General features: G+C 41.3%; 2 protein-coding genes across 4 annotated transcripts; one reads left to right on the forward strand and one right to left on the reverse strand.

The window, feature by feature from the left end:
* Nucleotides 1–12079: 12079 nt before the first annotated feature.
* On the forward strand, nt 12080–40715 carry mxd4 (MAX dimerization protein 4). Of its 3 annotated transcripts, none has more exons than XR_011311668.1 (6): nt 12080–12272; nt 12896–12995; nt 16647–16676; nt 30415–30529; nt 32614–33891; nt 35458–35540. XR_011311668.1 is itself a non-coding variant. In XM_069715412.1 (6 exons), exons 1-6 carry the CDS (start codon nt 12209–12211, stop codon nt 35616–35618), a joined length of 633 nt encoding a protein of 210 aa, XP_069571513.1. In that variant the 5' UTR covers nt 12080–12208; the 3' UTR covers nt 35619–35718. The 3 variants fall into 3 exon arrangements, 2 of the variants coding, with proteins under 2 accessions (XP_069571513.1, XP_069571512.1); XM_069715412.1 differs by having other exon boundaries at nt 32614–32776; nt 35458–35718; XM_069715411.1 differs by lacking the exon at nt 32614–33891 and having other exon boundaries at nt 35458–40715.
* Nucleotides 40716–41026: 311 nt separating this feature from the next.
* On the reverse strand, nt 41027–51701 carry LOC138630835 (PRELI domain-containing protein 1, mitochondrial-like). The gene is made up of 6 exons (XM_069715413.1): nt 51527–51701; nt 50266–50472; nt 49702–49927; nt 47936–48049; nt 47073–47151; nt 41027–42687 (listed from the first exon to the last, which is right to left on the reverse strand). The coding sequence occupies exons 2-6, from the start codon at nt 50355–50357 to the stop codon at nt 42566–42568; spliced, it is 633 nt and encodes a 210-aa protein (XP_069571514.1). The 5' UTR covers nt 50358–50472; nt 51527–51701; the 3' UTR covers nt 41027–42565.
* Between the last annotated feature and the right edge of the window lie 1272 nt (nt 51702–52973).

Raw genomic sequence — 52973 nt, forward strand, 5'->3', positions numbered from 1 at the left:
CTGCTGCTGAAAAACTACAAACCTTCAAAGCTCTCTTAAGCCTACGGGGGGGTGAAAGTCAAAAGACAGATTTTGGGTGGAGTATCACTTCATCTGAATACACAGAAATGCACTCTCAAGTCACAACAAGTCCAAAGGTTAGAAGCGATGGCGCACCAGGGATTTGTAAATCCAGACATCCTCACAGGGATTCTCAGCGGGCTTTCAAACTCACATCAAGCCAACAACATATGGGCAGTTATGTTTCTGAAGAGAATGCTTTCACACTTTCTAATGTGCATCTATTATCAGAATAGAGTTCCATCCATTGGTGGGTGGTCTGTCACTGCCCTTCTCTGCTGCCCGCCCACAAGAAAAGATCGGCCTCGTTTGCATATTTATAGGGAGGATGTTTGTTGTTAGAGACCCGCTGTTTGAGTGTATGAATTAGCTTAAGTTCGCCAGTTACCATGGTCACAGATATGGTTGTTTTAGTTGAGCCCATTTAAAACTCACATGCACACAAATACACATCCCTGCCCCCCTTGGGTTTCCTTGACTTGTTGTGGCTGTATGGCTACTTTACGTGGTGTTGGTGTCCAAGTTTCAGCCTATATGGACTTTTCCTCACAAGTTAACCAGCGTGAACATAAATGTTTTATAAAATTGAGTGAAGCATACATTTTTCTTTGACAAATCTCTTATGACTTACACATCCTACAGAGCAGATGCTTCAACCCTGCACGAGATCCCGGAGGTCCCATGGAGGACATATGCCAAAGCAACATGGTCCTGTCATGTGGCACAGTGCTTAAGAAGGGAAGGAGCATGTGACAGTCGCTTCGCCACAGCACACCATGCAAGGACAACAGAGGAACTGAAGAACACAGGAACCTGGAAAGATTCCAGATGAGCAGGGCCAGACACACAAAATTGTTCAGGTTCTACACTATAGTGCCACAGAGAAGACGTTGGAGCACAGGACTGAAAAGGCAAAAGGATAGCAGAGTAGTTTGTCTCCTTTCAGCCGGTTGTTGTGTGAACAGCTGTAGGCTCTGTGGGCAAAATCACACAGATGGAGAAAGCAAGACATATGAGGGGACACAGATGGGTAAATGCAGGGGTGAAATGGGAGGAAAAAAAATCATTTTGGTGCTCTTCATACAATATATACACACACTGCTGCTACAGTGACAAATAAATGAATAACAGAGATCTCAAAGATTCCAGTTCTGCTAAATATTAGAAGTGAAAAAAAAAGAAGAGAAAGAAAACAGTGGAATTGCCTCCAAAATCATTAAATCAAAAAAGGAAAGAAATTTGGTAATGACAGGGAATGATATCAGCATTTTACATATATAAACATACTTCTAATAGTCATGCAACATAGGATTTCCAATGGTGATCTGTTAAAATGATTTAGTCAAGCCTTGTACACTGTTAAAAACATCAAAGCTGTGAGCATGTGTACATCCTATAATTGTCACTCATACTGAGATATCATTGCAGTAGCCTATAAGATAAAACTTAGAGATGTGACAGCCAGCACACTGAGGCTGTGTAAGCTGACAGAGTGGTGTTGTCTTTAACTCCCCCAACAAAAAAAAAGAAGAGAAAAAAACACTAATTGCTTGAGGTCATCAGACCATATCCTCCCCGAACACTCCTATCAAACATAAATATAAAGATCAGGCAGGATGATAACGGAAGGAAAACATCTACACTAGATGCCCAAGTCCATTCAATTTTATTTATATAGTGAATCACAAATTGTTCCAGGGTGCTTTACAATCTGTACAAAATATAACATCCTCTTTTCTTAGACCGTCAATTCAGACAAAGAAAAATGGCTCTTCAAACATGCAATAAAGCGACATGGCAGATTTACAGTATGGAAACTCAATATGACAAATTAGAGATTGTAAAAATACTAATAATATAGTCCAGAGGGATGTCGACCAACTTCCGGGTGTTGTTAAGCAGATAGGCTCTGAGCCACATGACCACCTCACCTCCATGAAAACTTAGAAAGAGGACAAACTAACCAAAAGACAAAACTCAATACAGCACTATGACAGGGAAATAAACAGGAGTGGCTTGTCAGTGTGTGTGTGCGTGTGTGTTTGAGGTCTGCACAATTCATCTGAGATACTCTGAAAGAAACATAAGTTCCCAACTGATAGTTTGAAGCGTCGTAAATTCAAAGGTTTCAAGTAAGGGTTGAGATGAGTCTCGGGACTACAGAGGTTTTGTTATGCGACAAACTGCTAACTATACCATGACCTGACAGCATGATAATGTGATGCAATAGAGTTTTGCAAATGGACAGCATTTGTCTGCTTGTAGAGGTGCATACCATTTATACATGGTCAGTTAAAAGAAAAAACTACATTTTGACAGTTTTCTTTGTACAAACTGTATTAACTGTATTGAATTCAACTTTGTAAGGCAGATGTGTTACAAATATTGCATCATGAAATCGAATGTTTGGGTTGCACAGGTGCACAGTCTCAGCCCTCGTTGTGGACACACCCTACCTCTCCCTTCGGGAAAATTTCTAGACAGTTAATTCGTTAGTATTTCTCTGCTACGTCAACAATGGTGACACACAGGATGTTCCTGAAAATGCAATACAGGAGGGAAATGTACAATTTCAGTGACTAATGCTCTTTGTGTCAGTAATACTATGCAAACCATGTGATACATGGCAGCAGGGTAATACTGGAATGGAAATTTCAAACTGTGTGAAGTCACAGGAGTCAGGAGTCCCTTTTCATTATCGTCATGGGTGAGTCAGGTGAACATGCGGAGTTGCTCGAGACCAATCCAAACATGCTTTTTCCCCAACAACAAGCCGTGGATCACCAGTGACCTGAAAGTTCTTCTTAACAAGAAGAAAGCAGCCTTCAGGTCTGGGGACAGGGAGGAGCTCAGGTCAGTGCAGCGCGACCTGCTGAGAGAGTTCAAGGACTCCTACAGGAGGAAGCTGGAGGCCAAACTCCAGCAGAACAACGTGAGGGAGGTGTGGACCGGTATGAAGGAGATTACTGGCTTCAAGGGGAGAGAGAGACAACCAGGGGGCTCCCTGGAGAGGGCCAATGAGCTAAATTGTTTCTTCAACAGGTTTAGTTCACTGCCCTCATCTGTCTCCTCCACACACCACACCTCCCAAACACCTCCGCTGCCTTCTCCCCTCCCCCTCTGTCCCCCCTCTGTCCCCCCTGGTGAGCTGCATGGACACAGAGCCCTCAACTTCAAAGGACTCATCCACCGTCGACGCCATGACCCCACATTCCCACCCCCCCGCCCCCTCTTTGTGACAACTGGCCAGGTTAGGAGACAGCTGGAGAGACTCCACCAGCTGACGGCATCAGCCCCGGGGTCCTGAAGACCTGCGCCATCCAGCTAGCTGAGGTCCTGCAACACCTCTTCAACCTGAGCCTGGAGCAGGAGGAGGTCCTGGTGCTGTGGAAGACGTCGTGCCTGGTTCCAGTCCCGAAGAAGACGATTCCATCTGGCCTCAACGACTACCGACCGGTTGCCCTCCCATCTCATGTGATGAAGGTGCTGGAGTGGACGACGCCCTCATCTACCTGCTGCAACGAGCTCAGTCGCACCTGGATGGAACCGGTGACTCTGTGAGAATCACTTTCTTTGATTCCTCCAGTGCATTCAATACCATCCAACCACTGCTACTGAGTGAGAAGCTGCGGGTGGTGGGGGTGGACCCTTCCACCGTCTCCTGGGTCACTGGCTACCTGACAGGCAGGCCACAGTTTGTCCGACTAGGCAGTGTGCTGTGCATTTTTATATTTAATATTTTTACTCTGTTGTTTTATTGCTTTTCTGTACCAATAATGCTGCTGTAGCGAAAAAAATGTCCCCTTGTGGGATTAATAAAGTAACTATCTATCTATATATCTATCTATCTATGCTTATGCCATGCGATCTGCTGTATGGGGATGAACGTTGGATTTCTGATCTTAACCTTGTAATAGGCTTTAACTCAATCAGCTCATGGTTTTAGCATGTGTGTCAATGTTATTGTGGTGATGGCACAGCAGGAGGAAATGGAGGTGACACCGACAATGCCATCTGGTGAATTGCACCCCAGGAAATATTTTACACAGATCTTAAATGGGGACACCTGGTCACCTCCAACATAGCAATCAACAGTGCAACTTACAAACTGTCCCAGGGCTTTTACACACATGCCTAAGTGCAGGGACATTGATAGCCTCCCAACAATTTGGCACATAGTTTCACTAAAAGAAAGGAAATGAATACCAAAATCATTCACAAATGAATATTCAACACCAAAAAAAGGAAGAAAGAACAAAGAGAACTTAAATGGAAAGAAACTATAAGGCCAAACTAAAGTTTTAAAACTGGCAAAACAATAGGGCAAGACAAAACAGTGTGGCACAAAAAGGAAAAGCATAACAGCAAAACAGCAGGGGGTGCACCTAGGAAAAAAAAAAAAGACAAATTAGGGTTAACTAGGCCCACCATGCTACTCCTATTCACCACTTCTGGCATGGGAGTTTAACACTGGAAACCCAAGATGGCCGAACAACCACGGTGTTTCCAACACTAATCTCAGCCACTGTGTTTGATAAAGCCGGCACAACAGATAGACACTAAGGATTCAGTTTAACCTCTTGCATGACAAGTGATCATTGCAACTAACTCCAACACTACCAGGCTCAGCAGGGACAAAGAAGATGACAAGAAGGAAAACAAAGGACAGCGGGTGCCTTGTATCCTGTGGCCCTGATTAGAAAACTGAGACGGAGGGTTCAGGCCTCGAACTGCATTTAACAACACTACACCTGACTGTTCACCTGACCTACGAGAGCATGCCCACCACATAAACATGACCTGTTTGACTTGGATTTAAGAAAAGTTGTAACCGTTTTCAATGATCTGACCGCGGACCTGTTGACAGAAAATGCAAGATGTGTCTGTGGACTTTTGGCCTTTCTGCTGTTACAGTAGAGTCAAGTCTGATTACATGTGGAACAAAAACGGTGGAATGCTGACCACAGTAACGACCTTTGGCCCAAAGGATGTAGGGGACGATGGGAGGTGCAGGGTGCCTGCAGGAAGGTAGTCAGAAAACAATCAGTGTCAACAAGATAAAACAACTCCCCATATCTGCAAGCGCTCTTCCTCGCCTCTCATTAGCTTGCTTTTATGATTAACAACACAGGCTGGAGCCACAAGAGTAGCCTGTAGCAGGGCTGTAATTTTCAACAAGCACTAGCCAAAACTATATCAGGGTTTAATAAGAGGGGGAAACTGCAGGATGGGAGATTTAATACCTACTTTCAGGAAGTTATTTGGCCTAAAATGTTATTAAAATAATTTCACAATATGAACATTTTCTTTAGTGGAAAAAGTGGTGATTTGTTTATAGAGATCATCCAGGTTTATGGTTAAAGAAAGGTAAAATAATGAACAAATACAAGACATGGGCTGACTGTAATTGGCATGTCTGCTGGCTTTGCTGCTTCAGACTGTTGAAAATATTTTTATGACCCACAAGCGTGACTCTAAATGCAGCAAGACTGATAGAGAAGAGTCATGTAAAAAGTAACCACAATTCAGTCACATATTGAAAAGCATTTGGGTAATTTCCTGAGAACATGACTTTGATAGATGGATTATCACTTTGAGTCAGCGGGCTGTGGGAGAGGAAGCAGAAGACATGTGTTGCTGATATTTGGTTTGTCAGTCGTGCCCAAAAATGGAAAATGACTGAAGAAGGAGAATGAAACCATACATTGTTATTTTCCTTCTTTGCCTCTACAGTGAAGAGTGCAAATGTCATTATCTTTCAATCTGGTGAATAAAGATTTTCATTTATTGATTATCAGTTTTCAGTGGTTAAATGTGGAAAGTTTTTACATGTGAGTGGCAGCAAAAGCCTATGTGTGGTATGTGACTTCAAAAAGTCCAATAATATTAAAGTAAACAAGAGAAAAGGGAAATGAGAAGATTTTGAGGAAGACATTGTAGCGTCTTTAAAGATAATGAAGAGGCTTGTAGTTTCATTTTACATTTAAAAATGATTACATTTGAATTTAATTAAGCAACTCTATGCTCATGAGCAAATATTTAAAACAAAATAATGCTGTGACTGGTTATATGTTTACCTTATAGTTGCTTTGAATAAACAAACAATATGCATAGAAATAAAAGACTCATTAAAAATAAAGCCAAAATAAAGCTATTTATTGGTTGATTTTATGACCTAAATTTCTTAAATAGTCCTAATGCTCTTATTGGCAGTACAGACAGAGTGACTGTTGATATGTGGCACAAAGACCACTGTCTGAGTCTGGGACATGGATGTACGAGTAGTGGGTTGAGGTGTTTGACTAAGATGGAACGATAGACAGATGAAGAAAAGGAAAAAGCAGTGAGAGCCGTCATTTGGCTGACAAGCCTGAGGCAATGAGCAATGCAAGGCCTGAGCCACTATGATCAGCGAGCATGCAGATGACAAGTCTATAAATAGAAACTTGCAGCAGGAGGGACAAAGGCTATTTCCTTTCAAATGATGCAAAAGCATGGTTGGACTGTTCTGCAATGAGATATTCAGAGGATGACCAGTTATCACTTTATTATTTTGGTTCAATGACATTAAAGACATGAGCATGGTGACTATTTCGACCAAAATATATTTGAATGAAATATCACAACATTAAACAGCTGAGGACATCACCAACAGGGGTTATACGTTCAAAATATACAGTTTAGTAATATCAGTTGTGGGAACTGTTCCAGTAAAAACAATGCAAGTATGACATACAAAGCACAACCATAAAAAAGGATACCATGCAATGGAGTTTAAGTTGTGCATGTCTGTGAAAATACTCCCACTGATTTGTCACTTTTGTTGTTCAATGTTTGAAGCCAGAAAAAATATAAATTCAGATGTCTACATGACAGTTATTCAATTTCCGGTTTAAAATATAAATTTTAGATGTGTTGAAAGTAAATATGTAAATATCTACATTTTACCTTCTGGATAAACAGAGGGCCTCTCTCATTAACCACCGTTGTGAAAAGGTTCATGACTGAAGTTTCCACTGTAACTGAGATAATTGTCAAACCATGCCAGTTACTGCAAATGTAGCAGCAAAAAGCCACATCTTCCTACTTAAGTCCACTTCAGTTAGAGAGGAAATAGAGCTTCTAAAACAGAAGTGATAAAATGCGCAGGATGATGAATATTTGCTTACATAAAAGATCCTTGCAGGGTCAAGGCCAATTTACTAGCAGGCCTTTGCTCTATTGCATTGACCTACCGTGAGGTTAAACAAATGCTCACACAACAAAACCTGATGAGAGAAGCACCTCATGTGACTGCAAAAACCTGTGGCCTCCTGCAATCAGAAATGAGCCACAGTTGCACAGAGTTCAATGGCACAGTGCATCAGCATCACTACATATGTGGGTCTATGATAAGAAATGCTCAAGTTGCATAACTTCCTTATAATACCCCAGGAATAGTCATGAGGTGTAGTTTGAACACACAAGCAGTCTTGACTGGAGAAAATGCAGCTTAGCTGTTGTGAAACACTTGCATTGTATGTGTGACTAGGTTATATTCTCACTATGACTCCACACAGGCTGCACTATTTACAACAAGGGTGTATTGAGCCTAATTTAGCCGCTTGTTTACTGTGTCTTTATATCACCATATCACCACCACCAATACCTTCTATTTGGCAGGACAACATATTCTCCTATGAAAAGCTGTCAGACCTCCTCATAAACAAATTATTTTAATATATCATAAGCTTTTGGAGAGACAAAAAATAGCAAATATCTCCCCTATTACAATCTGTATAGTGAGTTAAAATTAGATGAAAAAAGAAATTATCTCAATGGCAAGAGGCCTTGTCTTATAAATGGGTATTAAAAGGACAACAAACAAAACAAACAAACAAACAAAAAAAATCGATCTAACCATCTACATTATCCTGGCTTTTAACACTCTCTGCATCATCTAACAATGACTTTGAGAATAACAAAAAAAAGTTACATACATGAAACAACAGTTATTCAGATAACTCTGAAATGAAGTCATGCAAATTGCAGGCTGGCAAAACCCCAGAAATTCAAGCTCTTGATACACATAAATTCATATGCAGCTTGATTTGCACCTGAATGTGGTTTCTGCATGACTTGATCTGGGAGAACCAAATATAAGCATAGTTTTTGTAAGTGTTAAATTATCTACAATCACCTGCATCCTGAACATCTTGTGCAGTTCTGTGTGCATTAAAAATGTTCATGTACAACTAATTTGTACACTCATTATCTTATTAGGCACACTTATCTCAAATGAATGCATTCTAATTCAACAGGATTACAAGATATAGTACATTAATTAACTTCATAATGTTTGTTTATTTAAGTGTGAAAACTTCCAATGTTCACGTATAGGCGACCCCTAGGACTGTTGTGTTTATGACAGGAGAAAAGGAGGAAATCAGGTGGCATAGTATAAAGGCAACAAAGTCATCGTAGGGAAGGAGTTGAGGAGGGTTGGATGAATCACACACAGGAATTTCCCCCAGGAGGCCGCTGTCCGTGTCCCACGTGGAAACAAAAGTCAAACGTTTACTTATTTAATTAACGTACATGAGTTAGCTTACAGAACTTACAGAATTTGACTTGCGTCATGTAACATAACTTGCATCATGTTAACTGACGCAACAAAAATATTTATTTCAACTTTTCCTAAAACCTAACAAAATAGTTGTAGTGCTTAAGGTCTAGAGATTGCGAGCTCAAACAGTCCATCTTGTCTGACTTCAAGTAATGCATTTCTGTCTCCCAAAGCTTTGGTTCAGACCAATCGGCGGTTTATAAGGTCATACTGGAATTTTCTAAGGTGCTACGAAAGCAAAAAGCAACTGTTTGTCTGAAAACAATATTGATCTGATTGGTTGAAGGCCTTTGATAGACAAGAAAGCCAAACGCTTCATTCAATCACCTGCCAAGTATTTTTTTTGCCTGCCTTTTTCAAAACTAAACAGTGTAAGACCCGAAACATACTTGCTTTTTTTGTACTTATTTGCGTACACATGATAACTGCCTTACGTATCTGTTTGGAGCATTGGTTGTGCATGTCCTCAGAAATTGATGTAATGCGTCAACAAGAACAGTTGTTGCAGTGGATGTACAGTACAGTACAGGGATGAGCCAGGCTCCTGAAAGCTACAACAATAATGGCACAAGGTTTTGAAGACATCTTAATCGACCAAGACTGTATGTTGTGTCATTGCTGGTGCATAGCAACAAATAAGCTTGTCAGAATAGCTGGCATGAGATTAGTACCATATTTGAAGGTGCAAAAATAAATGGAATCCGAGACCACTACGTCCGTGCATGGTGGAAAAAGTTGGAAAAACATTGTTGACATGGTGCTGATGACATGTTTTGTGCCCCAGACGTCAGACACCCGAGCTGGTTACGTGATTTAATCAATTGTCAGACCACTGAAACCAATTTCCACTAAATATTACAGTAATGTTACCATGTTTATTGTTTATATCATGCAAAGTTCTATTTAGATACTTATTCTCTGATGTGCCCTCAAGTGGAGACCCGCAGAATCAAGCAAAGTACATAGGCAAGTCTGTACAAAGTGTTGCACGATGCAGACTGTGGCCTGTGAGAACGGTTAAAGAGGAAGTACAGCCTAACAAATCATCTGGAGAGTCAGGTTGTAATCAAATTGCGATTGATTTACAACGTTAGCCACGTTTATTATTGCTACTATGAAGACAAAGGTCTGACATGGCTGGCGCTGGAACTGTCATATGTATAATTTACGCCGTTTTGGCGAATGTGCAAGACCTCCCTTTATATAAGGACATGTTGGTGATATAGCGGGCGCTGAAAATACCCATGTCCTTTTGGGAGCTATTAGAAATCGAACTATTTTGTTGTTTCCATATAAGGAAGTGTTAGAATTAGAAACCCCTCTCGTTGGGCAAAAAAAAAAAAAAGTTTTCTCAGTGTATATATGTACAGCAATTATTCTCTTTGCAATGTTTTATAGAAATGGACATTCATTTTTAACGATAAATTTCACTGTTTTTTTGAGTTTCTGCTTGTTGCAATCGCACATGTCTCATGCAAATGTTCTGACATTTACAAAACTGAGAGCCACAGACTTAACCGACAATGTACTCTGTCTGAAATCTTGCAATCTATGATATATGGTCTACAGAACAGGCCCCATGAGGATCCTGTATGACACATATTACCAAGAAAGTACAACAAAAACAATGTTTGTGGTGCTGTTCCTCAGGGGCCTTTTTCTCATCATTCAAAAATAAAGTCACTTCCCCCATTGTAACACGTTTGGGATTTCTTTAGAATGCACTCCAACAATCTGAGGCAGAAACATCTGGCTGCTAGCGACATAAACTGCATGCCATGCAGAGCAAACCACATTTATACTCAGCGCGCACTCCTGTTGAGATATTCATTACTCTTCCATTGCTCCAGTACCCATGACATCTTACACACTCCCACATCTCAGCTGCATCACACAGCAGAAGGTTTGCACTAAAAATGAACACACAGGTTTGGTTCTGATGTTTTTTTCCCCAATGAAATCCAAGTTTAAGTGCTGAATCTGCAGCTACAAGTTCCACCAGAAGAGACTCGAGTCACGAGTTGAACTTCAGTCATACGTGTGTCATGTATCATGACCTAAGACTTGACTCAACCAAAAAAAAGAAAAAAAAAAGACCTATGACTGTTCAGCGGCTTAAAGGGGACGTCTTTTTGGTCTTGCAAACCAGCACAGAGACAACAAACAAATCCTCAGAGTATAACTTTTGAATGTAAACTCTGCTGTGGTCAACAAAAATGGACAACTATGTGTAAAACTGCGATAAAAATGTTATACGTAGAACTGTTTGTAGCGCAGCAGCAAACTATCTTTTTTTCTCTATCAATTAATATAATTAGTTTCTCAATTTATCATTTGGTCAATTAAACATCGAAAGTTGACCTATTAAAATGACTTTGTCCAAATAACGGTCCAAATGATATTCAATTTCCTATCACACATAATAAGAAAAGAAAATCAAATTGCCTATACACATTTGAGAATCTTTTTACTTTCAAATTGATTTTCAATACACAGATTAATAACTCATTATTTAAGCTCTGATTGTGTCATAGGAATAATATACAAAGGCACAAGTAACATTTTGCTTTTAATGGTTTATGTTGTATGTATCTTTAAGAGTTTAGCTGTTTCTTAGTTTAAAATCCATATGAACGTGGCTTTATGGTCATTAGCTGAGACATGATTTGCAAAATAAGCTTAAGCTCTTAAGAGTTCTTCTCATCATCTATGCCAATACCTTTACTTAAACTTCTTTTCCAAATAATGTGAAAATAAAATGTTATTAAACTTTTCAAAGGGAGCGTCTTTTTGCAACATTTTTACATTTTCATTGTATTTTTCTTTACACCAAGTAAATAACTAGACGTATGCCTATAGGCTAAGATATGAACCAGCATTATCTAGTTTCTACAACTTCCTACAATACTTTCATAATGACTGGGACAGGAAATGAACACAAAACAAAAACTCTGTCAGTACTTCTGCCAGGCCACACACTCATGAGATATAGCTGACTGCATGTAACGGAGCCTTGTTGACTGAACGGCCGATGAATGCAGTTTACTTCACGGTCCAAATCGAAAAGCATACTTTTGAGGAGTTAACAAATTTGGCAACCAAAACAACACCACAAGTTCAACTGTGACACACACCCAGGATTCCTTCCAGCCAATCAGAGGCTTATTGTCTGTGTATCAACCCAATCAACGACGATGTAGGCGGGCCGCTGCGACTGTTGCTAGGGTATGGTCTTGACGACTTTAACGCTGTTCAGCCAATGAAATCGCCCTTCAGACTTTTCCGCTAAATCATTGGTTTAGACTCACATATAAGCCCGCCTACGTGCTGATCTCATTGGACAGTGGTAGCATCAGTCACTTCCCGAGTTTTAGTAAGGTGCTGTTGATACTGTAGTTTGGAGTCACCAAGACTCAGAAGTGAGCAGCGTACATACATCGCTCTGAAACAGTTTTTACATTTTCCATTCCATTATTTTATGACTTGTACATTTGTGTCAACAGACTGTTTATATATTTTTTTTTACAACAAAACAACAACAAGATGGAACTTAATTCTCTTTTAATTCTGCTGGAGGCTGCAGAGTACTTGGAAAGAAGAGACAGAGGTATTTCAAGCTGAACTGACAAGCATTCCTACGATCATAATTATGATTATTTTTGTGAATGGGGAGTTAGGGTGGCAGTTAACTTGATGTTTTATCATAATGTTAACGTGCCCTGCCACAGTGCAGGTATGATGTCACTTTATAGACAATGGGACACAGACCGGGCCATGGGTGCAAACTGGACCTGGTTGCATGCATGCTAGAAAATAACAGCTGTAATTTCTTATTTTAAATATGTCATGTATTGATAAACTGTGGTATTTCTAGCACAGGAAAAGCTGTGACGCCGTATGTTAGAGTGGAGTTTGTTTTTTGATGCAGGGAAATGAAGGGTGGCATTAAAAATATGGACCAGTATCCCAATTCCAGCTTTATGTAGCTGCAATTATGAAAGATACAGACCTTTCTGGGGCTATTCAGTACTACATAGATGTATTGGAGTCGATAACATCAGTGATCGATCACAATTTATTCTTCTTGAATTGACATTTAGCCTCTATAGCTATTTCACCGTTTTCCCACCAAATGATTCATTGTCAGCTTATTTCTTGATTATTCTTGCAGACAAGACAACATATATATATATATATATATAACATGCATGTTGCTCTGTGTGTCAACAGAGGCGGAACACGGTTATGCCTCTGTTTTACCGTACAGCAGCGACTTTTCCCGAAAGAAAACGAAAGCTTCGCCAATTTCCAGAAAAACTCAGAACAATAGGTAAATATACTTTTTTTTTGGTTGTTGTTCTTGTTTTTTTCCATGCCACCTCACGGAAGAAAGCACACACACACACACACACACACACACGCACACGCACACACACGCACAGAGAGAAAGACATGCTTACACACACACACGTACACACAGATAGTGGAGCAGTTTTCGTGCACGCTGCCATCTCTGCTGCTGCTGCTGCTGGGGCTGGGCTCTCTGTTTTGGTCTCTCCAATAAACAGTGCCACGCGTACACTGTCAACTCCGCTGCTTCTACTGTTTCACTCACACCCCTTATCCTCCTCACGCTGGGGGAACACAAAAACAAACAAAAAAACAACAACAACAACAACACACACACTGTGTATATTACCTTTCATTTCTGCGACCGTGTCACGCCGGCTTGTCTTTCACCTGTGCGCGGCTTTGACATGTTTTATTTGAATGTGGTCAGCGTGTTGTCTCGTGCTGTAAGTTACACATGACATAAACGGGAGTTTCAGTTTCGGTTTAGTCTTTGCTTTCTTTTCAGACTCGAAGTTGGACGGCTGGTTAAAGGTCATTTAAACATTTGATACGCATCTCAAGTAAAAAAAAAACAAAAACAAAAACAAAACGCCTGATCAGCAGGAGGGGTGCTCAGACCACAGTAGCAAGGAAAACAGCCGTAGCGACACCTTATAATTATATATTATATAAGTGGTTTGTTTTGTCATCTGGATCCGTCCAAAACAGGTCACCGCGCGCGGTTTGTTTGCTATTTAAAATTGCGGTGGAAAGCAACACCAATATTAGCTAATGTTTTGCAAAAGGTTTCAGCCACCGTCGTGTTTACTGGAGCGGAGTAGTATTGCAAGACGGGGCTGGCTGGTCAGCATGCCAACTTCAGTCAATATCCTTTCAAAACAATACATAGACGTCTTTGACATAACGTCAACACTACTATTTCCTTGCACTCTGTGGATGATGTTGGTTAATGTTGTGAACAACTCGTACAAAAAACAAACAAACAAAAAATCGTACATATTGTACCTTTTAAACTATTCTCAAAATAATTGCTGATTATTTTTCCTTTGATTGACTAATTTGCTAAAACCAAATCCTTTCAGTTCTCCTTGCTGAAAACACACTTGATTGCCCTTCTTTGTGTCGGTCTAAAGGAGGGCTGCCATTTATTGGATCAATGTAGGACACCCTCAGCAGGCATCTAATTTAGAGACATTTACATGGTATCTAGGCTATATGTAAATTTCTGCAGTTATTGTGTCATATTATTTTGCAACAGTGAATTCTTTTGTCTGTTTACAGTAAACAGGTTTTTAGTGAAGCTCTGCAGGAACTTAAACGATTTGTCATGTTTAGTGCAAAGAACATCAACACATCAAGATGTAATAAAAAAAAAAAAAAAGAATAAATACAATTTTATCTCGGCTAATTATAGTTTAGGGAACCACAGTGAAGAAATCACTACTCACTTGTGAATCAGAGAGGTGTGTCACTGCACATACAACATGTTGACAAGTAGTATCTGTTAAACTACACTCCTTTTTAATGTGCGTAGTTTTGTAAATCTGAAGGTGATATTTGTAGACGTTGATCACAAAGAAGAATTCAGCCCTTTCCACATTCCTCTGATCCAGTCAATGACAGCATAATACACAAATTTAGTATGTGTGTGGGTGAGGGGTGTGAGTGTGGATGTGGCAGGTGGGTGTGGTGGCTCAACCAGACACCTACACCCTTTTACAAACACAAGCCCACTGGGCTTCATGCACCAGGCCTGCTTTCCCTCCTTTTTCTTGGGACTGCACTGTAGGCAAATTCCCCAATTCCCTTTATACACTTCGACAGATTTCTTTTTTTTTTTTTAAGCATCAACAGGATGCAGAGTTAGGGAGTGGGGGGTGGTGAAGTAAAAAAATGTTTGAACTGAAACTGAAGCTGGCTGTTTAGTTATGAAGCACAATGCTCTCTTTGTAGGATCAACACATGTGGCTATCGCGTTTGATATCATGATCAAATCTGCAAATTAAAAGAGTTAACATGTTTTGTAATGGAATAATATTCAGGGCGTGTAAAAAAAATAAAAACAGTTGGGAGTCTATTTGTGCACACAGAAAGAAGGAACCCTGGTGGAGTTTCCTTGTTTACTCATAGGCTGTTGTTAAATCAAAATCCCTCGTAAAAAAAAGAAAAGAACGAGACCTGGAATTTTATCGGTGCGAGTTTCCCTGCTTCACTTCTCTGCCTCAACAGATATTAAATTAAAATGTAAACAGAGCAGATGAGAAGAAAAACCCTGCTTAAATTATTTTGCATCTTTAAATATCCTCTTTTGAATTTGGGAAAACACACACAGGGAGCACTGTGGATGATTTTTACATCCCATAGAAATTATGGTATAAAGCTATTTTACAGGCCTTTGAGTTTTTAACACCAGAGTCCTTTGCATGTCACACCATGCTTTCACATAACATATAAAGGTGTGTTTTAATCTATTGTTATTACAGGTCTGTGAGCATTCCTCTTCCTCTGAATGATTTCCTGGTCGTGCCCTGTGCTTTGACCGGGATGTTTCCCCAATTTGCAGATTTGAATAGCACCACTTCCTCCATGATGGAGTGCAGCTCTTTGCCGGGCCGTTTGGATCGGGTTATTAGCGGCAGTGCAACATCCTGTGCTGTTTTGGGGATGATTTTGTGCAGACACCACATTATCCCAGTTGTAACCCTTTCAGTGCAGCGAACACTGTAGATGGGCCGATGCCCTCGGCCTCCTCGGCACAGCTGTGGGAACCACTGCTTCATGAGCACAAGGGCTCTTAAACAGTGGAAAATGTGAAAAGGCTTGTTGTCAGTCTGGCCTCTTTGTTGTTGGTGTTTTTGTTTTTATTGCGGTATCCATGACGGTCTCATGAACAGAGGGCCTGTTTCAGATGGACTGCAGTGCCCTCGCTGCTCCCGGCTGCACGTCATAATAGGGGCTCTCCTCGGAATAGCCCACACGCTGAGGAATTCTACAGCGTCTTGGCCTCCAGACGTCTGAGTGTGTTTTTATCCCATGTCCGTGCTGCTGTGCTGCCAGCATGCAGCAGCAACAACAGCAGTGTGTGCATGCTGTTTGTATATGTGTGGGGCAGGCAGGGAGGGACGGGTGGGGGTGTCACAGATATTGCTCTCTCTCAGGGCCATTTTTGCCCCCCTGTTGCATGCTTTCCAACAGATGTCACATAGAAACAGAAAAAAAAGACTTTAAAAGACAAGCTCCATTTATCACACAAAAGCCATTGTGCATTATGCAACAGATCAGGCCTGTCTCAGAACCTTAAAATACTGCATTTCTTACATGAACTTTTGCATTCAAAAGCCCCGTAGCCACCTGAAGTCAGAAAGGAGAGAAAAGACAGAGAAGAATCAAAGCCTTTCTTTGATCTCTTGACACATTTGTTCTGATTGTTTCTCAGATCTATCACCTCGCATTTTCTTCCAATCTTGCTTTCATCTGTCTTACTTTTAGATCAAAACGTGTACTAACCAAATCTCTCGCCATTACACTGAATCCGAACCCTCATGTCTCAAGTTTTTGCAGTACTTTGATAGCAGTTTGGCGCTTTTTTTCTTCCCTGACACTTGTCTGTGTCTTTTTGTTGTTTCAGATCTTCCCACAACGAGCTGGAGAAACACAGGTAAGGTGACATCTCATCTCCCCCGTCTCTCATGTGTGTGTGTGTGTGTGTGTGTGTGTGTGTGTGTGTGTGTGTGTGTGTGTGTGTGTGTGTGTGTGTGTGTGTGTGTGTGTGTGTGTGTGTGTGTGTGTGTGTGTGTGTGTGTGTGTGTGTGTGTGTGTGTGTGTGTCTTTGAGCTCCTGACATACATGGTTAAGGAATAATGGCTGCAGGTTTCTCTTGGTCAAAAACACCAGCATTGCAGATCGGATCAGAGGCGCTCCTTGAAAAGCCGGAGATGTAATCAATTAATGCCTTGTGTCTGAAAACGGATAATGGGGCATAAGAGCACCTTCATGCCGATTAGATCTGCCTTTGTTTCAACTTATTTCCTTGTTTGAAGGGAGAATTCTGTCAGTAATGTGATAATCCTGCCCTCCACTGACACTGTGAACAGAGCCAGAATGAATGATGACACTGTCTGTCATTTCTTCCAAACTCAGAAGCCCACAGTTGGCACACACACACACACACACACACACACACACACACACACACACACACACACACACACACACACACACACTCGGTGATTCTGCTCTACTACTCCCAGCATGCACCTCACAGATAGTTGTTCTGTTTCTCTCCTTGGGGTGCAGCACTTGCAGCTCTGTTTTTGCTCTCTTTTGACTTCATTAACAGAAGAAGTTGCAGATTTTAAGCGGCTTCTTTTCAAGAAACACACTTCTCTTTGATACAAAAAAGTTTGGTGGATGTTTGTGAATTGTTGTTTTGCGCCAAAGTCACTCTTGATTCTTAAAAAGTGGTGTACAGCGAGGATTTGGAAAACAGCTGATGTGACTGTTAGCATGTGAAATGGGTGGGTCAGGCTGCATGTGCGTGACACACTGTTACCCACATAGAGGGAATTGGGTTTGCCAGTCACATGTCTGCGAGCGAGTAATGTGTGTGTGTGTGTAGCGCCGAGAGAAACAAGTGAGGACATATTCCTCTTTGACCTGAGAGACACAGAGGGCCGTGGCTGATCACACTGCAGGTGTTGAGACACAACAGTTACCTCACGTCCGATGTCGGGTGTGGTTGGTTACATCTGAAGTGACGTCCAGTCAAACTGACAAGTGCAAATGCCAGTAAAGTGTTCCATAATCACTTTACTCACTTCCCTTGTCATCACTATGGCCACGGGTTTCTGAAAAAGAAGGTGCAGTGCAGTGTCATGACTGTAATGGTAAAAGATGTGAGTTATCTTATTAATCACGCATGCCAAGAAGTAAGCCCTTTAACAAATACAGTTATGTTCAAACATGTCATGTTGCCCTGGCCTCTGTGACAAGTGCTGGATTATTCCATGCACTTTTTGTGCCTTGTTTTTTTCCTGCTTATTTCACCCTTGACTTGTTTGTGTGGAACATTTTCAGCCCACTTATTTGTAATGACAGACCGGGCAATGATGAGGTATCATTGTGATTCTGAGTCATTCACTGTCTGAACCTTTGGCCACAAATTACACCATCATTACTTCAACATCCAGGTGTTAAAGGTTGAAACTGTGACTTTGGCACAACCATATACAGTAGATGAGTAGATAGTGTGTTACACCTGCTCTCAGTGCTTGAATTGACGCACTATTCACTGGTACTTGTACATTTTCCTCTTTGGTGTACAGATATTTATTTTATTGCGCACCACCACTTCTCACAAGCTGGTTTATTTAGGGCGATTCACCATGTCCCCAAATAAACTGCATTTCCCAGGGGGCACTGCGTTACGCTCAGCTGTTCCCGATCTCCCTGCTTGCTTTTATCTCTTGGCTGCTTGTCTAAGTAACATTACATTAACCTTAAAATAATGTTGACCTAGAGCCAAAAGGACACAAAGAGAACACAGACAGACAGTGACATAGTAGAACTTTAAAAGTCAAATACACAACCAGTAATAAATGCAGGCCAGGAGCAGAAAGCTAATGTTAGCAGCACTGCTAGCAGGGAAGAGTGTGTTGAGATAAAGTTAGCATTAACAAATACACCTGCAAGCTACAGTTCAGTTTAACCCCAGTTTAACCGCCAGCTATAGTTATGCCAAAACTGTTAAGTGGTTTGATGGCCAACAGAAAATTCAGTTTGACAATCGTCTTTTACAAGTCATTTACAAACAAAAATGCCAAAAAATGTGCATGTTTCAGCCAATATAGAGGATTTGTGCAAATGTTCTCCTGAGTTTTGTAACAGATCGTACATCAAATATCTTTTGGTTTTATCTTTGGGTTATTAGTCAGCCAAAACATGCAATTTGATGTCACTTTGTGTCCTCCAAACTTGCAGTGGGGCTTTTTACTATTTCCCACTACGTTATAGACTAAACAGTAAACTGATAACTGAAAAAAAAAAAAAAAAAAAAAATTCCAGAGAAATTGAAAGGAAAAACAGTGGTATGCCACTCAAAGGACTTTTTCTAAAATCGTCAGTGTCTGCGGTTAAACTCTTGTCTGTTGCTAATTCATAAGCAAAACCAAAAGTCTTCTTGCCTGTTCAACCAGCTTAAAGAATGCGTGACTAGTTTGGACCATCTGTGTAAAGCTTCGGCTCGACTGCAGTCCCAGTATCGCCTTCAAAATGCCTATCTCCCTCACGCTCTCTCAGACACCACTGCAGGGAGGTGCTGCTGTTTGAGCACTGACTCACTGTCTTTGTTTGGTCATGTGTTGTGTTTTCGGTTCACCTTCCTGCAGCACATAGTGATCTTTGTTTTTATGTGTTCACGAGGTAGACAAGGTGACTGATGAATGTCTGGTTGAGATGCTGGAAGGCAGGGCCATTCATTAATAGTACTTAAGTCATGTTGTCTTGCAGGTCAAGCTTGGTAAACATGTAACATGTAGTTTCTGCATATCTGATTTTTTTTTTTTGCACTAATACCAAACTTTTTTTTAATATTAAAATTTGGGAAATATAAAGTTAAAGACAAGCTCCTGAAAAATGTTATACATTCTGCCAATCAGATAATTGATTAATAAACCAAACATTGATTACGTTGAATTATTTTCCTCTTCCATGTGGACATCAGGTTACTGCTCAGTGGCTGCATGCTTGGCGCCTCTCCTGAATCGGCTGCCTTGGCAGTCATTCAGGTGGCAGCCTGCATATATTTGTGCCCTGTTATCAGAGTGAGTTGTCTGGTGGGTGGGTGCGGAGTCCTACAGGGTCGTCTGTCCTGACACCACCTGCTTATCTGCTGCAGCCTGAGTGTAGCTGTAACAGCTCTGTTCAGATCATCTCCAGGATGACTGTGCACCTCTTTCACTCACTCATCATTGCACTGGCAAAACGTCACCTCGATGTTTTTGTGAAACCTAATGATGCTGTGTGGTTGGTCTGCACTGCCATTACTTCCTTCCCTTTTCTGATTTCAACCGCTCTTGATCACACCTATGACAACTCTCTGTGCCACAAGTTTCCTTTCTGAGCAATGACAAGAAATTGTGAAGCTACAGACGTTTTGCTTTCCCACATATGACCTGTTTACAGGAAACCTGAGTCCAGTCATTTGCGTCAGGCTGAGCTTCTGGTATGTTTGTGCTGCTTGAAAGAAGGATTTACAATTCTATTTTTATCTCAACCACCCATGGCTATTAGGTGCTCTCAGTTTCATTTCTGAGATCACTGAGATTAGAGCAACACTCAAAGTTTGCAGATTGATTTCAACAAACAGTATTCTCTTACAGCATACTCTATATTACACAGAGGTAATGTGCAGCAACTGTGTAACACCGACTGAACGAAGTTTTAAATCCACGTGCACTTTATGGACACAGGAGCAAGCACTCTGTTTGTCAAGGTCTCATCTTCTCTCTAATTAAATTTACTGTCCCCATGCCTTCTACTCCCAGCTGTGATGAATGACCTGTTTGGCTTTGAGGAGCTCTTTTCCCTTAAGTGAAGCTCGCCTGTGTGTGTGTGTGTGTGTGTGTGTGTGTGTGTGTGTGTGTGTGTGTGTGTGTGTGTGTGTGTGTGTGTGTGTGTGTGTGTGTGTGTGTGTGTGTGTGTGTGTGTGTGTGTGTGTGTTCGTCTTTAGGCTGGGCAGTACCATGCCCAACTGTATGAGTTATGGCGGTGTTTCAGTGGGAGGGAGACCCATCCACAGCCCTGTTCCTTCACCTCGCTGCCCTCTACTCTTTGTCTCCCTTTCTCTCCTGAGACCACATCTGTTTTTTCTGTTATCTGTTTTTTTTCCCCTTCTCCTCGATCTGGCTCTCTGTTTGGCCCACTAAAAGTGCCTGAGTCAGCAGAAACCTGAGGCACGAAGGAGGAGGAGGAGGAGGAAGAGGAGGGCTCCCTTCTTGCAGAAGGCCTTTATCACTCTTCACTGAGTGATAAAACTGGACCCGTTCCTCCTCTTTTTGAGGTATAAATCCTTTTTTTTCTGACAGTAAATTTACATTGAAGTTAGTCGTTCATTTTATATTGGATTATAAACTGCACAGCTGTTGTGAACATCACTAAATTCGGCCATATCCTGGTCAATAATATATGCAGCTTTTTAAATTCACTGTTCTTCTTAAGAACTTAAATGTAATGATTGCCTCTCATTGGCATATAAACAAAGTTTGGAAAGTTTCCGTCCAGCTTTGGTTGTAGTGTGACATTCACATGCTCACTTATTGCACGTGTGCTTAACTTCCTCAACTGTCACAATGTCAGTTACATTCCCCCTTTGTTTGGTGACCTGCTGCAGCCATTAAAGCTTGCATCTACCAACTCAGATCAGTAATGACTGATGTCCCTTACTTAGTAATCATTAAAGCACATGTAGGCCGTGTTGTAATTTGTAGCAAATGGATTAAGTGAATGTTGACCTACTAATAGAGTGGACTAAAGGGTGTGCTCTATGGATACAATTTAAGTTATACTTTAGATATTGTTTTCATTATTGATTAGTTTACAGACACGTGTTTGTTCACATTTTTTTCAGTTGATGGTTTGGTTTTAAAATTTCAGAAAAAGTTCAAGGTTAAATTTTCAAAATTACATGAGACAGAAATACAATGATGAACAATTAAGGTGGAACGTGAAGAATTTGGCATTTTTGCTTAAAATAGTATTTGCTGACCAACTTTATGTCCCAGAACTACTACAACTGAGGTTGATTAATTACCGTAGCTTTAAATGAATGCATTTTGAAGACGTTCCTTTTTCTAAGAAACTGCTGCTGTAAATTAACTAGAAGATAATTTTGTTTTGACTGTTCCAGTGAATTAAATGCCTAAATAAAATCAAGTTTCTTCTCATTTTGATGCAAAAATCCTATAGCTATATATTTTATATTCTGGCTCCACCCCCATATTTCTCAGCTTCAGTTTTGCTATGATGAGTATGGGAGCCCCGCTCAGCCCCTCTGAACGGCGGATCAACCACCAACCACTGGGGTTGCTGAGTGTGATGTTATTGAAGTCAAGCATTTGTACATTGTACGTTATACAAGTTGACATACTTACGGCATGTAGTTCCAATGGTGGTGGTGGTAGAACAAGATTAAACAATAGAAATAGTTGGAGCACTGCCAGAAAATACCAAGGAATTGATGCTTAAAATTTTAAAAACAAGTCTGCAATGGTCACTTATCAACATTGTACTCTTCTCACATTGGGTGAGGGTCTCCATTATTTACAGCTTGGTACAAAATCGACGTCATGTGGTGGTCAATGCCGATTGGTTAAAGGCTTTTGACTCGGGATCCACTGGAACCAATCCCCAAACACATACATTCACAAAAGTGACACCAAGCTGGCATAAGCCATCAATTTAAATTCAAATGTGAGAGTGAGACAAAGTAGTCCTGCTTATTTGTCTGCAACATTTATCTGCAGTGGTTCAATACAACCAGAGATTTTAAAATCTCGTGAAATATTTTGCTACATTGTTCTACCTTAGACTGAATGGATTTGTCCAAATTGTTATGCATTTAGTGAAGCCAGTACATTTAGTATATATCAGACAGACTGGGTTTTAACTGGGCTGTATGTGACTGAAGAATAAGAAACAGCATTGAGAAGATCTTCCACTCACTCAGGTCAAACCCGGCTATGGTTGCTGCACACACGCAATCTGGGCCCGTTTGCGCGTTTGTGAAAGGCCTGTGGATGATCTGCACTATCTTTCTGTGCATTTGTCCACAGAGATATTAGAGTATGTGAATGTGACCGCTGTAGGTCTACATTTAGCTGAGACTGAGCCCTGCTCCCTCTCAGGTGTTGGCTGCTGCAGGGTGCTCTGCAGTAAACTCAGTTTGTTGGCACAAAGCAGCTGACGCTCATAAAAACAACAGTGTAGGATGAACAGGGTGCGTGCACAGCTTTGGGGAGGGTTGCCAGGACAGAGAAAATAAATTAAAGAAGTAAGTGAAGGGGAGGAGAGCAGGGAGAGAAGTGCGTTGACTGAACCATTCATGATTTGATCCGGGGCCTTGCGTGCCCGAGGAGTAGGAGACGAAGAGATCTGGAGGGAGGGAGGGAGGAGAGGCAGTGTAGGACGTGGCTGCTATGTGTGTCAACCAGGCAGCTTGAAATTCAGGTCAGCAGAGCATAGACACACGCACTGGAATGCAGAGTTAAGTAACAAGAGGCGGTTTAGGGGGTGAGTCAGGATGGTTGGGGGTACAAAAACCAGCAGGCCAGTATTACTAGAATGGTCTGTAGCCACGTCCACAGTAATTTTTGTCCACAGTAATTTTTGGCGAGTAGGGAGTCACCCTGGGATTCATTATTCGTTTGATCCTGCACTGATAGACCAGATTCTTCTGTCTTTTCCATTTGGTTTAGTTGTTTTACATGCTACAGTAGCAGTGTCTGTCATTTTTCTCCTTGTTTTTTTTTTTTTTTTTTTTTTTTAAATAGCTTTCAGCCTCCTGAAAATGTCCCAATACCCTGCAAAAAGTAAGAAGTCTTAAAATATGAGCATTTTGTGTGATAGAAAAGTCAGGTTATCATCTCGATCCTTCAGATGGGTCTTGCGGCCCCTGATGTGGGCACAGAACCTCAAATTGGACCCCATCCTGCTGTTCTAAAAACATCTTTGAGAAGTAAACAGCCCAACATTTACAGTCAACATGGAGCCTTAAATGTCCTCTCATGCCACCAGATTCCTGTGTGCTAAACATTGACAAGTATCATTATACAACCGGAGCTCCCCCCATGTCGGCGGAATGTGTTTACTGAGTTCGCTGAACTTGTCTCTACTAGTCCGACCAACATTTGCAGATGTACTTTTCGATGCATGCAGGGATGCATGCAGGGTAAGGCAATTAATGTCCATGTCTGTCATTTGACATTGTGTTGAAATGGTTCAGAGATGCAGGAAAAACTTTTTCTCTGCTTTCAACCCCCCTCTCTTTGTTTGCTCACACGCTTTCCCCTTTAAATTCTATTTGACATCTGTTTTTCTGTTAACACCGCTGTAAGCTGGCTGTGCTGAGGAAGGGATTTTGTAATGATCCATGCTTGCACAGGGGATTGTTTCAGTACACGAAAACAATCAAATGAATCTAATTACTAGGCATTCCCAAGCACGCCCTGTGGAAATTCCAGTTTGTTTTGTGGAAGTACTACTACAACTAGTGACAAGTGAGCAGCAAACTAACTCTACTGTTTCCTGTCATTTAATCACCAGTAAAGCACACTTAGCCTTTTCTTCAGGGTAATTCTATGAGAAGTGAAGGGACCTCCCTCTGTCTCTGTCTCTGTTCAGGTTTCTGTTTGCAGCTTGCATGTCCTGCTGTCAGGAGAATGTGTTTATGGGGGACGTGTATCCTCTGTCTCTCTTTTCAGTTGTCACTGCACACAGTGGGTGGGTGTGGCGTCCTCCACTACAGAAAACAAACAGAGCTCGTCCCAGACGACTGACATTTTATATCAGTGTGATAAAAGCCTCTTGTGTCTCTCTGTGCTTCAGTGTGGGTGTCTTTGGTCTCACTGGCGTGAGCTGTGTGGTGAACCACTCTGCCAGTTTCACATGAGCTGCTTCTGACTCTTCTACCATCTTGTTTTTCTGGAGATGGCCCATCAGATCTCTGGTAAATGTAAACAAGTAAGGGAAGGCCTGGAGGGTGACAGGGAGAGTAATGAAGGGCTGCTGAAAGGCTGTGTGTGTGTGTTGTGTTTTTCGGTTGGCCCCTGGGTATGGTCCCTCACCACCTCAAACCTTCCTCCATCTGCCTCCCCGAGGAACCTGCCAGCCAGATGTAGAGCCACTCCACTGGCAACCTCAAATCAAATTCCACCACCTCACCATGGTGATCCGCAGCCCCCACTTTCACTTTCCAGAGCAGAGGGGGGCAGATGCAAAAAAAGTTTCTCTGGAAAGGTTGAGGGATATTTTCTTATATCCTACTCAAACAGGTTTTAAACAAATCTACAAGTCAGACATCCTTCTTTGGAATAGAAAAACAGTCTTCTTGATTAGACTAAACCTTGTTATTTGAAGTTAAAAGGGAGATTATCCAAAGTATCACAAAGTTTGCAGAAAAAAAACATTGTCCATGCAAAACCCCAGCAAATAAAGTGGGTAAGACATTATTTTTGTCATACATGGAATGTTTCCAAAACTCAATAATTTACCTGATGAGTGAAATGTGATTATTACTGGTAAGAATGCTGTCCAAAACTGTAAAAATGAGATCCAAGATATAATGACCTGGAATTATCCCTTAAGCCCTTAAGAACACAGTTTAGATCCACTTTATTTGAAAGAAGTCAAACGACAAACCCTTCAGTTTGATGCATTGCATTTTCAGATTAGATGGTAGCATTATTGTGCCTGTTTAAAGCTGAGCACACCAGGCTGTGCACCCTGCATGCTGATGCCGAAGTCTAAGCACCATCCGAAGCAGGTATTGCATTTTCTTTTCCTTTTTAAACCCAACAGGAAAAGTACCAATTCAGCTCTGCAAGTGAGGGGGAAGCTCACTGCACTGGTGTTTCTGATGACCTCTGACCTTTGTTTTGCGGGTTTGGCTCGGTGCCAGACAAGCCACTTGGTCCTGTGGGTTGAGGAATGCAGCTGGGATGCAGTGAGCTCATTAAACATTGCAGGCAGTGAAGGGGCGAGGGTCTGTTGTTTGCTCTAGCTTGTCTTCTCAGGCCCTGCAGCTCTTTGTGTGCAGATGGAGCCTTTCTGGGACACACTGTGGCCACCAGGACAGTGTGTGTGAAGCATTATGCCTGCGTGTGTGGACACTGTATACTCTTTAGATACAGAATACATTAATATCCCTCAATATGCATCTGTCAGACATACACAGGCTGCTGCAGATGCAACAAAACAAGATACTCCTTTCAAAGTGTGAGTTGTGAGAAAGGCCTGATCTGTACCCAGCAACCTTGTCTGTATATACTGTAGGTCAGCGGTTTAAATAGCTTGTTCCAGTTTCAGTAGCACACAGCTTTCTCAGCAAAAAGTTCCTTCTTTCCCTCCTCAGTTATCTGCTGTGTTTTGGCACTGAGCCTTTGATGGCGAGAGAGAGAGGAGGAGGTGGGGGAGGGAAGGCCAAAGATCAGACACAAATCATCCCGTGGTACTCAGCACGTGAGAACAGTCAGGTGGTGATTTCTCTGCAGACTGACTCCTCCTGAACAAATTGAGTTGCAGATTCACTATTAAATCCACAAGTGCAGAGTTATTACAGTGCACTCTGTGCAGAGGAGTCCAAAATTTTCACAACAAAACGCAGATTTTTATTAGAGGTAACATTAAAAAAAAAGATGAGATTTAAATATCATAAACATATTCCATTTATATTGTGTGTCCGTACCATGAAGCCCTGCCTTTTGTGCTGTCTGCAGCCGCTTGACACACGACTCCATAATCTGCCCTAGCTACAAGTCCTGTGACACCACACCAATAGTCTCATGCTGTGACACTGTTCATGACTGGAATATCAAAGACCATCCTATTTTCAACCCAGACAAATTGGAAAATGTACTGTGATTCAGAACCACGTGGGGCCAGACAGTGCAAATGATCTGCTCCCTGTCACAGACACGAAGGTCATGTTCATCTGGTGCCACAGTTTGCATGGCTGTTTTAGGCAATCTGATAAACATTTCGTGACCAGGGCTCGGTTTAGGAATAACAAACGTGAGTGAGGGAGGGTCCTAACCCCGCTCCAGATCGGCTGTGTGCTCTTGAAGAAAAACAGCGAGAGAGTGTGTCTCGTGGCAGGAGAACACATGCTGCTGTGAGGGAGCTGTCAGGGACACCCTGCCAGGTTTAACTAGGTCCTGCAAGAAGTACTCAGATCCTTTTCTTACATAACAGTACCATTGCATTAATGTCAAAATACTCCATTATCAGTAAAAGTCCTGCATAGAAAATCTTATTTAATTAAAGTATTTGTTGCAAAATGTAGTTAAAAGTACTAAAATAAAATTCCTGGTTTGGTCCCTCCACTCTGGTGATCCACACTGCTTGCGGTACCAAGTTTGAATGAGTATATGTTTATCTCACAGGATTATTGGTACCTGTGAATGTAGTTTGGGATATGGAGTCATAGCATTTCTAAAATATTTTGTTGCTATTAAACGTCACTACCTTTGGCCCGATTTGAAAATGTAAATGAAAAAGAAAGATAATTAGTGGTTCTGCCCTGTGATTCAGATCTGCTCCAAAATGGTCCGCGTTGCTCCTTGGCCCATGCTACACCCTTCAGCCAAAATTCATGAAAATCAGGCTTGTTGTTTTTCCATAACAACAAACAAAAATAAACAAACAGACAAATAAACCAAAAACATAACCTATCTGGTGAACATAACTGAAGCTGTTGCTTCCACAAAGACCTTGCTGTTTCTAAGTAGGCTATGAGCCAGACTTTTGTTTTTTGGTTGCACACATTGACTTACTGGTGTCCTTTTGTCACTGTGGCAAAAAGTGTGGATGGTCTGGGACAGCCTAGCTGAAAACAGTTCAATCATTTATATTTCTAATGTGGCTAAATCAATGGTGGAAGTGGACATTTCTATCCTCTACATGTCAGGTAAAATATGTAGTGAGCATATATGTGGGGCCTGGGATGAATAAGTGGGTAAAAAAAAAAGCAGAGTTTTCTAGGGGAGGAGGTGGGTAGTCAGGCAGGGTATTCGGGGAACGCCTTGTTTTTGTTTTTCATTACAAGAGAGAGATGGGGTGGGGTGGGATGCAGGATGGTTGCCCATTGGCTCAAGTTACCCTTTGGATGATGTGTATGGAGCACTGCCTGGTGCAGCTGAGCACACTGCTCTCAAAGAGCCCTTTTTTTAAATCCAAGAGAAAGTCATCCACTTGCTCGGACCCCACTCCCTTCCAAAAAAAACCTGCCCCCTCTCCCCCTCCCTGCTGCAGACCCCCTGCTCCTTCCTGCCTGCTTCCCCTGGCTGAAGACCAAGTGCTTCATGTGGCTCGACTGAGGCAGGTTGGAGGTGGCCCCCGCCCATGTCCTCAGAAGACACTTGTTTTCCATTGGGACTGTGGGGGTGGGGGGGGTGTTGATGTTGGCTGGGTGGAGCAGAGGGTTGAAGGGGTTCAGTGGACGGGGGTCTGGCGGACTTGCCCCCAGGGAGAGGAGGAAATAAAAGAATAAGAGCACTTTCACACGCCCCTTTTTTCTTTTTTTGTGGATCACCTACATGCACCTGTGGAAAGGAGAGAGGATGTTTACACAGCATTTTAATCTTTACAGATCCAGTGCAATTTTATAGGTACAATAAAATCCATCAAAATTAAAGATGCAATTATAATTTAGGAAGTTAGATTGTTATGTTTAGTTACTGAGACTCTCTTTGTGCACGCCAGCTGTCTGCGGCTGACCTCTAAATGCAAAAGATGGGGCTACTGAGAGGGTCTTACTTTATATGAAAAATATAGGTGACACCCTTCCTGAAAGAGAAACAGAGAAAAGATTGTGTGTGCATGTGTGAAGACTGAGTGTGCTCCGTGCACTGGCTGGGGCCTCCTGTGTGCTCAGCTCTGCAGACAGCCCCAGAGAGCTTCACTTCTCTGATTAGGTTTATTGTGGTCACAGCAATGGCCAGTGGAGACCTTGCATTGTTGGGAGTTTGTTTACCGTTCAGCCGGAGTTAGCCAAAGGGACAGGACAAGAGGGGGGAAGGCTTGCTCAGAACAAAGGAATGGTTCATGGACTAGCTTGACTAATGGAGGATTGAAATACTTTTATGAACAAATCTGAATAGAACAAGGACAGAGAGAGGATCTGCTGATAAAAATGTTTTGAATAAGAGCAGTCCTTTTGAATAATATACAGTATCCATAGAATGTCACGCAACCAGACAAAGATCAGCTTCTCCTTGTCATCACTATCACTCAAATAAACATCCAAATGATGCATCCAGCGAGCTGTTTACTTGAGCATCCAGGGTTGATGGCCTTGTAGGGCTTTGGCGCAGGACGCAGGGTTTTCTGAGGTCACAATGTTTGTCTTGATTTCAGTCAGCAGAGTCACCTGAAGCAGTTGCACATGAGGTTTTGGAAAAAGTCAGTCAATACAGTTGTGGTGGACAGTGCTGGACTTCTATAAAATGCACACATGCACACAGGTCAGTGTGTTGCACTATATATATATATATATATTTATATATATATATACTTGAGCTATTGTGTGCACTCGGGTTTATACATTTGCAAGCAGTTTTTGCGAATTCAGCTGTCACAAATGAAGCCACAGTCAGAAAATCACAGAGGGCGAGGTAATATATAGTTCATTAAAAAACAAAAAACAAAAAGCCTCCATAGTAACAGCCTGTTTGTCATACTGAATGTGTGTCACATGTGGGAGTATATTGTGAACAGCTCTTGCTTGAAGAAATATGCAAAGATAAAAAGTGTGGCTGGATGATAAAATAAACCATATGTGAAGGGTAAATTGTCATTGATAACAATAAATGTCGCATAGCTAAATTACATTTGTCTGTATTTAATGACAGTTTAACCGCTTATTCTTGACCTCCGGACTGGACTTTGGTCCGATCGGTTCATTGAGTATCTGGTCCGATACCATTGGTTGGTGTAGCTATTTTAAGTTAATTATGTCCGCTGGTACGTGCACGTTCTCGATTTAACTATGGACTTGAGCAGAGAGCACACATCAAACTGTGGTGGTCTGAGGCAGCTGAGGAAAAAAACAACCTCAACTGTTGTTTCCCCCCCCCCCCTCCTGTTACAAAAACATGACTTAAAATTTCAGATCCCTGTTACATTGCAAATGTGCACATGCCAGCAGTCACAAACCTCAGCTGCTGATTAAGACCAAGTGAAGAAACATGTACCTACTCATGAAGGTTACAGCTTGTCCCATCTCCGCGCACGTCAAGATTCACAGTGGTGGTGTTTCAACTAATATTGTTAATTTTGCAGAAATGCAGCATAGTCTGCTCTTTGTTGTGGATGAGGGGCCTTTGCAAGCTTTGAACGTGTGTAACCACAGAGACTCTGTGCTCCCTCAACACTTTGAAAATGTCTCACGGTCAAGTCAGAAGTAAAACCAAACCTGCAGAGCATCAGCCCTCATCAGACAGTTTACAGTAAGCAGTCTCACTTCTTATGTTTTCAAGTACGAGAACAAAAGAGGAGATGAAAATCACGTTGTACAATGAGCAGCGTTTGATTCTGCCCCTTCTCAGCCTGTTTGTGTAGGTGCTTACTTTCTCACTTTACTGTTGTTGAAAGTGTGCTGACTCACTGTGTTTGTGTGCTTGCAGACGTGCCAAACTACGGCTCTACTTGGAGCAGCTGAAGAAGCTGGTGCCTTTGGGTCCAGACAGCACGAGACACACCACTCTGAGCTTGCTGAAAAGGGCCAAGATGCACATCAAGGTACAAAAAACCCCACAAGCAACTAGTATTCACATCTGTTCTGCTGTTTGCATCTCTTTGACAAGTGGCAGTTTGAGAACTACTAAAATTCCCGAAATTTCTCCATGATAAAGGTAGAACCTCCGCTTATGACTTTTGTCATTTTCAGCCCATCGCTGAAAAAAGTATTTTTCTGTGTGGTATGCTTACTATCTCAGGAAGTGATTACATATGATTACAAGGCAGTGATGAAAAAAAAAAAAAAAAAAAAAATCGAATTTCATTAACTTTCAATTTCTTCTAATTCATGCAAATTTTAAGGCAAATTAATTGTATCAAAATGCAAATTGCAGCAAATTCTCTCACTCCACAACAGATGAATCAGTCTTCCTGCAGAAAATGTAGTAAGTAAAAATGCAAAACATTTGCTGGTTCCAAATAGTCAGATATGAAGATTTGCTGCTTGTATCATTGTAAACTAAATATCTTTGGGTTTTAACTGCTGGTCTGGAAAAAAAACAGCACTTTGAAGACATCAGTTTGGACTTGGGAAATTATGAAATACATTTTGTGTTGTTGTTTTTTTTCATTTTAGACTAAACAAAAATTACATTAATCAAAAAAAAAATCCCCTCAGGAAGTCACACTTTTTAAAAAATCTCTACCAGCTACATGAGCACAAAACTCACACTTTACTTCTCTTATTTCTTTCAGCTTTTTTTTTCCTTTTTTGACTCTTTAAGAGTTACATTGTTTTCAAATCTTTCAATCAGAGTGGTTCAGGGCCTGCCAGAAAAACAAATCCAAGTTTGAAAGGAAGAAAGAAAATGAGTCAACAAAGTAGAATCTGCAGGAGATTGTGTGGCTGATCTCTGGATATTTACAAGAAGATAGCATGATGTTTGGTTTGTTTACGGCCAAGCTCTCCATGGTTCACTCAAAGGTTTCACTTCCGACACCAAGAAACATGTGCTCAAACCAGCAGGCCTGCAGCAGGAGCAGTCATATAGAAGAGTTTAGAGGAAATTCAATGCATGCAGACTGTAATTTGATTGTTAACATTGGTGTGGAAGATGAACTCTATGTACAGTTTAGGACACGCTGTACTGATCTTGCTGTTTACAAGCAGCAACAGTGTGGTTGGTGGAAAATCCAGACGTTGCTCTTTTAACCCTTCATTTCCTGTTTATCATGCACGTCCTCTCTGCTCAGACAATTTGCGTTAATTCTCGTCATTGTGCTGTTCCTTCTCGCATCACAAAGGGCCACGTGTTTGGACTTGGCCTTGATTCACTACCAAACACATTCATATGCAAATAAGTGCAGAATCTAATTCCACGCTGAGTCAAACTTTGATATGAGTTTATGTATTTTTGGTTTCGAACTTCTACTCCTCACACAGTCATTTTGCTACTTCCCCATTGCGTGTTGAAATTTGTTGTTGTTAAATACTCTCTTTTGAAACTCCTGCAGAGGTCTGAGTGTGGGCAGGTAGAGAACGAGCCTGGCAACATCAGTACGACACAACCTGAGTCAAAATTTCAGCAAAGGCGATATATTCTGCCATAAGATTAATTATGAGGATAATATGGAAATTACAATATGAAGCGATGTGTTTACTTCTATTCTAATCTTTTGCTTCGTCATATAATGTGTTTTCCTAGAAAAATAAAATCTGGTAATATTCCAACTATTTGGGAAACATTAGGTCACACAGAAAAATATGTCATATAGGTAGCTTTCATGTTGTTAGTCTGGATTATGAGCGTAAAACATATTTGACTTTTTCTTTTTTTACACTCATGCATATAATGTGTGCAGCAATGACTCATATTTCTTTTGTCAAATGGTGCAAACATTAATTTCTATTGTATTATTGTGTACCTTTTCTCTACAGCCTGCGAAAGGTCAAAGTGGAATTTTCGGTATTCCCTCACAATAAGTTTTGGCTTCCTATTGCAATGCAAATTGCAATCGGACAAAAAAAAAATAGACCAGGAAGACAGCGACCTTTTGGAGGAGTTAAAGGAGAATGTTGAGAGAGATGAGCTTGGGTCGAATGAACATTATCATTGATTCTTGGCATCCTTATGTTGTATGTGCAGAAGCTGGAAGAGCAGGACAGGAAGGCTTTAAACGTGAAGGAGAAGCTGCAGAGAGAGCACCGCTACCTCAAACGCCGCCTGGAGCAGCTCTCTGTGTCGGGATCTGTGGAGCGCATTCGCACCAACAGCATGGGCTCCACCATCTCCACTGACTCAGAGCAAGGTATGCCGACGGTAAAAAGTAAATCAGTGGTATTAAAACTAGGATCAACCCACTGTAGAACCTTGTGTTCTTGTTAAATCACATTAGAACCAATGTTTTCACATGCCCATCTATAAATACCTATCAAGTAGAGGTCGAGCGATACTGAGGTTTTGGGGCTAACGCTGGTACCAATATCAGGAAGGACAAAAATATCATATCAATATATTGACTGAAATGTGGTTATCAAATACTTGGGACACAGATTTGTAATAGAGGAAGGACATTTTACAGTTTAACAATAAACTATTGTCCCAAATGAATCCTTGCACTGAAACAGTGAGCTTCACTGGGAATTAAAAAATGATAAGTAACTATGAATTTGAAAAAAAAAAAAAAAATCTAAAAACAAATAGGACATTTGTAAATTACCCCAATCATGTTTTTCTGCATTATGTTATGTAAAAAAAAATATTTGTGACAGGCCAATATCAGCCCATAAAATCAACCAACTGATACATCAGTCGGTCTCTACTGCAGATTGATGTGAGCTGTAACATCAAAGACTAAAAAGCTGCATCTGAGCTTCATTTGATGCACTCTTCATTTACCAGGTGGACAGTTCTGGGCTTTACCCAACCACGACATTAATGTAAATGAAAAGTAGCTTCCCTCCAAATTTGATGTAAATAAGTAACGACCAACGAATGGTCTTAACAGGGACACTGTGTGCCCTGAAACTCCAGCTTGCAAATACTGTAAAGGTGGTTTATGAGTGCTTTAATCCATATGTAATGCGTGTTGGAGCAATTTGGCTGTCGCCTGACACGCTCACCTCAGATTACAGATAAACAGGTCTGGCTCTGCTCTTCAGCTACTGATAGTGGGCGGTTTCATGTCATGTGGTCCGCTGTGTGCTGTTGCCGGTTGTGGCAGATAAGCAACTTTATCACGTGGTAAATACAGAAATAAACAAAATACAGTAGGCTGTGGTCGTGCGAGACTGGTCAGACTCAAATTTGATCGGAAGCCTTGTATTCTGGAAATCCCCAACAAATCTAAGGAGAGTGAAGGCATCGGTGTATTTTACCAGAAGTGATTGCTGGAGAGTCTAACAGGTGGCCGGGCGCGCGGAGGTATGATGGTTGGCAGGGTCTTTTCACTCTTTACTCACCTTTTTATAATTACAATCAACACTATGAAAGCTTCCCAGGAGCAACTGTCGAACGTGATTTTTTTTTTTTTTTTTTTTTGCTTTTGATGGGGTCAGACCACATGATCATCGTTGTCACAGGCTTCCCTGAAACACGCAGGGCCTGATATACTCAACGTTTGCGTGTGTAAAATCACGTGCAAACTCCACACCACCCGCAAAAAAATGTCCAAGCGGATCCACTAATGATGTGCAGTGAGGATTGCGTCTTTCAAATGTGCAATTTAATACACGTTGTCCATTTTGCGTGTTTGCCTGCATGCTTGTGTAATTTTGGGTGTTTCTGCTCGAGGTTGCAAAATGCTGGGAGGTGAACATGCAAAGAGAATAATTTAGCACCCTCAACGATGTTTACTAAACCTGACAGTAGAAATAGGAGAAGTGATTGTGTGTGTATTATAGTACGACTGAAAGGAACGTATTAGTCAGATGCGCAAATCTGGAGAGACGACTGCTCTTATTGTGGTGAGAAAGAGACGCAGGGGAACTAAATAATACATAGAGAACGTGGTTTTACACCTGTGGAAAAAAAGTTTAGATGTCAGAGAGAAAAATTATTCAGACATATCGTCTGTCCAGCGATGACACTTCCGAGTTATTGAATGAACTGAATGATGATTGACAGCCAACAACAAGGAGGAGCCATGAAATACCAGCAATTAATAAACTTCTTCCGACTCAGCATTTTCCTACCTCTGGGTCGTTCCAGCGTATCGCTGCTTGGATGTCCCACCCAGTCCAGATATTCAGGTTTGCTGTCGCAGGTCCTGAATGTGTCCCTCAGAATTCACAGGTAGTTTGATAAGGTTCCTGATCACTGGCGAGGCTCTGAATGAAAAGTCACTTGCTCGTCACAGAAAGAGCTGGGCCTGCTGGTTTGTTAGAGGATCTCATCCACCATCCCTCCTCTTTTATTTGCCGACGTTTTATTATTAAGCCTTTTTGTTTTTCCCACATTATTGACTTTCTTGCTGATAATCTCCTTGTTCTTGTTATTTTTATATTTCTTAATTTCAATGGGATCAGATTTCCTTTTCCTTTTGCAGTCGCTCTGTTTTCCATAGGTGGAATCACTTTAACACATGCAAACTCCTCATTTAAATACAGCGATTTGCACCTGATTTCAATGACGCGATTACTCTTAGTAAATCGAAATGTGCAAACTTTTGGATGGAACATGCAATTTAGTACCCTTTATTTGAGATCTTAGTAAATCAAGCCTTTAGTTTGGTCTGTTTGCTAATCCTGGATGAGGTAAACACACATGCAGTTGTTTATCAATGGAAGGGGATTAGCTGTTGGAGCACAAAGATCTGCCTGTTTGCCCAGAGTTAATGGCTGCCTAAATCCAGGTTTAATCCACAGGCGCAGCAGGCTGCCTAATAAACATGACCACAGTTGGGTGGAAATAAACAGTTTCCTCTCTCGTGCTCCGTTTTAAACACCGCTGAAAATAACCGAGTGTATTTTCTTCTTTCTTTGCGTGCAGAGGTGGACATCGAGGGCATGGAGTTCACCCCCGGCGAGGCGGACAGTGTGGACAGCATCAGCGACGGCGAGGAGGAGGACCACTACAGCCTCCAGAGCAGCTCCAGCGACACCAGCTACACAGCCACACATTCCCACAGACTGCAGCCGCACCACTGCTAGACAGCGCGCGGCCATCCATTTCTCAACCAGCTTCCTCACCCGTGCTTTCCTCTCCTCACCCTACCCTTCCCTGATTTGCGATCTCCAGGGCCGCCCACGACCCACATCAGACCAGTCCACAGCGGCGGTACACCCCGAACCTGTTCCTCCTTTCCTGGCTGCGACTTTCCAGGAAGCACATGGGGCCGAAATGCCACTCAAGCCTTCCTGACCCCCCCCTCCTCCTGACCACTGACCCTACCTCACCCTACTGTATCCTGCCTGAACCTGCCCCTCCTGACACGCCCTGCCCTCCCGCTGCCCTCACAGCCCCTACCTAGCTTTGCCGCAGGCTCAGAGAGCGCAGAGCACAGCTTGTGCTTTTTTTTTTATGTGGGAATTCTGTGGTGAGGTGGACAGCTTTGACTTGTTAACTGGTGTGTGTTTATGTGTGTGTGTTTATGTGTGTGTGTGTGTGTGTGTGTGTGTGTGTGTAGGAGAGCAGAAGTCAAGGGAGGGAGTTTCAAAGAGGTCAAAAACAAAATATAAGCTTCAAGTCGTCTTCATGTGGCAATAATACACAGACAGGGCCTTGCACTTAGTTTGTGATGTAAAAGGTAAAGCACTTCTGTTCTGCAATATACGCGAAATTTGGACCTCGAAAGTTATTTTCATCACAAACACCATCTTCCTTTCACACAATAACAAGTACAGGAGCAGCGATTACAGATGTCCTGTGGGTTCCTTGAAAAATCGGACTGCTGACAAATGGTCAAAGCTTAAAGGAAGAGTTTGAAATTCTGGAGGAATACGATCATTTTCTGTCTTCCTGAGAACTGGGTGAGGAGAGAGACAGGAAACAGCAGTAGACAGCGAGCCTAAAAATCAGCACTTATAAAGCTCACGTGTGATACACGTTGTTTTTTTTTTTTTTATATATATTCAAAGCCAAAAGTGTCAAATGAATAGGTTAGAGAGATAATATGCCTGGTGAATTTTGATATTCTTACACAGTTTTTGTACACATTAAACAAAAAAAAAAAAATTGATTGGCGGGCTTTAGCAATCCTGCTCGGCATATTTCTTCAGTTTAGACAGAGCTCGGCCAGCTGTTTGCCCCTGTTTCCACTCTTCATGCAAAGCTAAGCTAAGTTAAACTAAGCTGTGCAGCTTGCTGGCTGGAGTTTTATATTTACACGCACATACAGTAAATCTTCTCATCCCGCTCTCAGCAAGAAAGGGAACAAGCGGCAGAAAAATGTCCAACCGCCCCTTTAAGTGTCCGACTTTTTGAGCACGCCATCAACGCCTCAGCCAGCGCGGGACTTCAAATGGGACTTTTCCCCAACAGCGTAGTCGCACCTTCATTCCCGAGCGCGAGCGAAGACGACCGGAAAAAGTTTCAGAGCTGCAGCAGAGAAGACAAAATGTAAATAGATGTACAGTTGCTGTCCAAACCCTCGCGTCTCCCTCTGGTTGGGTTGCCTAACCACTACTCCACACTACTGACCACTACACTATACCACCCATATGGTGTGGATGGACTACTACGTCAAATCAAAATAAAAACGAGACGAAAAACTCTTAGTACCTAAAGATGATTTCCTCTCAGTAGCTAATTGATGTAGCAATTAATTGAGTCTTGGTGGACCACGAGGTGTTAACGGGGAGACTTTTCCCCTTTTCAGATGTGGATGGCAAGATGTTGCTTACAGACAGCGGGACCAGCAGAAAAATTAGGGCTCCTCCTGTTTGTTTTGTTTTTTTTTTTTTTTTACTTCGTCACTAATGGATCCTCGTCTGTGTGCACGACGCCATCCACCCATAGTTTGCATTTCTCTACAGCTCTGTTGCTTTCTCTGCAGTGTTGATGTATGACTGGATTTCTTTTTTTTGTTTTGTTTTTTTTGTTCTGATTAACAAGTCAAAGCTGTACATGTGGACAAAAAAAAAAAAAAAAAAAACGGGCTGGCTGTAAAGATTTGTTCTCCGTAGAGGCGCTCATTTTTAGCTAATTTAGTGAACTAATCACATTCAGCTCCCTTTTTTTTTTTTTTTTAATTTCTATCACAAGATTAATAATCTTATTTTCTCTCTGTTACTTGTTTCCGGAGCTTTTGGGCACTGCTAAAGACCAACGTAGGTGGAATTTCTTCTCTAACTTGTCTGTAATTTATGCACAATAGTCACTATTGACGGAGGAGGCGATTCCGTCGCTCTCTGACCATGTAGTAATCAGTAGCCCCAGTCTCTGGCAGTCTTTAGAGCTTGGCACTTTAAAAACAAAAAGGGGCCGGTCCACCATGACTGGTCTGACCAAAAAAACAAAACAAAAAAAAAACAAACAAAAAAATCACAAACAACAAAAGACTCAAAAGAAAACAAAAAACTTGCATACAAAAAAAAAAAAAAAAAAGCTACTTGTCACTGAAAGTGATATTAGCCAGTGTAATCTATATTTCTTGTAGTAAATTTTGTATTATATTTTCCTAAATGTCATCTTACAATGAAAAGACAAAAAAGAGTGAGTATATCTATCTATCTATATATAAATATATATAAATATATACGAGAGACAGACAGACAGACAGGCCAGGCTTGTTGAAGGGAGAGCGGGGGCAGGGGAGCTGATACACTGGCCCCTCTCCCTTGGGTGACTCTCCTGCTGTCATTCTGTGCCTTGGTGAGCCTTTGACCTCCCTCCTCCTCCTCCTCGTTCCCACCTCCTTACCCTCAGCCCCGTACTCAGGTCACACTCCCCTCCCTCTTCTTCTCCTCCTCTGGCAGGGGCTGAAAGCTTCGATTTCAACCCTTACCACGCGAAACACTTCCATGAGCAAGGGGCGTGTGAAGAGACGACCTCATTATATATAAATAGAAAAAAAAAAAAAAGAAGAGCTCCCCTTGGTCTCTACTGAAGCCGCTGTTGTACTACACCCTGTCCAGGCACTCCCCTCACCCCCTTTTTTTTTTTATGTCCACCCATCTGCCAGTGCCGCCTCTGTCACGGAAAAATAAAAACACACACTGGTGAACTCCCATGGCAGCTTCCAGTCGCCCCGAATGGTCACCGACGGGGTTTAAAACTTCTGGGCTTGAAGCGTGTTTTATCTTTTTTTTTTGTTGGGTTTTTTTTGGTCATTTTTACGATTATTGTATGTGGACTATGTGTTTGTTCAGCGGGAGTCACTGGGAGAGGAGCGATAAAAGAATAATCCAATCAATGGCAGCTTAAGGTGTTATCCTCTGAGCTCCCAGTGGTCCGTCCCAACAAATAGTGTTACCCATTGATCAGGGGACCTCTTGAGACACAGCAATATTACCATCGTGTGCTTTCTGAGGGAAGGGGGAGGGGAGCCAGGGTTTTTAAGACAAGCAGGTGGTTTTGCTTTTGACTGTGTGGTGCATTTTTGGTGACCAACTTACTTTTATTTCGATGATTTTTTTTTTTTTTACCTCCTATCTGCACTCTCTCCAAACACTGCAGGAGGGGAAGAAAAATTCACTGGAGACGAGAAAGAAAAAAACTTCTTTTTTTTGTTAAAAAGCTGTTTTTTTTTGTTTTTTTTTTGGTTGTCATCCAAAAGTTTACATTCATGTCAAAAGGATTTGTACATGACTGTTTGTAGCAAAAATGTCCTCTTCAGTTGGTTGGTCAAATGAACAACCGAGTAAACCATATTAATGGTTTAAGATTATTCTCTTGCACAGAACCTCCCAACAGGAAAAGTGACGCAAAGACGGGGCGAATGGGATAAGCTCGAGGGCCAGATATGAGATTATAATTTTTCAGTGGCATCATTGAAAAATGTACATAGTGCACACACACACACACACACACACACACACACACACACACACACACACACACGCGCGCGCGCACACACACACACTCAGAAGGAGTGGTTTATGAGCAGCTTAGCGGACATGGTAAGATTTCGTTTGAATGTTGGATGGAGTGTTTATGGAAATTCTTTTGATGATGTGCCTTGAAAAAAGTTATTTTCTTACAAAAAAAAAGCAGAGATTGTACCAATTAAATGAAGACTGTTAAAACAGTTACAGTTGCTCTTACTTTTAACCCCTTTGAGACACAAAAAAAGATGTTATAGCGCTTCCCCTTTAATGACAGAAGAGGCAACCATTCATGTCAGAAAGTTGAAGGGGCTTTTCATTGAAATCCTTCTTACATCAAAGTGTAAAACGAGCGTCGTCGAAGAGAAGAAGGCTCAAAACTAACGTCGGAGCGTGTGCAGACGAGATTTGTCGTTTGCTTTTATGTTGCCGTGTTGCAGAGATTTGCTTCAGTGTGTTAGGTTTTGTAAGAGCGCAGATGTTTTGGGGGAGTCAGCACGCAGAGAAAAAAGAAAGAACGGAGGGTGGTAGGTGGGATGAATTAAGTGTGTGTGTGTGTGTGGGGGGGGGCTCATAAAAGGACAGAATGCAAAGGGACAGGTCTGTGCACACCGATAAAATCAGAAAGACATCTTTCTTCCCCTTCGGCCTGTTGATTAACGGTGCTTACAAAAATCGACACACCGACTTCCATTAAATGTTATTCCTGCCAAATAAAAAGTCACTTTTAATCCTTCCATGAATAATAACAATTCCTGTATGTGATTCAAGATGAAAAGCTTTATAACTACCTTACCACTTTCCGCACTTCGGCCTTCGTGTCTTTTCTCCTCATTTTGCATCTTTATGTATCGGTGCGACACTCTCCGACTCTACGATGGGTGTCGCACCGGCGTTGTTGTTCATTTCTTTTGTACCCACCAGAACCTAGAGGCTGTCGAGGGTGAACTGGCTTGGATTTAGTGGAGGAGTTGGTTTGGGCTGACACACTGTGCAGAGTCGGGAGAGTTCTGTGCCAGAGACCTGTGAATATGTTTCTTTTTAGCGGATGTGTAATATGCATTCAGAAGATGTTATATAAGTTCCTTTTTTTGTTTTTGTTTTTTTTTGTGTGCGTGTGAGTGTGTGCGTGCGTGCGTGTGTGTGTGTGTGTGTGTGTGTGTGTGTATACACGAGTACCTGGTGCTGGCTACATTTTAGCAAACACTCTAAGGTATTGTGTATTCTCTCATTGTAATATAATTAAAATGTTTTATACATAAAGCTGCCAGCTGTGAAGTCATTTATGATCCGCCGCATGCAAAGACACACTACTGATTGAGTGATAAGATAGATAGATAGTTACTTTATTAATCCCACAAGGGGAAGTAGTAAAGAACAACCGTGACAGTCTTTAACTGAGCAGAGCAGTAGGGACATGCAGATGAAGACTTTGAAATGAAGCCGGGCTTCCTGTTTGGTTTCTGCAGCTGTGAAACTCTTCTCTGGAATATTAACACATTTTGAAATGTCAGACTTCATATTTTGTTATTGTGAGAGCAGCAAGACGTTAACTGACGACATCAGAGGCAAAATTAAATCAATAACATATTCTGGTTTATTAAAGCTCAGTTTGACAACCATAATGAAGAGCTGAATACATACATCTTCAGCTCAAATTCAAAAAGATTTGAATATTTCTAGACCTCTCACTACCTGGTGAAAATAAATCAGCATGAAACCAGTTATATGAATTCTTGTTCCTAAACAATTGATAAAAAATACATCACATTAATTATTTTTCAACTATAATTCAAGTGTTGCAGCAAACAAACAAAAAACAAACAAAAAAACCCCATCCTGTCATGTCTATCTTTAAGGGAATGCAATCATTTAAATGTTTAGGCTAATATCATCTTCACATCAACAAGCAAATTGAAATTGTCTATTTTCACTAATGCACACAGTCATACAGTTAAAGGCTAATTTCATTACAAAGGGAATCTGAGCTCAAAGAAGTGAAAACGTTGCTCATTCTGACTCTTTGAATTGAAGTCACTTTGGTATTGTGATTATCAATGCAATCCTCACAGGCTGGCTGGCAGCACACTTTCTAATTGCGTGTGCTATATTACAGGATACATTGAGCTCTGACACCATCAACACACGGAGAGATAAATCTAGATTACGTTTTGTGGTTTACATTTCTCCTGCATGCACATTAAACCATTTACATTATCATCCTGTTCTTATGTACTTGAAGGAGCAGTGTGCAGGATTTAGTGGCATCTAGTGGTGAGGTTTCAGATTGCAGCCAACTGAATGCCCCTCACCTTACTTTTACCCTTCCAAGCGCATACGAAACTCACAAAAGTGTTTAAAAGAAAAAGTATTTGATTTGTCCCTTCTGGACCACTGTAGAAAAATGACGGTGCAATAAGGTGCGCTCCCGGAAGAGGACCTGCTCCCCATGTAGGGCTCATTGTAAGGTAACACAACTATAAAGATTCATAGTTTCAGGTGATTGATTATACATCAACAAAAACATAATTATGAATATTATATTCCATTTCTGCCAAAAGATCCCCCTGAACCCTACACACGTTAGTGAAATCAAAACACAGTCCCAATATTATGACTTGGTCTAGTGTGAACAATAACATGATACTTGAACTCGTAAAATCCCGAAAGAATTTTCACAATATGCAGTAAATAAATAATGAAAAGATATGCTGATCAATAAATATAGTGTCCTGTTACTCAATAGTCTTCTGCAGTAGATTTGAAATATTAAATAAGTGGCCTCGACACAGCATTTATAGCTGACATTAATAGAACAGTAAAAAGGTGCTGCTGGTCTGAAGGCAGTAGGTCATATACGAAGGCTCAAGATCTGAGATTTAATGAAAAGCTGAGAAACAAAGAAGGATACAGGCAGCTAAGTGCAGACAGGAAAAAGCAAACGTCCAACCGACAGTAGAGAACAGAGGTAATTCAACGGGCTGGTTCGTACCACAGAAAAACTCCCGACTGCAGTATTGAAAGACCACGTGAACGGCAATCAAGTGATCGAAACGATCGGAAGGTGTTGTGCCGAGTTCATGCACCTGTGCAGTCTTTCGCACGCTGTCCTGTCAGACGTACTGCTGTGGTTTCTTCGGGGAAACAGCAGCTGAAGCCAAGCTTTTGGCTGCCTCTTTGGCCTTCTCGGACGCGTCCTTCACCGTGTGCCTGAGCAGCCGCTGGAGCGTCTCTCCTGTAGACCCGAGACAGGAGGGATAGAGTGAGCAGGTTATTTTTCTCCAAATCCCTTTTCAGACATGGAATAGATAACACTGATGGCTTCCTCAAGCTGTGGAAAGTGAGGCCTTTCTGTTGTTCACAAACAGGATAGTGTGGGCTGCTCGCTGAGTGCGATTTCTGCAGCCTATTTCTTACTAGCACAGACGACACGACGCTATGCTGGAACTTGTCTTTGCGTCTTGCCGAGACATTCATCAATGCTGCTGGCAGGCAAGAAAGTCAGAAATATATAGAGGAAGACAGATGCTTTTTTTTTTTTTTTTTTTTAAACCTCTTTTGCCCTGATTGCACTGCAAAGAGAAGAATGATTTTTAATTTCAGACCTGACAGGAGAAGCATCCTTCTAACAACGTCAAAATGTCAAATTGGTTTTAATTTGTTTTACTACAGAAGATGATATTTTATCAGTGACTGTAATCCATGTGAACAAAAAAGCAATTTCCCTCTCGGTGTTTCCAACCTCGTGCTTCAGCAGCTTTTGCTTCAATCTGACTGTTAATGTTAAAAGCGACAGGAACGAACGGCGACTTATCAAGACTGGAATCCTCCATAAAACCGACTCGGGCCTGCAAGACGGAAACGTGGCATAATCTAGATGATTATGGAAGTTTCTGAAAAGTCTGTATGCGACCACACCCTCACTTGTCTGCTGTTATGAACTGCCTCACACTGGATTCAGAGCCGTGGGCGGCAGAGTCTATTTGTGTCTGCCCCGACGGTGAACCCTCGATATAAAGTGAGCAACAACCAGAGTCACAATACAGCAGAAGGAGTTCCCTGCATTGTGAGCGAGGCAGAAAGGAGACAAACATATTTCGGTCAACTGCAGTATAATTCTAGCAAGCAGATACAAGCTTCTCCAAAAACTTAATTGAATTTACCCCGATCAGCCACAAAATGATAACTTAATAACCAGCCTAATATTGTGTTGGTCTCCCTCGTGCCACACAAAGAGCTCTGACCCGCCGAGGCATGGACTCCACAAGACTTCTGAAGGAGTTAGTAGCAGATCCTTTAAGTCCTGGAAGTTGTGAAGTGGGGCCGCCGTGGATCAGACTTGTTTTCTAGCAGATCACACGGATGTGAAAACGGCTTAAGATCTGGGGAATTTGGAGGCCAAGTCAACATCTTGAACTCTTGGTCCTGTTCCTTAAATCATTCCTAAACAACTCTTGTCACAAGGGTGGCAGGGAGTACTATCCTCTTAAAATTGGGTCCTGCCATCATGGACAGGTAACATTTACATGAGTGAGAGGACCTGAGGTTTCCCAGCATAACATTGGCCAGAGCGTCACTTCCTTTTTGCCTCAGAGCATCCTGCTGCCATCTCTTTCGAAGGTAAACGACACTATGATGTGATGTCAACGTAACGAAACGGTGATTCCCCCTCTTCCATTGCTCCATGGTCCAGTTCTGATGCTCACATACCCATTGTAGACGTTTTCGACGGTGGACAGGGGTCAACATGGGCACTCTGGGTTTTTCGGACACCTTCCTATCAGTCGGAATTAAGGTTTTCAGTATTCTGTGCTACAGCAGCTCTTCTGTGGGACCGCAGCACGCGGACCAGCCTTTGCTACCCATGTTTAAGTGCCCTTTGAACGCCCATGATCCTGTCACCGGTTCACAAGTTGTCCCTCCTTGGACCACTCTCGGTATGTACGACCTATTGCATATCGAGAACACCCCAGAAGACCTGCCGTTTTGGAGATGCTCTGACACAGTCATCTACACGTCACAGTTTGAGGCTTATTAAAGTCACTCAGATCCTCACCCTTGCCCATTTTTTCCTGCTTCAACACATCGACATCAAGAACTGGCTGTTCCCTTGCCGCCTGATAGATCCCAACCCTTGACAGGTGCCATGGTAACGAGGTAATCAGGGTTATTCGCATTACCCGTCAGTGGGTCCAATGTTATGCTGATCGGGGTATTTCAAAGTTTTGCATCAGCCTTTACTCGGGGCTTTTCAAGCAGTTGCTGATAGAAGAGATGCTAATTAAATGTTTGTTCACAGCAAGACATCAAAGGAAACTTGCACAGTTAACTGTTCAAAATAATGTAAGCGGGTCTCCAAGACGAGCATTGTGTCAGTTGAGCTTTGGTGTATGGCAGAAAACAAAAAGCATGAACGTGTGGAGCAAATGAGCTCACAGTAGAGGCACGCACACCTACTGCATACAATCAAAGCTTTTCTTAAATCCCTCCCACATGTCACACTGCTCTCTCTTTGACCCGAACCATCGCTCTCCCTCAATATGTCTAATCACAGAAAAACAAACTGTATAAAACAATCAAACATCGACTTTAACATCACCGGAAGTCTTCTCTGCTCTGCATCACTCATCATTGACTCTACTGCCATACAATGGCAACATGTAGTAAGCGATGCTATTTTTAGTCACAGGAGTTTGCCTTTACTTTAGAACGACTTGTTTAAATGTAAATCTAATGTTGAACTTTTTTTTCATCTCTATACAGTAACAGTAAAGAATAGTGTTTTAACTGTATACTAATGTTGATGTAGCATCCTGGTACCAACATGTACAAATCTTAATTTTACTAAAACACTAATCAATATAATATGAAAAGGAAACCTTCCTATTAGGGTAAAACATTTTTTTTTTTAAACTGCAATTCATGTAGATGAATGTAGGGGCTTTAAATCACAATCAGTAATTTCCCATCCTCCAGCTAGTAGCAGAAATGCTACATGATTCGTTTTGTTTTGTTTTTTTAGCTGGAAATTGGAAATATTTGTAAAAATAGAAAAAGTGCTGGTGTAGTTTCCTCTGATAAAAATCTCATGACAGGGCTTTAATGTATTCTCATATAAGAACGCCATTAGACTCAACTAAACACACACTTCATCTACTTCTATATTAATACTCAAATAATATTTGAAACACTGACAGATATGACAAACAGGGAGAGAGTCACTACCTCAGCTACATTGTCTACTGTGTGGGCTCATGTATGGCATCATGTGACAACCCTGGTTGAGGCCTGGGATGGCAAATGGATGCCCGACTCTTAACACACTTACCACAACGCTCAGCCTGATGCCAATTCCTGTAGTGCCGTCGACAACGTGGCAATGGGACAAAATCACAACAATGGGAGAAACGCCCTTTCAGACAACAGGACGCTGCATCAGCACAACACGTAGTTTGTACCATAACACAGACCTCACTCGTCCGGGCCGTCGGCCAAACAGTGTGCCAACTTTATTTCCGTCTATCTATCTATGGCTTACCGTGATTTACATTCACAAATTTCACTTGTCACACATTAATGTTTGAATTTTTTATTTTATTTTCTTCTTAAATGAAGTTTATCAAATGTAAGTGAGCCAAAACTGTCTGTAATTATTGATATGTGACTTTCGGAGTCTGTTTAAGTGTAAATGCTTTGAGCATGCCAAATCAAGGGCTGGGATTAGAGCTATATTTTAAAAAAGAAAAGGCATTTAAAGTAATTTAAAAAGAAATGACTTAGTGTAGCTTCCCAAAATATATTTTAAGGTTTTTGTTGTATTTTTATGAAATATCTTTTCATTTTGGACTTTTGATCAGACAAAACCATTTTTTTTTTTTTTTTTACTATTTTCTTAGTTATATCTAAATCAAGAAAAATATGAGTTCATAATAAAAAAAATAAACATCTGCTAATCTGATTTTCTGCAGCTGCCAGTATTTGTTAGTGAAAACCCAAATATTTACAGACAGCACATTTAATTAGCCTGAAGTTTACTCATTCATGATATCAAATTATTGTTGTTTTTGTTCACGTCATCTCTCAGGGGACAGACAATTGCCTTTTAATATGTCCTGCTCGGTAATATTTTGTTTGTGTAACACTGTATTCCTAAAATGTTTTGGTCTGAGCCTAAATTCAGAAGCGGTTTGTCCCTGTAGTTGTCATGGTTTCATATCCCTGTGAAGTCACATGGTGTCTCTGAGCTACAACAAGGACCTTTGGGCTACTTTAGGTGCTTAAATGAACCTGTTTCTAAACAAAACATGCGAGGAGTAAGTTAAGCTCTGAATAACGAGGGTGAGCCTCAGTTCAATGGGATTAAAGAAAATACATAAGAATGTATTAAAAATATTTGGCCATGTATCAAAATAGTACAACAATATGTAATGTAAATTAAGCCACAAATGAGTGAAAGTGTCTGATGTGTCACAGTCCTGTTTTGAGGAAAGAAGGCTCAGCTTTGTGAGTGTTCTCTGCTCCATACATGGCATCAGTTAAAAATAACATGTTTCCTTCTACTTCCACTTTTCTCCTGGTTCAGCTGGAACACACGTGCAGTGAAATGTACAGTGGACATACCCTGTAGGTTGAACAGCGCATATTCCAGCCCCTTCATGGCCTTCACCTGGTTGCTCTTGAGGCGGGCCAATCCAAACTCCTGGGAAAAGACAGAACAGGAAATGGCTGTACTGTACATGGGGGGGAGGGTCTCACAAACAACACTGTCTTCTCTCTGCTGGTCTCTGGGGATATCTATGCATGCATGGCATCTTCCTTATCTAATGATAACAACTTCAGACTGACATATTTCTGGCACTGATTTCTCCCCTCAAATCTCCGACTTCTGTATTTTGGCATTCGCACAGAGACTGCTGCTCCTCTGCCGCCCTCGGCCCTACAAATCTAACTAAAGGCTTCAAATTAATATTAGTACAAATAAATGTATCCCCTTGAACTGAAGCAGGTAATTCTACAGTCAGGGGTTAGAAAAAAAATAAAATCATCGGTTCTAATTAATTGAGTGAGAGGGGCAATCAAAAAGTACTAATACTGCTCCTGTTGCGCACAAGCACAGTGACGTGCACGAAGCGGCTATAACCTTCCCGAGTAAGTATGTCAAGTTACCACGCTTGAACAACATCAGCACTCGAGTTACACATGCTTTTGAAACGTCCCCACCAACCTCACAGCAGAGGGCAGAAAGAAGTCACGGGGAGCACAATCTGGCAAATAGGGACGGTAGGGAGCTATGATTGCGTTGTTCCGGGTGAGATCCACCCTCGTCGGTGTGACACTGTTCTCCTACTGCTGTCACAACCCTACGCTGAGTCATTGACATCTGATTTAAGACACTTACAAATTTAAATGAGAAATAAGTTTGACATAAAAAAAATTCACATCGATCTAGTGTATTTTACACTCAGTACAGAGGTTATATGTACCTGGATGGGTTTGGAGAAGCCATAAATGCTTGAGGAGATCCACGCCTGCCGTTTCAATTGCGTGGTTGCTGGCTGCTCCACCGAGTCTTGGAAAACACATCGCTCTTCAACCGACTGATTGGGGGAGAGAAAGCGTGACGGCAGGTCCCGTTAAAGTACTGTCTATTGTAAATGTCGTATTTTGGCATTCAAAACTCGGAGATTTCAAGTAACTGTTACCTCTCGTGTCGAGAATGAATGTTTCTGCGATTGATCTAATTTCAATAAATGGCTCGAGCAGTAAGTATTGTATCAGGTATTAAGTATTTTACTCAGAATAAGAGTCATTTGGAATTTTACTAAATGTTTTGGCAAAAAAAAATTTAGGGTCACAATTTGATTAAAGATTTAAAACTTACTTCCTATTTTAAAGGCTGCAACAGCTGTGGAAGTTCTGTTTCTGTATCCCGTCACACTCTTTGGGGCTACTTTTGTTAGTTTGACTGCATTATGTTTCATATCGCAGGGGATTAAAAACTTGAGCATCATAAATCCATCTGGCTGTGGTTTGCAGCATATTGCATTCAGAGTGTTAGCACACCTTAAAGCTGCATAATGTACAAGCCATGTCAAGGTCCTTCTTTCCCGGGAGGTTATTACATGCGTTCAAACGCTCGGCTCCTTTGAAGATCAAGCTGACTGAATGAATATTTCCTTCTCTTTACCAGCTACACCTGAATGCAGTGACGGCGCAGAGTTCAGTCTGTCAGCACAGCATACAGTGTTAAGCTAAGATGAACTCAGGGATGCAAACAGGTGAGGCGTACACAGAAAAGCTGCAAAACTCAAAGGGTTCAGGGCATGCTCAACATGTGATACAATTCCTACAGGTATTCACTTTACATGTATATTTGTTTTGCTTTTTCAAGTATATTTGCATCTTCCAAAGAGCCAAGTTACACATGAGCTTGCCTTTAAAAACCCTGGATTAATTAAAAGGTCACAAACTATTTCAAAGCAAATTTGTAAAGCCAGTCTACATTATATTGTTGAAATATAGATAATATATAGATACAAACTTACTAAGTGCTTATCAGTGTGCCTAAGATGGGATTAATCGGATCTGGGATGGTCCATGGGTGTTTCGCTCGAAAGAGTGACTGTGAGCAGAATGTGGTTGCATTTAACTTAAGATCATTTGAGAGTTTTAGGGAGATATGTGTTGTGTTTATGTTTAAGCAGCGGCCTACAAGCTACTCCACACATTCTGTGAAGACCCGCCCTACTCTGCCTCTGAATACCTAGTAGGCCTACTTGTTGCCTTCATTGGTTAAGAGTGAGATGGTTAGAGCCAATCAGAGGCAGAGAAGTAGCAGGTTGTAGTAGAATGTGTGTGTGTGGGGGGGTATCCACCGAGAGGATGAACAGAGGTATCTGAAGGCCCTTCAGAGATTTGCACGTAACCTGTTCCACACAACCAACTCACAGTCACCAAAGAAAAAATAAGTAAATAAAAAAAATTCTCCTCAGAGCTATAAAAATCTCATAGGTGGCCTGTTTTGACCTCAAAATTATTAATTTTGAAATGTACAAAATGTCTTTGTGCGTGCAGGGATTTGGAAATTTATATCAGTGTTAAGTGTGGTAGGAAATGAGCTCTAGATAAATAAACAACCTTCAAAGACACTGGATAGGAAACAAGGCTACATGTCAAACAATGTCACTGAAATTGTTCCAAAAAAAAACAACTGAAAAAAAACAAACAAACAGAGAATGAGACATCTCACCATGAGGGTTGTGTGGTTTAGGTTCCAGGTGTAGGTGGTCAACTTCCTGTTAACAGGGTCCACGATGGAGTCCTCGATGATGTACACGGAGCGAGACATGCCGGCGGGGAAGATGCTCTCCGCCCAGCGAGGCAACCGATTGGTCTTCATCAGGAGGCGTCTGGAGAGGAGCCGGTGGTCCGCGGTGACCTCTCGGTAGACGACGTCCTCAGTGAGAACATGGGTGCTGGTTGACACACAAACACGCAGCCTCATCAGCGACATGCTCACTGTTTGGGATTACTTTTCAACTTGAGTTTAAACATGGGTCCTAGATTAAGCCTTGAAATTTCACGACTTGTTCGGTGACTTGTTGAGCTTTCAGGCAGGAGCAAAATATTGGTCTGAACAACTGACAGACTTCATATTTATGGAGCTACGCTGCTAACAAGCCTAAAAAAAATGGCCTAAAGTACCGTTAAGGATGTGTGGACTTTGACACCCATCAAATGTGTTTAAAAGAAAAGAAAATTTAAAAAAAAAGCACTTTTGATTATAATGTTGACAATAAAAATGTTTAAATACCTGAATGGGTTTGGGTACCTTTGCCAGAAAGCAGAGACAACAGAGTCCCATGTACTCCTGATGTCTGTGCTGTTACAGAAATACTTCACCATCCTTCTCTCGGTGAGGCTGATGACCTGAATCTCGAACCCTGAGGTCCCTTAATGTGACTAGTACACAAAACGATGAAAGCTTGGGTGCTGACTCCATCCAAAGTCTGACACAGTTCTGCAAAAGTGAAGATAATTATCAGTAAGAAGCAAAAAAGCAAATTGCTTCTGAATACTTCTTGAGGGCACTACATACATTACATACTGTAAACACTTACAAGCCGTACACAGTAAATTCTTCGTGCATTAACATGTACATGTTGTAATATAAATTTGCTTATTTGCGTCATATTTGATTATATAAATAAGCAGTCAGAGACTCTGCCTTACCATTTATAGATATTAAGCTACTATAGGCAACATTGCATATTAGTAAGCCAAAGTGAGTTACAGAAATACTGTATTTTGTTATGTGATTTATGGATTGAAATTACTTCCGTTGGTAATTCATTTGTTGGGTATCAGAAACAACTGATATTTTATCCATTAAAAGTCCCTCATCTGATTTTCGAGAAAGTTTGCATGTTAACGTTTCTTTATTTTGAATTTGGTATGTCTTTATATTTTTTTCCTTTTACGACATAACTCACCACTGTGTGCAAATATGTTCATGAATATCAGAATCAAACGCGCAAAGTTGATAGTAATTCACTGTGTGTGCATAAAACAGAGCTTTGAAAAAGTATGTTTTACTGCAGAGTGTAAGTGCTCCTAAAATGTTCATGGGGTTTTCTTAAATGAAAAGGAAGATTTGGGGGATTTGAAAGGATATTTCCTGGGATTACTGAAATATCTTCACTGCTAAATTACATTAATATGTAAAGATCCTTAAAGCCACGTGTAATCCTGATGATGCTTATTCTGCACAGCAGACCCCGTAAAACACAACCAACATCAGGTCAATAGTAAGTGGGTACTTACGCCATACGTGCACACGTGTTAGACCATGTTAGACAAGACTCAACTCATTTACATAATTCAACCGGTTTCCATTCAAACAGTGAGAGGGAGCCTGAGCAACAACCGGTATGCTCATATTTCAGGACAGGTTGAGTATTTGACAGGTAGGTTACCTTGATGATAACCCGGGTTAATAAAGTTCAGCTGGCCTCAACACTGAGTGGACAGGAACCGACGTCCCAAAGGCGATCAGGAAACACGTGATTTCTTACCTGCTAATAAAATGCTGCCTCACAAATATTCGTGATTGAAGTCCACAAATGTACCAACGTTAGTTAATTACATCCATTATGCTCCGTGTGACGGACAAGAGAGAAAACGAGTGATCGTAGTCGGACTGTTTCACAACAGACACCTTCTTCTTCTTCTAAGTTTTTTTTTTGGGCGGATGGCATCCAGCGAAAGGTGCATTACCGCCACCTACTGAACAAGACACCTTCCGGTAAGCAATTCTTCTTCTTCTTCTTCTTCTTGATTTAAATGGTGGATGGCAGACCACTTTATGGTACTTTAGCGCCGCCCATTGGAATGGTGTTTGGACCAGGAACTACAAAAAAATAGAGACCCGCAAAGTCGACTGCTCTGCGCAGACGAAGGCGGACTGTACGACGGCGCAGGCGCTAGATTGCGTAATAAACATGAACTGCATGCGTAACAATGTCAGTGAGTGCATACATGTAATCCCAGATAAACGTGGAGCAACAACACAGATGAATATATTCTACTGGCTTTTTAAATGGATTTTACATTAAAACAGGTGCTGCCGTCAGCAAGATTGAGGACAAAAAGTAAACGTCATTTGGTGATGGGGCCATAAAGTTGGGGGTGGGGGGGTCCATCTGGTGAGTCCTGTATGGGGTAAGAAACTGGTTCCTCCTCCTCATCCTATAATGCAACTAGATAGTCTACCAGTCCTTTCCGCAAGTTCAAAGCCCATGTCCTCTAGCAATGTGTATTCTCCAAATTCAAGCAGAAATCACCTCAATGCTATGGATATGACATTAGGAAGTATCCACTCAGACTTTCTTTTTTTGTTAGATTAGATTAGATTTGACTTTATTAATCCCACAGTGGGGGAATTTACTCGTCACAGCAGCATAGAGAAGACAAAAAAAAAAAAAAAAAAAAAGTGCACACAATATGAATTTTTTTACAAATACTTATGAGATAGGAAATAAGGTAGATAAAAAAAAATATTTTAGAAAAAATAACATAAAATAAGAGCAATGAATCAAAAATACACATAGACTATATACACAAAAACAAATAAAATAAAAAATATAAATATAAATAAATACAGTTTGGAATGATGAATGTAAAGTGACGAGTGCTGTGGAATAAGATGACCAGTGCATGATCACAGTTCCTTTTTCTTTTTGGACAAAGCTCCTTCAAAGCCACAAAAGAAATGCAACTGCTGTCATTGGCTGTGGAGTAGAGTAGCCTAACTGGGACTGGCATAAGAAATTGACAGGGCCCCTTTAAAAGGCCTGCTACTCATAACATTGAAGCTCCTTGTCTTCTTTGTGGTTTATTTTGCCATTTAGTGGACTGAAAGTATCAAAAATATTACATTGTTGCTAATTCATTTAATAATGCGGCTCTCATCTGTAAAATATCATGTCATGAATGTGCCATCAAAAAACAGACCTTGCAATG

The sequence above is a fragment of the Brachyistius frenatus genome, unplaced genomic scaffold (assembly GCF_029030835.1).
Source record: "Brachyistius frenatus isolate BFR_SWC_R1_liver_20210118 unplaced genomic scaffold, ASM2903083v1 Contig_142, whole genome shotgun sequence".
NCBI lineage: Eukaryota > Metazoa > Chordata > Actinopteri > Embiotocidae > Brachyistius > Brachyistius frenatus.

Excerpts from the sequence above, each read along its gene's own strand:
- LOC138630835 (XM_069715413.1), bottom strand. The coding sequence starts at position 50,357 with ATGGTGAAGTATTTCTGTAACAGCACAGACATCAGGAGTACATGGGAC. Across the intron at positions 48,050-49,701 it reads TAAACCACACAACCCTCATG|TCGGTTGAAGAGCGATGTGT; the intron begins GTGAGATGTCTC and ends TCCCCCAATCAG. Across the intron at positions 42,688-47,072 it reads TGCGCTGTTCAACCTACAGG|GAGAGACGCTCCAGCGGCTG; the intron begins GTATGTCCACTG and ends TCGGGTCTACAG.
- mxd4 (XM_069715411.1), top strand. The coding sequence starts at position 12,209 with ATGGAACTTAATTCTCTTTTAATTCTGCTGGAGGCTGCAGAGTACTTG. Across the intron at positions 16,677-30,414 it reads AACGAGCTGGAGAAACACAG|ACGTGCCAAACTACGGCTCT; the intron begins GTAAGGTGACAT and ends GTGTGCTTGCAG. Across the intron at positions 30,530-35,457 it reads GGGCCAAGATGCACATCAAG|AGGTGGACATCGAGGGCATG; the intron begins GTACAAAAAACC and ends CTTTGCGTGCAG.